This window comes from Sus scrofa, chromosome 10, assembly GCF_000003025.6.
Source record: "Sus scrofa isolate TJ Tabasco breed Duroc chromosome 10, Sscrofa11.1, whole genome shotgun sequence".
NCBI classification, from domain to species: domain Eukaryota; kingdom Metazoa; phylum Chordata; class Mammalia; order Artiodactyla; family Suidae; genus Sus; species Sus scrofa.
In genome coordinates, this window is record NC_010452.4 from 10,358,687 (window position 1) to 10,430,775 (window position 72,089).

At 44.8% G+C, this 72,089-nt stretch overlaps 2 long non-coding RNA genes across 4 annotated transcripts; one reads left to right on the forward strand and one right to left on the reverse strand.

Moving 5' to 3' along the window:
* LOC110255630 lies at positions 24,462-27,162 on the reverse strand. Of its 3 annotated transcripts, none has more exons than XR_002336200.1 (3): positions 26,914-27,162; positions 25,825-26,038; positions 24,462-25,302 (listed from the first exon to the last, which is right to left on the reverse strand). It is a non-coding gene; the product is annotated as an uncharacterized LOC110255630 (long non-coding RNA). The 3 variants fall into 3 exon arrangements; XR_002336199.1 differs by having other exon boundaries at positions 24,462-24,888; positions 25,190-26,038; XR_002336198.1 differs by having other exon boundaries at positions 24,462-26,038.
* Positions 27,212-46,792, forward strand: LOC110255629. Its single transcript, XR_002336197.1, has 3 exons — positions 27,212-27,294; positions 31,054-31,246; positions 44,483-46,792. It is a non-coding gene; the product is annotated as an uncharacterized LOC110255629 (long non-coding RNA).

Consider the following 72,089-nt stretch of genomic DNA (forward strand, 5'->3'; position numbering starts at 1 on the left):
GTGTATGTACATAATTTCTCCTTTTTCCCTTCTGGTCATGTTTAAAATGTTCTTTCTATCACTGGTATTAAGCAATTTGATTGTAATGTGACTTGGTGTAGTTTTCTTCATTTTTCTTGTCCTTGGGGCTTGCTGGGCTTTTGGGATTTGTTAATTTACAGTTTTCACTGGATTTAGACATTGTTGGTCATGATTTTTTCAAATATTTATTGTCTCACATTTTTCTTCTCTTTTTGGAACTCAAATGACAAATCTATTATACTTCTTGCAGTTGACCAACAGTTCACTGATTTTGTGTTCATTGCTTTTCAATTATTTTTTCCCTGTGTTTCATTTTAATTCCTCTTTAGTGCCACATATTCAGCTTAACTTTTTTTTCTGCAAAGACTAATCTATTCTTAACTTTACCGAGTGTAATTTTTTGATCACATGGGCCTCATCTCTAGAAACTCAAATTGTTTTTACTTCATATTATCCTGTTTCTACCTAACATGCTGAATGTTTCCTTTAGCTCCAGATTCTTAGCTCCATCATTGCAGCTCAGGGAGGGAGCAAGATAGTCTGCGTGGGTTTTCCCTCTCTGTGTGGCAGCCTGGAAACTTTTTCTGGGAAGTAAGCTGAGCAATTGTAGTGCTTACCTTGTTTCTTATCTCTCATGGAACATTTTGTTTTATTGCTTGATGTCCACTGTTTTGAAAATGATTGCTTCATATCTTTTGTTATCTTTATTGTTAGTTTCTTATGGGAAGCCGTATCTAGTCCCTATTACTCTACTTTAGCTGGAAAGTCAACTCATTGTATTTAAATCATGGTTTGCTGCCTTTTGGTAAAAGAAAGCTGCTACCACTTCCTATAAAGTCAATTATCACTTCCAAGTAGTTCAGTTCTTCCTGAAAACTATGGAATTGATTAGCTCCATGGCTTAATATAAATTTGAAAAAAAGGTTAGAACTCATTTTGGGAACTTTCGGTTTACTTTCCATTTTTGTTGACTTATTCTTTTCCTGTGTTTCACACTGACTGGTGGGGATTAAGATATTTTTCAGTGTGTACATGAGATTGGTGAATTGATTATTTTGAATGGTTCAAAGTCAGTTTTAAAAAGTTCAATAAATTGATCTTAAACACTGTGCTTTCTTTAACTTGAGTTTCTATGTGATGAATCAATCCTATGGAATATCTTCTTGGTGGCATTTTCATTAGCTACCTGGTCAATTCAGTAAAAAAAAAAAAAACAAAAAAAAACAAAAAAAAAACAGCAACAAAAAAACCCCTCAAAGTTTTAAAAAAATAATTGTCTGCTCAAGTAAAGGAGCCAACCTATTTTATGTTTATGGGAGAGAGGAGATAGAGCCTAAATGACATTACTTATTTTTTTATTTTTATTATTTATTTATTTATTTATTTGGTCTTTTTGTCTATTCTAGGGCTGCTCCTGTGGCATATGGAGGTTCCCAGGCTAGGGGTCTAATTGGAGCTATAGCCACTGGCATATGCCACAGCCAGATCCAATGCCAGATCCAAGCCATGTCTGTGACCTACATCGCAGCTCATGGCAATGCCAGATCCTTAACCTACTGAGCAAGGCAAGGGATTGAACCCACAATCTCATGGTTCCTAGTCGGATTTTATTTATTTATTTATTTTTGTCTTTTTTATGGCCTCACCTGTGACATATGGAAGTTCAGGGCTAGGGGTTTAATCAGAACTGTATTCACTGGCCTACACCACAGCCCCAGCAATGCCAGATCCGAGCCTCATCTGTGACCTATACCACAGATCACAGCAATGCTGGATCCTTAACCCTCTGAGCGAGGCCAGGGATTGAATCCATGTCCTCGTGGATTCTAGTCCGATTCATTTCAGCTGAGCTATGACGGGAACTCCCTAAGTGACATTGTTTAAAATGTCAGTAATCTGCTACTATGCTCCTGTCACCATGGTTATACGCCATAAAGAAAGATCAGCCTTCTGAGTGTGACCTTATTCTGGTGTCCCTCATGCTCCCTTGGTCCTTAGACTTTGGCCCTTCTCTCTATTTTCTACATTATTATTGTAAGGTCTACACGATTCATCTCTAGGTTTTGCTGATAAAACAAAGGAAGTCTGCTAATGAGCTCTTGCTTCTAAGCTTGGTAGGACTTAGCGTGTGGAGGCGCCCCGCCATGGTCATGCTCTAACTAGTGAAGTTGTCAGTGCTGGACCTCTCTGAATAGGGACTTGATTTTCCCAGGGCAGCACATTTTCATGGGAGAATAATAATTGCAGTTATCGAAACATTGAGCCTGCACTTTGGACAGTCTCTTTCTCTCTCTCTTTCTCATCTCTTTAAAAGATGGCAACTGTGATGATAATGTAGACAAAAAACACAAGCACCCTCTCCTTTGGAACAATTAAACTCCAAAGAGTTTCTGTCTCAAGTTTCACTGTCCTGCTTTGCTTGTAGCTGGGTGGTAGGGCATAGCCCTATAAATGGAATTATAACCTACAAACAATTCCAACGGGCTTTTCCTCTTAGGAATTACCTGCAATAATTTAGCTATGTTTGGGGAAAACCCCTTAGCTAAATAACAAATCAGGAGGCTCTATGGGTAGCTTTCAAAATAAGAAATTGAAGTAACAAAGCGTTTGCCCTGTCTCAACCATCTCATTCGAAACATTTGGTTTCAGCGTCAGCTTGTGGAAAGCACTCTGTGTGACCTCTTTAAAAAGGAGGTAAATAGAGACCATGCCAATTATAGACATTAGATTTATCCTAACTACTAAATTACATCATCTTCTTTGGCTACTAAGTGGGGATGAACAAGGGTCTGAAGACATGGGTAAGATTTTAAAAAATAAACACTAGCCAAGGTAATAAAGTCATCCAAAATAATCTCACCACTCTATGTGAATGATTTTTGTGGAGGTTATCAAAAATCATCCAGGAGTTAGGGATTCTCTTCGTATATTTATTATTTTTTGTGCCTTATCCGTCTGCATTACCATTGTTCATCACGTTCGTCATCTTGATGGTTTTGCAATGTCACTCTTTCCTGGTTAATTATTTGGTGTTTTGGTGGTCATGTTTCAGTCTCCCTTGCAGATTTATCTTTACCTTTCCACTGCAGGGTTCTTGTCACTCCCTTATTTTTTTCCCTACATATTTTTCCCTCTTCCAGGGCTCTGGCTCTTTATTCTCTTTGTTCTTGAATGAACAAAACTCCAGCTCAAAATTCTGAGTTTTAACTCATATGCCTATTGGTTGGACGGAAATACATCCACTTGGGAGACCCGCAGACTTCCCTAAGTCAACAATACCAAATATGGACTCTTCACATTTCTCTGCAAACCCACTTCCCTTCTTGATCTCCATCACATAGAGAACGATACTACCTTTCCCCACCGGCCCACAGAAGAAACCAGAGAGCTACACTAAATTCCTTCGTTTCTCTACCCCTTATCCTGTCTCCAAGTTCAGTAAATTCTATCTCTTAAAATATTTCTCCTCTGTCTCATCACTGCCCAGATTATACAGCAGCAGAGAGACTACAGTAGCCCCCTTCTTATTGGTCACAAGCCTTTAATTCATTTTCCCTGATATGATCTTTCAAAGCCAGAGTTTTCTTTCCAATAAACAAATCTCTTACCTTCCTGCTCAGATTCCTCAATGAGTCCTCTACCAGCAAAACCAAACTGACCTTTTTCTTCATAATCTGGCCTCTTCCTACTTGTCTAACTTCTACTATTACCATCCTTGAATTACTTCTAAGGATGGTGTTTGCACGTGATTTATTAGAGAGAAGGAGTGGTTAAGCAGCAGACCTTCTCAGAAATACACCACGCTGTCTTACATGCTTCTGTACATAGACTCTTTCAGCTGCCTGCAAAGTTTTCTTCCTTCCACTTCTTCACAGCACCTTCTGTGATGCCTCCACACCCTCGGGTAGATGCTGGTGCTTCTCCTCGGCATCTCCAGCGCTCAGCCTCCACCTCCAGAAGAGCAGGGACCAACCTCCATTGTCTTTGTGCACCTGCTCCCCTGTGTTTCCAACAGACTGTAAACATCTCCGGGCCGGGGACACCAGCTGTCTACCTCCCCGTCCTCCAAGGCCTGATAAGTGGCCTGCACACCATAGGCGCTCAGCAGTTCTTTTCTGGGTGAAAGCGTATGCTTTATCAATAATGGGAGGGTAGGTGTTTTATGTCCTTAGTTGGTGGATTAAATCCACACCCATGTTTAAAACATGGTGACTTCTGGTGAGGAGTAGAGATCGTGGAAGCCACCTCCTTCCGGTTTGGTGCAAAGAGAGGAGGGGGGACAGGTCTGGGACCGCTTCCTCTCGCCACTCCCGAGAATCGTCGCCCAACCCTGACCACTCTTTTCCTCCTTTGTCTCTTGTCTGTCTTTGGGTTTCGAGGAGAAGACGAGGGAAGATGAACAAGCTGAGGGAGGGAGAAACGGACGTTATCTGGAGGAGAGTTCTGCCGAGGCCCAGTGGGGGAGGAGACCTGCTGCTTCCCAAGGGCAGGTGACAAGGGTGTCCTGCTACTTCCCAGGCAGAAAGTTCCTTCTGTTGACCCTGTGAGTGGTGCCTAGGCCTGGCGACTTGATTTGCAGGGCCCCGTGGAAAATGAAAATATGGCCTCCTTGTTAAAAATTCATGAAGAATTTTTCCTTTTTTTTTTTAAATTTGATTTTTCTTAGAGTATAGTTGATTTACAGTGTTCCAATTTCGGTCGCAGAGCACAGTGACCCAGTCCCACATATATAAAGGACATATTCTTTTTTTTTTTTTTATCATGGTCTATCCCAGGAGACTGAATATAGCTCCCAGGGCTGTGCAGGAAGACCTCATTGCTTATCCATTCATGAAGAATTTTAAGACAGTGACAGCAGAGGGTTAAGCAAACATGGGATGCGTCTAGGTGTGGACTGTCACACTTGACACTGGTACCTCCAGGAATCCCGCCGTGGTGCTCTTTGATGGAGGTTTCAAGTACTGAGCTTTGGTAAGGAGTTGCTTCTACTTCTTTGTTTATTTAGAAGTTTCTATTAAAAAAATTTCTATAAAATATTGGGGCATTCAAAAAGGGATAAAGAAAAATTAAAAAATATCGATGTACTCATCCCTGGCTTAAGAGATACACTTGAAATGCTTGTGTATCCCTTGTCTCCCAGTATCCTGATGAATGACAGGAGTTCATCATTCCTGCACACACCTGCCCTTATTCTCTATATCCCTGATAAAGGTGAATGTTCAAGTGATGCAGAGGAATATTTCCCAAAACAACCGAGTGAGGGGCTGAATCCTTTGAGAGAGAGGATTGGGCAACTCCAGATCAGCATGGTAAGGACGTCCGGCGTCCTGGTTTAGTCTTTTGCATTTTTTTTTTTTGTCTTTTGTCTTTTTTGTTGTTGTTTTTTGTTGTTGTTGTTGTTGCTATTTCTTGGGCCGCTCCCACGGCATATGGAGGTTCCCAGGCTAGGGGTTGAATCGGAGCTGTAGCCACCAGCCTACGCCAGAGCCACAGCAACGCGGGATCCGAGCCGCATCTGCAACCTACACCACAGTTCATGGCAACGCCGGATCCTTAACCCACTGAGCAAGGGCAGGGACCGAACCTGCAACCTCATGGTTCCTAGTCGGATTCGTTAACCACTGCGCCACGACGGGAACTCCGTCTTTTGCATTTTTATTTGCTGTGTCTATTTTCTTTAGCCCACATCTACCTCCCTTCCTGCCCTTGGTAGAAGCTGTAACCAACACTTTGCTGTCCACGCAAGTGTCTTCTTCCATTTCATCTTTCTGACCACTGGCTCCTTCTATGATACGAAGCTCCAGAGTCCTGGCTCCAGGTCTGACTTCCTTCCTCCTTGACAGCTATTCTGGGTCATGGCGCTGGGGCTCTAACTGATCAGTTGAGTTGTCGCTTTTTACTGTTTAGGTAGGATCTGGGGACTTAGAAAGTGGGGCTCAGAGCATCTAGTGGAATCTTAAAAGATAGATCTTTAAAAGGTAGTGGGAATTGGATTCAGCTGTGAATATTCAGCAAAAAGTCACAGTTGAGAATTATAGAGTGGGACCGTGGTTGGTGGCAGGGCAGGGGGTGGGGACCTTGTGCTCAGCTGTGCAGCTTGGCACGCATTCATGCAGCAGGAAATGTGAAGATTTTGCTAAAAATAAGGGCCCCCTCGAGTGGGGACTTGGTGTCTGGAGTTGTCCCATATGGTTATAGTAATTAAAAATTAGTAGTTTGCATGTCTTCCCTGCCTTCAAAACCTTAAAATCCCGTCAAGCACTGCACGTCTTCTCGATGAATATTAGACACTTTATGCAAACCTTTGCAATAGTAAAGAACGACCATTGTGAACGGCTGGTTGTCCCATCTTTAGGATTTCTCTACATAGCAGCAGCCACAGTTGGGTTAGGACAAGGAGTTTGGGGATGGATTTTGCAGGCCTTTGATCTGAACAGACAGACAGAAAAGAAGCCACTGCATCCCTAATTGCCCAAGCAGAGACATCTTTTGCAGCACCCGTCCAAGCTCACGTGCATAACGTGGTCACCAAATGCCCACAATAATGACCAGGACTTCCGGCCCAGGGAGCGACTGCAAATTTGACTCATGTGCTGCCCCCCCAGATCTCTCTGGTCTAATTACTGCTCAAAACAGAGGAAGATAAAAGTTAACACGGCCCCAGTGAGTCATCTCGTCAGGACTCACATTACAGAAACAGCCATTCTGAGAGGAGACTTGAGGACAAAGTCTTTGAGAACGGCCACAAGTGACTGCGGGGAACGAGCCTGCTAGAAAAGGCTGCGTCTGGTTCCCAGGCACGTTAGCACGAGATAACTGTTTCACAGTCATAGGGCTTTGCATTTAGTCTTTTCCATTAATAAACACATGCAACTGCCATATGGCGACAGGACCTGCAGCCCCAACTCCTCCTAAAATAGAGCATCTCTAATTGTAGTTATTTAACTCCCTGCAGAAATACTCTTCTTAGGCTTCCTTTGGAAAGACTTTGCTTCATTATTTGGGTGAGTTCAGCAGGCAGAGGAGAATAGACTAAAACAGGCAACTGGGAAGACGTCTCTGAAACTAGCCCCAGAGTCTTTGTCAGGTAAGTATAAGGGCTTCCTTACAGATAATGACAATTGGGAGCCACGGATATCCTAGACATGGAGCGTGCCTTTGTGCCTCGAGTCCCCAGCCATGCCCCCTGAACTCACCCGATTTGTCCTTTATGCCTAGAACTCTGTGGTCACTTATGATGTTCACTAAGGCAACGTCACGTGGTGGGGAAAGCGCGGGCGGCTTGGGTTTTGCACACGGACTCTGCCACTGTTCGCTGTGTGACGCTGGGCTGGTTGTTTAACCTCTCTGGCTTCCAGTTTTCTCACAGTTAACTTGGGAGTGATGAAACTCACCCTAAAGCAACCTAATCAGTTACTTTTCAAGGGCGCAGTTTTAGTAAATAATTCTACTCTGTATGAAAGCGCTGGAGGCTGTGTTCTGAGTACCGTTTGATCCTGGACACGTGAAGGGCAGTTGGTCTTCACTGACTGGAGCCAGTGGGGTCTGCTTGTCCTGCTCTCTGGGCAGACGTTCTCTGGGAAAGGGACAACGTGTGACAGTCTGGTGTGGCTGATCCTCACGCTGAAATCAGTGCTGTTTTCCAACTGGGAGTCTGACATCCTTTAAAGATTGATTTGACTTCCCTGATTCTCTTTCCTGCTCTGGGGAATTCAACATGTATGGTCTCAGCATCAAAGGGGTTTAGAAGCAAAAGTAACTGAACTGCCTCAGTAAAATTATCTCAATTGGTAATGAAAATAAAGATGCAGTGTAAGGAGTACAATATGAAATTTTAAAATAATGTAAAAATGGGGTTAATGATGATTTATTCATAGTAGTGACAAACTGGAAGTAACCTGAACAGCCAACAATAGGGCTTCGTCTGAACATTAGGTTATTAAGCAGCCATTAAAACGTGATTGTAGATATGAAATATCATGGGAACTGTTAACATAGGGCTAAGTGAAAAAAATTAGGTTTGTAACTGCAGCTTCAAAATATGAACAGATTTATACATATATAATGAATTATGGATGCTTTATTTCTTTTTAATTGTTAAAAAACACATAAGATAGGAATTCCCATCCTGGCTCAGAGGTAATGAACCCGACTAGCATCCATGAGGACACGGGTTCAATCCCTGGCCTCGCTCAGTGGGTTAAGGATCCAGTGTTGCTGTGAGCTGTGGTGTAGGTCACAGATTCGGCTCAAATCCTGCATTGCTGTGGCTGGGGTGTAGGCCTGCCTGCAGCTCTAATTCCACCCCTAGCCTGAGAACTTCCATGTGCTGTGGATGTGAGCCTGAAAAGAAAAGAAAAAAAAACCCTAAAAAATGCCACAAAGATAAAATTTATCATCTTAACCCTTTTTAAGTGTACAGTTCTGAGTTGTTAAGTATATTCCCATTGTTATGAATCAATCTCCAGATCTTTTCATCTTGCAAAATGAAAATCTGTATCCATGTACCCCCCACCCCCAGTCTCTGGCAACTGTCATTCTAATTTCTATCTCTATGAACTTGACTACACTATGTGCTTCATACAAGTGGAATTGTACAGTATTTGTCCTCTTATTTCACTTAGCATGATGTCCTCAAGCTCTGTCTATGTTATGGCATGTGACAGAATTACCTCCCTTTTCAGGGCTGAATAATATTCCATCACATGGATACACCAGATCTTGTCATCCATTTATACGTTGTCTCCCAGTTGGGTTGCTTCCACCTCTTGGCCCTTGTGAGTAATGCTTCTATGGACCTGGGTGTGCAGCTCTCTTTGAGATCATGCTTTCAGTTTTGGGGGGCATATAACCAGAAGGGGGATTGCTGATCACATGGTAATTCAAAAACAGTGGCCAAAGCCATGGTCTGAGAGAGAAACACTAGAGAGTATGTCAACACTCTGGTTTGCAGATTGGAGAGCAAAAACCATGGCTTAGGCTGTTTTGGTACTTCCACAAAGGAACTAGTGGAATTTCAAAAATTAAAAATATCAGTGATTTTAATGAAAAAGATCACGTCCACCAAGGAGCTTGGATTTTTGTGAACCAACAGGCTCATTTACCGAAGTGTGAAGGAAGTAGTGAGCATGCAATGAGGCTTCATATCATGTAATCTCTACACTTTCCATGACAAGTGGCTCAACAGCTGGTCAGAGTTGGCTTCTGCAGGTGAAAGGTCATCATGTGTTAATAGCTCTTTCAATACCATGTAGTCCACCCCCCTCTTGGCCGTTTATTGAAGGCCCGACTGAAGAGTAGGCCCTTTGCTCATATTGGCTTACTTCCTTCTGACAATAGGGTAGATTATTTTATTTTATAAGTGAGAAACAAGCTTGGAGATAGTCACCAAAGGACTCGAGATGACGCAGCTATGTACAGAGATGTTATGGGCTGACTTCGGTTGGGCCTTGCCACACCGCCTCATGCAGAAGGCACTTCCACAACAAATCGTATCTATGATTTTACTGGTGGCCTTAAGGAAGACACTGCCCTTGAATTCTTCTCTGCTTAAGCTTGCAGCATAGGGAGGTTCCCAGAGTAGGGGTCTAATTGGAACTGTAGCCGCTGGCCCACATCACAGCCAAAGCAACGCCATATCCGAGCCGCATCTGCGACCTACACCACAGCTCATGGCAACTCCAGATCTTTAACCCACTGAGAAAGGCCAGGGATCAAACCCGCAACGTCATGGTTCCTAGTCAGACTCGTCAACCACTGAGCCACGACGGGAACTCCTGCTTAAGCTTTTGATTTCAAGTCTTCCTCGTTGTGAAAGCAGTTGATTTTTCACTTTGGTTCTACTGCTTTTAAAAGTAGCAGCTGGGGTATCACCCAGGTAAGACTAATACATTTTCGAGTGAGAGAAGGCTGTTCTGAGATGCATAGAATTTTTTTTTGTTTGTTTCCTACTATTTCATCATCAGAGAATAAAGACTGACCTATAGCACTCTGAATACCCAATGTCATTAGATGAATAATTTCAGGCTGCTTAAGGAAGAAATCCAGACGGGGAGAATTCTACTGCACGCCTTCTCTCTATTCTCTGCTTTATTTGGAAAGGATTTGAACATCCTTCAAATATAAGATGAAGGGATGAAAACCTTGACATTTTTCACCATCATTTAATAGCAGCTCTTTCAATTAGCATGGCAGTCAAAACAGAGATACTCCAATGTATTGGCGTGTGGTGAATATACGTGCTGGTAAGGGTCGGGAGATAGGACTCAGCAAAAGAAAAAATACTTTTTTGTCTTTTTCTTTCTGTTTTTTTTTTTTTTTTTTTTTTTTTTTTTTGCTTTTGAGGGCTCCACCCATGGCATATGGAAATTCCCAGGCGAGGGGTAGAATTGGAGCTGTAGCTGCTGGCCTACACCACAGCTTAGGCAATGCCGGATCCTTAACCCACTGAGCGAGGCCAGGGATGGAACCTGCATCCTCATGGATACTAGGCGGGTTCGTTAACCACCGAGCCATGATGGGAACTCCTTAGTTTTCAATTTATTTGAGGAGTACCCAGGACTGGGATTGCGGAACTGTATAGTGAGACTATGTTTACCTTTGTAAGGAACTGCCAATTTTCTCCCAAGTTGCTCTAGTCTTTTGCAACCATTAGCAAGGAATGAGAGCTCCTTGTTTCTCATCCTCTCCAGCACTGGAATTGTGAATAGTATTGTGTGTGTGTGTGTGTGTGTGTGTGTGTGACTGCGCTTTAGGCTGTCAGGTGAGCGAGCTGGAGCAGTCCCCGGGCAGAGGAAGCAGCGTGCGAGGGAAAGGCTAGCTAAAGCCGTAATACTTTATAGCTTACTAATGAATTCCATTTTATAGCCCAACTCCCTTAAGTTGTCTTTTCCTGTGATTAATTCTTGTTCTCCTGGTTCCCCCTTAACCAGACGGCTGGTGATAGGGAGTGTTCAGTGTTGAATGAGTAAAACGTACTAATGCATGTTCCCTTCGGCCAGAGATAACCTTGCTTGAAACGTGATGGATGCAACTTTTACAAGGGAAGATATCATTGCAAAGGAGGGCTTGCGGCTTATGCCTCGGACCTCGGTGTAAACTCACTGCCTGGCAGCATCTCCATCTCAATCTTCAAGCTCTCTCCCCGGACCATTTTTGAGTAACTTGATCTGTCTGTCAGTGTCCCTAAAATGAAGTGATTCGCTTGTGTAACTAGCCCAGCTGAAGGCTTGGTTCTGGACTGAATCAACCGTTTTTTTCCCCTCAAAAATACTCCACACCTCGAGTTTCCACGATGGCTCAGCAGTAGTGAACCTAAGATCCATGAGGATGCCAGTTTGCTCCCTGGCCCTGCTCAGTGGGTTAAGGATCTGGCGTTACCGTGAGCTGTGGTACAGGTCGAAGATGCAGCTCGGATCCCAGATCCGATGTAGGCCGGTAGCTGCAGCTCTGATTCGATCCCTAGTCTGGGAACCTCCTGTGCCATGAGTGTGGCCTTAAAAAGACAAACACACACACAAAAAAACCCAAAAAACTCCACATTTGTTTTTTCCTTGTTTAACAAAGAGTCAAAGAAGCAGGGTTTCTGAGAAGGTCATAGAGCTTAAGAGTCATTCAATTACACAGGATTAGCCAGGACTTCTTTTGGGGACCAGAGGTCCTTAGCTCTCCCTACGCGTGCTTAGGTGCAGATTTGCAGAGGCTTGGAGAAAGAACGAGAGGTTTGTCTGGTTTGGATTATACATTTAGGGTTTCAGCCCAAGTTGGTCCCAGATTTCTTCATTTTGACCCCGGGCCACTAGGAGACACAGCATGAGACCACCAGTCACTGGCGGTTGTGACTTGTGGGGATGGACCCAGGATTGCCAAAGCTCCAGATAAAAGGATAAGGCAGCGGAGGAGGGGACGTGAGCTGGCGAATTGGCTGAGACTCCGAGGAGGTGCCTGCCTGATCCACGTGCCTGCTTGAAAAAGCGAAGCCAAGCTGGCCTGTGTGCACTGGCTGTTTACACGTCCAGTTTCTTTCAGCTCTTACGAAGGATCCCTTCCACGCTGGCAGAAGACTTTAAAGAGGGAAAAAAAAAATCTTTCTCCCAGAACCGATAACCAAATAAAATACTGTGATATTTTCTGTCTAATAAGCACAAGAAGTTCCATAACTCCCTTGATTAAGCGTATTATCCTTTTACAGAAAGTCAGCTTGATTTATGCAAGAAGTGATTTGGACATACTTTCTCCGGCCATGGAGATTTCATAATTCCTAGTGTATGTCTGGAAAATCTCCTCTCGCCGTGAGTCCGAACCAAATTAATGTCTTCCAGAGTGACCTGAGGAATTAATGAGGCTTTTGCTGTCAGTTCTACCCCATCCAGGGTCAAGTAAATCATCTGCTGGCTCTTGGGCCGCTGGTGTTTTTGCTGCCTCGCTGACTCCACGTTCAGTGATAACAGCATAGCAGATGCCTTTGAAATACGGCATCACCGACACTCTCGGTCCATCTGCTGGGACATATTTTAGGCTCTGCTTCTCTTTCTGCTGTAAACTCGCCTTTAATGGAGTCGGTAATTGCTGATAAATGGGGTATCGATGAAGTCAGTGTACTGGAGGTTTCCCCATTCTTTTCGGCTGATGTATGCTATTTAAATCTCCTCTGACTTGACTTAAAAATTATTGTGTGCCCAGATCTTTAATTCCCCAACTGGTGTTCTTGGCTGAAGATTTGAGTTATTTTTTCCCTTCTTCTTCTCAGACAAACGAAATCTGGATGGTAAGAGGCTGTCTTGGGGAGCCTTGCTCTTCTTACCAGAGGAAGCTCCGCAACCTGCTGAAAGGTCTTGTCCGTCTCGGGTGCCTTTAGGAATGGTCTTCCCCTCCCCCATCCCCTCGAGGGTCCGGACGCCAGCCCTCGTGGGGACCTGAACTAGGAAATAATTGGAAGGTTTCAAAAGTTGGGAAAGTGACTTATCTGGTCTCTGTCCTCGACGTCTGGAATTTGCGGCTGCCCTGAACCTCGCAGGGTTCTTCTTTCCCGCTGTTTCTTCCACTGTTTATAATTGAGGGTTAAAAGCAACATCACTGATTATCTTTCATTTCCTCGTGGTATTTCATTTTGCAATTCTCATGAATATCTGGGTGAATTGCAGCTGTGGGGGGAGAACAACCCAGACTGGGCTGGCGAATGCTGACCTGGATTCTTAGCCACGTGTCCAGAAGCCTGCTGCTTCTCATGTATCCTTTCAAAACAGAAAAACCTGCTAGCAGTCCCTCCCCACCGGCTCCCCAGTTGCTGCTCCCAGCCATATGGATAAAAACGTGTTCCATTGGGGCATGGAAGGCTAAAGCTGCAAGGGCAGCCTGAGTCTCCCCAACCTTCCAAACCTCAGTGTCCTCGGCTATAAAGGGAGACAGCCTGACCTGTGGCACGAGGCTTGAGAACGTGGTTAACAGTTTTGAGCACTTACCATGTGCAAGGCTTCTCCCCTGTATTATGTCACTGAACCTTTCCAATAATTCTTTGAGGCAAGTGCTATTCAAGATCATCATTTTACAGATAAGGAAATAGAGCCATCAATAACATAATGAGGGTTTTTTTTTTTTTAAGTTGTATAGCTCTTACTGTTTTCAAAACACTTTTTTTTCACGTTATTCCGTCTTTTCTCCTCAAAAACTCCATTTGGTCCTTTGGTTTTCCTTTCATTGGAGTTTAGAGAGAGGACAAGAGGCTTTTTCAATGTCACGAAAGCCAGGAAGGGCAGCGTGATGACTTCAAAGAGACAGGGTAATTGTAAACATTTCTCAAGGAAAAAAAAAAAAGCCGAGTTAATTGTGTGATCAGATGCCTAATTGTCCTTGCCATAGTATGATCCCTTTGTGCACGAGTGAAAATAGCCTGTCACACTCAAATTTTAGACTGGACCATGAAACCAACAATGAGCCACACTATTGTAGGCAAGGAATTGATGCCCAAGGAAAGGGGAGGTGGGGCTGGGGACACGACGTGGAAGACGCTAGGGACCTAAGGGGATTTGGTAGAAACTGGGTCAGCGGTTGAGAGGAAATGCTGGTGACTAATTTTGATGAAACTCTGACCATGTCAGGCAGGGCAAACCTCTCTGGTGCTTCGCACCCATTTTTGATTGTGTTCAGCTGGGAAGTACCGTTGACGTTTTCCTTCAGCTCTCGGTTTTCCATCTGTGGGAAGCGGGTTGTGTGGCATCTGTAGCTTTTTCCCTTTAGTGCGAAACAAAAAGTCGAAGAAAGATTAGAATCAACTTTAAGGAGCCGCATTGGGAGAGGTTCCCTTTGAGTTGTCAAGATGGGCTCTTTTGTTTTTCTGGGTCATCTGCATTTAACAACCAACATAGACAAGTGCGAGCGGCCAGCTGGAAACTGTGCGGACTGGCGGGTGGGGTGGTCGAAGACAGGTTGTATTTCTCGAAACGAGACTGGTACCAGGTATGGGTTTGGGGTTATGCAGTTTGAATAAGAGCCTCTGAAACAATACCAGCGCACGTATGGGGACCAGAATAGATGCTCAAGCAGAGCTCTTTTGGGGAAGCCCTGAGTTTGAGTCTCTTAACCATTACCTCCTAGTGCAAACCCCTTAGCAAGTTGATGTATACTTAAGCCTCATTTTTTTTTTCACCCAGGAAGTGGGGAAACTAACACCTGTCTACAGGACTATGGTGATGATTAAATATGGGATAAAATGTATGACAGGTTGGCAAACTTTAAAGTATTAGCCATTTGCCAGTGTAATTATTAGAGAGCCAGGCCACAACATTAAAAAATTACTTTTATTTTTAATTTTAAATTAACAAATTTTAAACTTCTTATATGATTTTGAAAGGTGACTTTCCAGTTCCAGTTATGGCAAAATACTGGCTCCATCCCTCGTGTTGTACTATGTCCTTGGGTCTTTCTTACATCCCCTAGTTTGCATGTAACTACCCTCCTACCCTCCCTCTATTGCCCCCGCCACTGGCACCCACTAGTTTGTTCTCTACTTCTGTGAATCTGCTGCTGTTTTGCAATATTCACTAGTTTGTTGTTGCCTTTTTTTTTTAGATTCCGTGTATAAGTGTTGTCGTATGGTATTTGTCTCTCTCTGTCTAACTTATTTCACTTAGTGGAATGCCCTCCAAGCCCATCCCCATTGCTGCAGATGGCAACATTTTGTCCTTTTCTACAGCTGAGTAGTATTCCCCTCCACAACATGCTGATGTGGGAAATCCAGTGACTGTCTTAACACACTCCCCCGAAACCCCAAGTAGGACTGTGTAAATGTGGAATCACAGGATTGATGGTGGGGGGTGGCCCTTGGAAGAGGCAGGTGGGTCCTGGCCCGAGCGTTTGTGGGTTCAGAGTTTGGCAAAACCTCTCACTGGAGGCTCATCTTCTCTCCTACTGGCTGTCTCCCTGTATCAACACCCAACACAGGCCCCGAAAACGTGTGGGAATGAGCCCTGTGTTTCCCCAGAATCCAAAGCCGCAATGCCTACCTTCAGGACCTCAGTGTTTGCTAGCAAAATGCAAAACCATAGTTTAACTTTACCAGATTTCCCAGTGAGGGCTAGAGGACAGCCTAAAATAGAAATGGGATGAAATGAAACACTTGGAAATTTCAAACGCACCAACCACAGGCTGCCATCTGTTCTCCTCTCTCAGTCTGACTCTGGAGAGGTCTCTCTCGGCTGTGACCCTCCTGTTTGTGAAGGGTCTGCATTTTTAAGCCACCCTGCTGAATGCTCTGGGCAGACCGGTAACCTTGACCCACCTCTGACAATGACCTAATCAACCCTGACTTGAGGTCCTGAGAAAGGGGTCTTCCCGCCTGTCTTCTCGCATCAATTACTGTTTAGTTTGTGAGGCTGCTGAGAAAGCAGACATTCCTGCACAGGGCGAAGCGGAAGAAGCCATGCGCAATGAGAGGGAGAGCTCACCTTTGGGGGCTGTGCGGTGCTAAGAACCCCCCAGTGCCACGTCCATGTCCTTCCTACTGGATAGAAGCAGTGACTCTCCTGCTGTGATATTGTCATGTGCTCGTGCCCTTGTGGTTTAAGGAGCAAAATGCGCGTGGTTTTGAGCACACAAGAGGCTCCTGCTCCAAGCCCAGGATCCAGCTCAGGCTCTAGTGCTGCCCAATTAATGCCTCTTGAATACGTGCATACCTGTGTATTCACATGGGTGTGTGAAGTGGTTCCTGGTCAGTAACCAGGAGAAACCATGTTTCTGGGTGGGCAGCAGAACCTCTGAAAGGGCCCTGGCCATGGGAAGAGAACTTTTATCACCTTGGCTTTGGCTGGGAAAGGTGATATTTTGACTTGGAGGTTGCTCCTGAGGAGAGGATGGAGGTCATACGGGCTCCGCAGAGGGATGTGGGGCAGGAACCGGCAAGGGACACAGACTGCGGACGGCCTGGAACCTGCCTAGACAGTGGGAGCTCCATTCAGAAGGCAAGGAGACAGCAGAAAAGATTTTTTTCAGTCAAAATATGATGTAAATGCAGTTCTTTATGTCTGTCTGTCTGTCTATCTACCTACCTATCTATCTACCTCTCTACCTACCTAGCTGTCTATCCATCCATCCATCTATGTGAGAGACATATAGGAGGAGTGGCAGAGAGAGAGGGGGAAAGGGAAGGAGGGAGGGAGGGAGGAAGGAGGGAGTCACTTCTTCAGCCTCATCAGGATCTGGCAAGAACGGTAACACAGGGGTTGTGTGGAGAAATCTGGAATGGGGTGGAGGCAGGGGGTCATCCCTTAGAGATGGGAAGGGGGAGACCGGCTTCCCAGAGGATGTGCGGGTGGCTCCGGCTCTAAAGCTGTGGCTCTCGGTGTGCTCTCGGGCTCATGGCATCACCCACAGGATGGACAAAGGGGAGAGTCACTCATGGGCCAGTTTCCAGGTGGCTGATGCTGGAGTAGCACGAGGCAGGTGCAGCTGTATCCACAGTAGGGTGAGAGGAGCACCGTCTACCCGTGTGGGCCCTGGGACAGGGCTGGGGTGCAGGGACGTCCAGTCCACAGCTGCGAGGCACCTGCCTTTTCTTTGCATCCTATCACACCCCAGTAACCTATGCAGTAGCATGCAGGACAGGTTTACCGATTCTGTAAGGGGATGTTTGACAAAGAGCGGTGGCCTTTTGTGACACTGCTTACACTCATGTGTGTCTTTTCCTCATCACTATGTAATCTGGTTTTGCAGTGATCCAGCCAGTTAAGGATTAGAAAAATGGGATTTAAATGTTACTGTGCACTCATGACATAATTGGTTCCTAGTGGGCCTTAATTCAGTGTAAAAGCAGAGGCTCACTGGTAGGTGTTTGAAATACACCCCGTGCCCCTGTCCTCACTCGGAGCCGCTTTCCCTCCTTCTTCTCTTGGCCCCAGAGAGTGACATATGCTTCCTCACTGGTCCTTAGTTCTATGTGGCTCCTAAGTGACTGGGTGAATAAAAGGCTCCCTTTCACGATAACGCCTGATAATACTGGGTCCCCTCCCAGGAGGTTTCAGAACATGACACTGGATGAGACAAGCAGTTGCCACACATGTACCGCCTTGAATGTGCTTCTCAGCAGCCATGTCCTCTGATGCATTTCCCCTTCTGTTCCCAAAGGTCATTGCAGTATTATTCCATTTAGGAGAGAATCCTTCTAAGGAACCAATGGCCTATTAAGACACTGCAGGCCTGGCCTGGTGAACATCAGCTGAGTGAGGCTGAGCAGATGCCAGGCATGGGCCAACCTTGGCCTCTGGGCTGAGAAAGAGATGGTTAGAAGAAATCAAGTCCAATAGGCAGAGCAGGTGGTAAACTGGCAGCTACCGGGCGTGGTAACAGAGGCCAGCCAGGCCAGCAGAGCAAGACTGTGAGGGTTGAGGAGGGGACGCCAGCAGTTAAGTTTAACGGAGGCCCTCTATGTGCCAGACATTGTTAGTTAATTTCCTACTCTGACACAAAACTGATGCTCTAGCTTATCTATGTATCCATGTATCTATGTATGTATATATCTTTCTGTGTATCTATCTTTTTATCTATCTATCATCTATCTGTGTATCTATGTACCTATCTATGTATCTATCTATCTATATTTATTTATTTATTTATCTTTTTAGGGCCACACCTGTGGCATGTGGAAGTTCCCAGGCTAGGGGTTGAATCCGAGCTGCAGCTGCTGGCCTACACCACAGCCGCAGCGACGTGGGATTGAAGATGCATCTGCAACCTACACCACAGCTCATGGCAACGTCGGATCCTTAACCCACTGAGCAAGGCCAGGGCTCGAACCCTCAACCTCATGGTTCCTAGTTGGATTCGTTATCCACTGAGCCACGACGGGACTCCTCTCTCTCTTTTTTGTTTCACATTTCTTTATGGTGTGGTGGGCAATCTCTCAAACCTTAGGAGAGAAAGTTAGCAACCCGCAGAGGTGAATGAAGCTATATTGGATTTAAGAAAAAACTTTTTTTTTTTTTTTGGTCTTTTTTAAAGGCTGCACCTGTGGCATATGGAAGAGTGCTCAGGTTAGGGGTCGAATCAGAGCTACAGCTGCCAGCCTGCACCACAGCCACAGCAAGGCAGGATCCAAGTTGTATCTGCAACCTACACCATAGCTCATGGCAACACCAGGTCCTTACTTAACACGCTGATCGAGGCCGGGGTGTCCTTATGGATGATAGTCAGATTCGCTTCCACTGAGCCATGATGGGAACTCCCCTGGATATAAGGGAAAAAAAAAAAAAACCTTGGTTTTGAAAAGCTAAAAGAGTGGAAAGATAGTACTGAGAATGTTTAGGTGCGTTCACACAGCTTCCCCCGATCTTAACATTTTCCATAACCATATGGTCCTTATCAAAATTAAGATGTTCACATCAGCACAGTAACATTAGCTAAACTATGGCGTCTATTCAATGTTTCCAGTTCCTCTGATAATGCTCTTCTGTTCCAGGATCCCGTCCAGGCTACTGTGTTGCATTTAGTTACCATGCCTCCTCTGTCTCTTCCAACCTGTGATGGCTTCTTGTTTTTTCCTTGTCTTTGAGGACCTTGAACTTTTGGCCAAGTGTTTTGTAGACTGTCCCTAAATTTGTATTTGTTTGATGCTTACTTAGGATTAGACTGGGGTTATAGATGTTTGGGAAGAATACACCAAAAGCAAAATGCCCTTGTCCCTGCATCATAACAGGGGATAAGAATATGACATGATTTTTAATTTTTTATTTTTTTAACTGGTGCTGTTACTTGGTCAAGGTGGTATCTGCCAGGTTCTTCCACTGCAAATTTACTAGTTTTCTCTTTTCAGAAGCTATTAGCAGCGAGTCAATAATTCAGCCCATTCAAAGGGAGGGAAGTGAGCTTTTTTTGCGGAAAGAAGAGTATCAAAGAATTTTGATGTTTGCTAAAACTACGACATTAATTAATAAACATATTTTGGAGCTACTTTGAGCTCTGCATTGTCCTGTTTCTCCTTGAGGTTCCTCTTGCTAATTTCGAGATGCCACAGTGGACCTCACCTGCAACATTTGTTACTAAGGTTTAGTGATGATTTTCTATTTCCCTCATTCCTTCTACCTTTCTTAATTGGGGCTCATCTGTCAGGAAGATTCGTCTTTCCTGTCTTCATTTATTTACTTACTTAAGCATTTATTTATATCTGTATTGCTTTGTGGCTATCTATTGTATTTTTAGGTTATAATCCAATGCAAATGGTCCAGCTCTGTTCATTGGGAGCTCTTCCTGGTGGATGCCTGTGTCCTTTTGACACACTGTTATCCTTTTATTTCTCTCTCTATGTATTTTTAGCTCTTCACTTTTTGGCCCTTTCAGATACTTCAGATTCGTCTTGTATTTTCTCTGCCCCAGCTTAAGAATGACCCATTTCTCTAAGGATTCTGGCTCTTTTTGTTGGAGAGTGGTATTTAGAAATCAAGATCTGGGCAGCAGGTGTGTTCATTGCTATTAGGGTGTCACTGCTTCTAGACCCTTTGAGCAGAGGGAGCACAGAAATATATATGTATATACACTCACTCATGAGTACTCATGTCTGTCTTTATTTATGTATCTATTTATCTCTAAATATGTTACATTATACATGAACGCATTTTGATATCTTTGTTTCTAACCTAGTCAGCACCACAGGATTTATTCCAGACTCCCTTTATTGTTAATTTGTGGCTTTTTTCACTGACAGTGAGAGACCTGGGTTCCTTCACTAAAAATGTATTTAAAATTCATTCGTGGTGTTACATGAATTAATAGAAGTGCTATCCAATTGTATCAATATACCACAGCTTATTTCATCAATTCTCCTGTTGAAGGACCTCTGATTGCTTCCAGATTTGGCAGTTATGGATAAATGCAATATAACATTCACATTCGGGTTTTCATGTGAACATTAGTTTTCAGTTTACTTGAGGAAATACCTAGAACGGGGATTGCCGAGCTGTATAGTACAAATATGCTGACCTTGAAAGGAACTGCCAAATTGTTCCTAAGTTGCTTTAGTCTTTTGCAGCCATTAGCAAGGAATGAGAGCTCCTTGTTTCTCATCCTCTCCAGCACTGGAATTGTGAATAGTATTGTGTGTGTGTGTGTGTGTGTGTGTGCGCACGCATGTGTGTGTCTTGTGCGCCATTCTCATGTTTGTGGTGGTATCTCATTGTGGTTTTAATATGCATTTCCCTAATGATAATTGAGTTTATTTTCTTATTGTTAAGTTTTAAGTTTCTTTAAAATTTTTTTATTACTCAATGAATTTATTACATTTATAGTTGTACAATGATCATCACAATCCAATTTTATAGAATTTCCATCCCACAACCCCAGTGCATCCTCCCAACCCCGGAACTGTCTCCTTTGGAGATCATAAGTTTTTCAAAGTCTATGAGTCAGTACCTGTTCTGCAAAGAAGTTCATTCTGACCTTTTTTCAGATTCCACATGTCAGTGAAAGCATTTGATGTTGGTGTCTCATTGTCTGACTGACTTCACTTAGCACGATAATTTCTAGGTCCATCCATGTTGCTAAAAATGCCAGTATTTTGTTCCTTTTAATGGCTGAGTAATATTCCATTGTGTATATGTACCACATCTTCTTGATCCACTCCTCTGTCATGGACATTTAGGTTGTTTCCATGCCTTGGCTATTGAAAATAGTGCTGCAATGAATATCGGAGTACATGTGTTTTGTGAGACATGGTTTTCTCTGGGGAGGCCCAGGAGTGGGATTGCTGGATCAAATGGTAGTTCTATGTTTAGTTTTCTGAGGAATCTCCTTACTGTTTTCCACAGTGGTTGCACAATTTATAATCCCACCAACAGTGTAATAGGGTTCCTTTTTCTCCATACCCTCTCCAGCACTTATTGTTTGTAGACTTTTTAATGATGGCCATGCTGGCTGGTGTAAGGTGGTACCTCATCATGGCTTTGATTTGCATTTCTCTAATAATGAGTGATGTTAAACATTTTTTCATGTGTTTTTTGGCCATTCGTATGTTTTCTTTGGAGAATTGTCTGTTTAGATCTTCTGCCCATTTTTCGATGGGGGTGTTTGTTTTTTTTTGGCATTGAGCTGCAGAAGGTGTTTATAAATTTTGGAGATTAGCCCTTGTCAGTTGATTCATTTGCAAAGATTTTCTCCCATTCTGTGGGTTGTCTTTTCGTTTTGCATAGGGTTTCCTTTGCTGTGCAGAAACTTTTAAGTTTGATTAGGTCCCATTTGTTTGTTTTTATTTTTATTGTCAATACTCTAAGAGGTGGATCTGAGAAGATGTTGCTGTCGTTTGTGTCAGAGAGTGTTTGGCCTATGTTTTCCTCTAGGAGTTTGATAGTGTCTGGTCTTATACGTAGGTCTTTAATCCACTTGGAGGTTATTTTTGTGTATGGTGTTAGGGAGTGTTCTCATTTCATTCTTTTCCATGTGGCTGTCCAGTTTTCCCAACACCACTTATTGAACAGGCTGTCCTTTCTCCATTGTATAGCCTTGCCTCCTTTGTCATAGATGAGTTGGCTGTAGATACATGGGTTTAATTCTGGGCTTCCTCTCCTGTTCCACTGATCTATATTTCTGTCTTTGTGCCAGTAGCATATGGTTTTGATGATTGCTGCTTTGCAGTATAGTCTGAAGTCAGGGAGCCTGATTACTTTCTTTTAAAAAATATCCAGGATACGACTCTTTTATCAGATATGTGATCTGCAAATATTTTTCCAACTGTATCTTTTGCAGAGAAAATGTTTCTTTTCTCTCTCTCTCTCTCTCTTTATTTTGTCTTTTTAGGGCCATACCCGAGGCATAAGGAGGTTCCCAGGCTAGGGGTCCAATCAGAGCTGAAGCGAGGCCTATGCCAGAGTCACAGCAATGCAGGATCTGAGCCACATCTTCAACCTACACCACAGCTCACAGCAATGCCAGATCTTTAACCCACTGAGTGAGGCCAGGGATTGAACCTGCATCCTCATGGATACTAGTCAGGTTCATTATGGCTGAGCCATGGTGGGAACTCCCAAGGCTTTTCTTGAGTTGTTCAACTTTTCTTGTCCCTTAGAATTCTAAAAATCATGGCATGTTATTTCTGGAAGGGACTTTGGTGATACATGACTATATTTTCTGATTCCTGATTTAGAACACAGGGACAGGCACATGATCTCTCAGAGGGGTAGTTGTGTTTCCTTCAAAATAATTAGATGCTTTTCCCACCTTATCACCCATCCCTCCCTGTGCTTTTCCACCCACTAGCTTTGGTCTTGCTGGGCCCCCTTATCTGGGATTCCATTTTTTCCTATTTTCTCCTCCTGCCTAACTGCTCCTTCATGACTCAGCCCACATGCCTTCTTGCCTGTGTCATATTCCATCTCCAATTATCCTCCAGCCACCGCCCCCACCAAAACGAATCACCCTCTCATCCAAGGTGACAGAGAAGATTTGTGTAGCAGTTTTGACACTCAAGTAAAAGTATACTCCTGTGTAGTTCCCCCCCGTATACGAGTTCATGTACTTGCATTCCTCCTTGCTGAAGCATCAGTGCCCTGAGGACAAGAAGGGCCCCGTGCGTGGATACCTCCATGAATGTGTGCTGGTTGCAACCTGGCTCCACTTTTTTTTTTTTTTTTTTTTGCTTCTTAGGGCCGCACCCACAGCATATGGAAGTTTCCAGGCCAGGGGTGGAATTAGAGCTGCAGCTGCCGGCCTACACCCCAGCCACAGCAATGCAGGATCTGAGCCACATCTGTGACCTACACCACAGCTCATGGCAAAGCGGGGTCCTTAACCCACTGAGTTAGGCCAGGGATCAAACGCACATTCTCATGGGTACCAATCGGGTTCATTAAGCACGGAGCCGTGAAGGGAACCCCCTGACTCCACGATTTTATTTTATTTTATTCATGTTGTTTTCCAGGGCTGCACCTGCAGCATATGGAAATTCCCAGGCTAGGGATCAAATTGAAGTTGCAGCTGCTGGCCTACATCACAGCCACAGCAACAGCAACGCCAGATTCGAGTGGCATCTGCGACCGACACGTGAAGCTCATGTCAAGGCCAGATCCCTAACCCATTGAGGGAGGCTGGGGATCGAACCTGCGTCCTTATGGATACTAGTCAGGTTTGTAACTGCTGATCCACGGTGGGAACGCCCACACTTTTTATTTTAAATGCAAGGAAACTGTTAAGTGACTGGTACCATTCCTTCTTCAGAAATTCCCTTTTCTAAAAGATTGATTGACCTCTGTCTGGTACTCCTGGGAGCTGATGGTCTTTGCTAAATTATTGCTTAAAATGCTTTTTTAGCACAAAGAACCCACAGTCCCTCTTTGTGTAAGCCAGAGGAGCAAGCACTCAGGACTTAAGCAGACTGGGGAGAGGATAGGTTGCAGTCTTCAGGGATGCACAAAGCATTCAGCTTCTGGGAAGCCCAGCTGACAAAACTCCGGGAGGCCCCTACATGGATTGTCTGGGATTTTCCTGTGTGGGGTGGACACAGTTAGATCTGCAGAACATCTGATCCTGTGAAACAAAGGCTGACAGCACGATGGATAGCCTGCTACCCCGTTTTCATCAGTGTTCCTACAAACCGGCAGACATACTCTCTCATTCACTGGGTTCAGGAGTCCCAAATTTATAGATTCTTCCTTTGCGAAAACTCCTAAACCTGGTTTATTTCCATGGACTTGACCTTTGGCGTTCCGACTTTCTCCCCGCTGGCAAACCCTGGGTCCGTCTTTGCCTGCACACACCATGTTGGCGTCTCCTTAACGGCCTAAGGAAAGAACCAGAAGTCTACATATGGGGACCTCATCCCCGGTTGCCTAATGGATTCAAAAGACATCCTGAATATTCATCATTTCTCCTTTTATGAGCACCTTGGCAATTCCCTCCAAAGGTGAAGGCTGCAGTAAATTCAGAAGTGCCATTTAGTGAATACCAATTTATTCTCAATTCAAGTCTAGTTTTTTTTTTTTTTTTTTTTTTTTTCCTGCTCCTCAGCAGAGCACCGGAGCTCTGAGATGCTAGTGAATGCAAGGCATTGTCTCAGCTCTGAGGAGGCAGGATAGTTAGTGCAAACCCAAAGGCCCAAGGCGTCTGCTCCCCAGCCGGCTTGCCCAGGCTCCGTGCATTTCCTCTGCGTATTCTCTGCAACCCCCTCCTTGGAGAAGTTGGAAACGACCTTGGGGGTGAGGGGACGGAGAATATTAAAATCACGCTGGAGTGCTTGGCTTGGTGACAGGGCTTTTAATTAATAGTTGTAAATTAGTGAATATTGTTTTTCAGCTCTGTGCACATGGCCTTCTCCTTTGCTGTTCCAGGACTCCATCGCAGTGCTCCCCCAAGCATTCCCAGCATGTCCTCGTGGGGACCGTTGTTCAAGGACTGTAGCTTCAGAGAGAAAGAGGCAGCCTCACTATTTGTGTTCTTTTGAACAGTTCGGGCTGGTTGAACCTGAGTAGTGACTTGAAAAGATAGGCGCTGGGGGAGGCGGGCTCTGACCGCGTCTACCAGCATCTACCGTGGGGGCCACTCTGGCTCCCCAGGGTCCAGGCTGCTCATTGTGCCTCTTCCCCCGACCCCACTTCTCTATCACCCAAATAACAGTGCATCCCTCATCAATTTCCCATCGTCCTCCTTTCCTCCCTGGAAAAACTGGGACCTGGCATCTCAGCCCCACTGGCTTTCGTACCTTCTTGCTCTTGAGTGGAAACACGTGGACTTCTGATTCATCTCTTCAGGCCAGCACGCTCTTTAAATGAGACCTCCACGTCTATCTGCTAACTTATTCCAAGGAGATTATTTCTTGGACAAAGTGAAACAATTGTCAGTCCAAAAGGCCTGGGCCAACCAGTGCTGGCTGCTTGCCCAGGGTTTCCGCAGGGACCCACCTTTCCTTCTTGCAGGTTGTTAAACGTCCATCTGAAGCCAAGAGGCTAGGCCATTTCTGGCTCCTCCTTTATGTACCCCAACTATCTTAGGGAATTGCAATAGCTCTGCAGCCTGTCACACAGGTCGCACACCAGGGCTCACAGGCCACAGCTGGCCCCTGGACATGTTTTCTTTGGCCTTCACGTTGTTTTGAAATGTTTTTAATTAGTTGCCAACATTTACAAATTGGGAGATTTCACATTAAAATAGCCAGACTTTGGGAGCCTCATGAAAAAAAAAAAAAAAAAAAAACAAAAAAACCCAAAGTTCTGGACACTCCGGACCTGAGTTTCTATTTAACAAGTGGCTGGAAGTGAACAGATGGGGAAGTCGGGAGGGCTGTGCATACGCTTCTGAGTTGGCCACACGACCCCCCCCACTCTTAGGATTTCATACCCACTCTGTCCACTCCCACTGGCCTGTCTGGCTTCTGTAGGCATTTGAGTTGGTGAGGTCTGGTCTCATGGAAGATAGGAAGTCTGCCTAGGAAGATCATATGTCTTGATTTGTTTGCCTTCTTCTCCAATTATTCTTCTCACAGGAAAGGAGGGACTGGAGGAAGCTCTGTGACTTTCACCTGTTTGGGGTGGGTGGAGCTTTCAGCTGCTTCCTAGGGTAGAGAGCAAGGATGGAAAGCACACACTTCATTTTTATGTTTTCACACTCAGAGGCAGCAAATGGACTTAGTCTTGAATTTGGGGGATTCTCCAATTCTCTAGCAGAAATGTAAGCCCATTGCCCAAAGCAGGAACAGACTCTAAATGTAATGTTGGGGGAATACAGCCAAGAAGTGATCGTGGGGTGGAGGAGAATGGACAATGGTAGAGAAAAGGAGTGTGTGTGTGTGTGTGTGTGTGTGTGTGTGTGTGTGGCTGGTCACTATGCTATACAGCAGAAATTGATACAACGCTATCAATCAACTGTACTCTAATAAAAAAAATAAAATTGAGGACATAGAAAAAAAAAAGAAATAATCAGCCTAACGGGGAATGGTCTAGGTCTCCCCTAGAGCTAAGCGTGAGTGCATTTCCTCTGATCAGAGCAATGGAATTCTGGAGTTCTCCGGTGGCCCAGCAGCTAAGAACTCAACGTTGTCACTGCTGTGGCTCAGGTTCAGTCCCTGGCTCGGGAACTTCGGCATGCCTTGAGTGAGGGAGGGAGGGGAGAGAGCAATGGAATTCTTGCCAATCACAAGGGAAAAGAAAATAGCTAAAAGTGGCCAATGACCCCAGCAGGAAAGTCTAAGCATGCGGAACCGCTTTCTAAACTCAGGGTGCTTTATAAAAGCAAAGGGCCATCAATCTTATTTGTTGCATGGGTTAACAAAGAGAGAGATGGTTGGAAAGAGAGTTTGGTCCCTTGATGGAACAGTGAGTAGTAGAGAAAGCCGGGCCCTCTTCTCTCTCCTGCAAGTGGTGAGCTGGCACAGGGAGAGGACACGGCTCTGGGAAGAGGGGATAGGAGTGAGAATCATAAAGTGCTCACAAGCATCCTTTTTAAAGTCTTGGCTTCCTCTTTCGCTCTTCTTCTACTGAGGCAAAAAACGCATTGCAGGAGTTCCGGTCATAGCTCAGCAGTAACAAACCCAACTAGGATCCATGAGGATGTGGGTTTGATTCCTGGCTTTGTTCAGTGAGTTAAGGGTCTGGCGTTGCCATGTCTGGGAGACCACTGAAACTGCTGAACGATGCAGTAAACAAATTTGGCACATGTGCAAAACCACAACCACTAAGAGCGCTTAGCATTACCTGCACCTGATTTTGCTCATTAGCCTACGTCACCTTCCCTAATAAAAGTCATGAGGGCTAAAGCCTGGGCGTCTTTTTCTGCAGAATGGAGTGCCTCCTGGTCTCCCACCTTCTAAACGTAAGCATCTTGTGTGTCCTGTCATCCCGTGCCGTCCCTCTTCCAGAATCTCCCATTGCCCTGCAGCGCTGGACGCGGCAGCCTTGAGCTGCGGTGTGGGTCGCAGACGCAGCTTGGATCCCCGGTTGCTGTGGCTGTGGTGTAGGCAGGTAACTACAGTTCCGATTCAACCCCTAGCCTGGGAACTTCCACATGTTGTGGTGGGTCCCACAATAGACCAATATATATATATATATATATTGTGGTCCTATAATGTTATCAGTAGGGAAGTGCCCAGGCATGGCTTTGCAAGTGTCCTTTCAGCTCTGAGATTCCAGTATCCTCAGAAGTGGAAACCTTCACACTCCCTGCCCCGAGCTGTACGAGATCTATTAGCAAATTGAAGAGTTGGAAGGAAGAAATCCTGTGTCCGTCTCTGGGAGACTGATAACCGATGAGCTGTCCATCCAAGCTTCTGTCTTTTTTTTTTTTTTTTTTTAAATGTCACACACAGTCTAAACCCATATGCGGTGAAGCCATGTCTCAACATGGGCCGCTTCCTGTCTTCTGCATCTGGGAACATTCTGACCCACGTTCGCTGTAGGGCCCTTAGACTTCTGACCCCCCAGACTCCCCATTTTTGGACGTGGTTCCTGACTTTTGCTTCTACTTCTCATTTGAAGCCGTGGTTTGGTCCCTCTTGGCCTTTGATTTTTAGTGCCCTCCTTGTAATCCGTTCAGGCTGAGAAGGAACTGAGAAATCGGAAGCATGCGATATCCCAGGCTGCCAGCCTTACGAGGTGACGACAGGGTTCTACAGGGATATCTGCTCTGCTTTTCCTATTGAAATCAGTGCAAGTCCTGGAGCAGAGCACTTAACAGGGGCCGAGTGCACATGACGCTGCCTTTGAGATAAAGCCGAGAATGTGGCCGTGGTGTGTATCCGCCCAGCCGGGGTGGGGGGTGCCGAGGAGCAGGCTGGGGAGGCGGGAAGGCAGTGAAGGTCTCTACGCAGGAGAAAAAGCCAAGGGAGCCAAGACATTAAAGAAATAATTAATCTGAATAACCTTTATTATAAACAGCCAAAGATGTTTGAATAGGAGCAAGTGGAGTGGGTTGATTGCCAAGGGCCGGGGCTAGAGGTCTCGTTGGGGAGGTTGTCATTGAGCTTGTGGGCAGGGGATGAACTCAGGCTATTCCCAAGGTGCCTGCAGACAATCCAGGAAGCTCTCTTGGCTTTTTTTGTTTGCCAAACAAACCCAAATCTGCTTTCAAATTTCTTTGAAAGACAATTTTGTTTCCTTTATTTCTCTCCTATTGTAATTCTTTTGTTTCTGTAGCCAGTTATGTTAATCCTATATTAGCTGGTTCTGAAGCCCGTTTGTCTTGTGATAGAAATTCATCCTGCTCGTTAATAGTAAGTTATCTCTTGGTCTACAGTTCTGGATGTGCCAATGTACTGTGGGCGGAGTAATGCACCTGGACAGACTCGATAACTGTGTCATATTCTGGCTGAAAATCAGCATGGCTTCATGATCCCTTAGCATTCATTGCCACTGGCTTTGACAGTGAAGACAGCTATGCCGAGGTCACTTTAAACAGGCATTAAATTCCATGGAGATGGAATTATATGCAGTACATCTTTATATCTGTCCATTGGAACATCCATTCATAAATGAATATACCTACTCTGTGCCAAGACCTGGGCTCTGCAGATTCATTAGGAAATCCCTTGTCCTCCTGGAGCTGAAAATTGTAATTTTGAGATTTTAAATTAGTGTCTTTAGGAGTTCCTATTGCGGCTCTGCGGGTTACAAACTCAACTAGTATCCATGAGGATGCGGGTTTGATTCCTGGTCTCAGTAGGTTAAGGATCCGGCATTGCCCTGAGCTGTGGTAAGGTCTCAAATGCAGCTCGGATCTGGCGATGTCATGGCTGTGTGTAGGCCAGCAGCTGAGCTCCGATTCGACCCCTAGCCTGGGATATTCCATATGCTGCAGGTGCGGCTGTAAAAAAAAAAAAAAAAAAAGAAAAAATAGTGTCTCTGGAGTTGTCCTGTGGCCCTTTCTTCTTGCATTCCGAGCTCAGCATTTTGGCCTGCTGCAGGCAGTACCTGCCTGCCTCATCCTTGACTTCTGCCCTTGACCTCTGCCTTGCCCTTCCCTGGGGGCCCTGATCCTGTTCCTCCTTCAGCTCCATCAAGGCAAGTTCTGCTAACCTGAAGTCCCTGTCGTGTAGCTTGTCTGGCCTTTCGGGTCCGTGATATTTGAGTTTACTCCAAGCTCCCTTCTCTTAGCAGGTTTTTTTTTCTGGCCTTGTCTTGACTTACTCCTCTTTTCTGTCTCAATTCCATTAAGACCTCTGCCAGTATTTGAACTCCTCTGGCTGTCACAGTGTGTTGTTAACTTAGTGGCCTCTAGTTGTCATACATACCTGTCTATGGCCATTAAAATTATAAGAAAAGTTAGTGAGTGATGACAATTTTGTTAATGTCCCAAAGAAGCTTTGGATCCAGTGTGTATTACTTAATTTATCCAGTACTTATTACTTAATTAAAAATACTATGAGATGCTTGAGGAGGCACCAAACAGCTGACTGGACATTTTTAGTGATTTCACTTTACTTTGGTTATTTTGGTGACTTTGGTTCTGTCCTTAGCTGGTGTATTGTTTTTGTGACATTTTATGAGAAAAAAATCTATAGCGAATGACATTTTATTCATTTGAATTCTTTGCTGGCCTTTTCTTTGCTTGATCGTTACTGAGATTCTACCTTCCCAAATTCCTGGTTTTAATATATCTAGGGTAAAAAAGCTATTCTATGAAAAGAACTCTGAATTACTTTAATTAAATCATTTGCTTAACAAATGAAACTAAGTTTAATTTCAGGGCGAGATGCAATTTCTTCGTCAGTGTTTCTGCTAGAGATATTACCTGATGAAGAAAAATGATCCTGTCTTTATCAGGAGGTGTTACCTCCCACCCTCCTAAGCAAGAATAAAAACGAGACTGTAAATCCCCACAAGTGGATAAAGAAATAATAAAAAAAAAAAGATTCCCATAGAGCTTGGCTTTTTATATAATCCTTTACTTCCCTTTGGAGGAAGGTTCTGTTCATTGACTGTTTCTAGCAAGAGACACATTTAATTGCTAATTCTTTGTTTTGGCTTTTTTTAGTGTGATATTTATGATTACAAAAGCTTGTTTAAGGCATTAGGGCTAAAAAAAAAAAAATGTAGTCAAAGGTACCGGAGCTCTTAAGGAACTTTTAATAGGCTATCAAAAACCAGTGAAGATTTATTTAATGTCTCCCTTCCAGGAGGCTATATTGTTGGTTCAGCTGTAACTTCTTAACTTCATCATATTTTATATACTTTGGCCATCGTAGATTGCCACAAGGCCTGTTACGTGGTGTGATTTAGAATGTGTTCTGATGAAGTATACAGAAGTGATCCCGCTCCCGGTGGAGGAAGGAGAGGAACATCATAAATATACATTGTTTAAGTGTAAATTCTACTTCGCACTCATAGGTTACATTGTACTTGCATGTTTTATGCTCTGTTGGTACTTAAAAAAAGTAACGGGGGCAGAATAAGAGCAAACGGAGGAAGTAGGTCCGGAGCGTTAAACTCTCCCATCTCATGACCCACATCTCAGTCCACCAGCTTAAATGGGCCAGGGTACACACGTTTGTAAAAGTTCTTTACGTTAAGGCTCCCCATGTGCCTGACACGTAGGAAGTCCATTCAGTCTCTTGTTGGACTCTTTGTATTTTTTCAGGGTGGTCTCAGCATCTGAGAGGCCGCGGGGGGCCGGGGCCAAGAAAATGGGGAAAAGGCTATGTCACGTCCGACTTCCACGTCCTCGCTGACACCGTGGTGCTCAAACCCAGTGTCCATCTCTGCTTGCCCTTTGCTGGGCGCGGGCTACCAGAATTCCTGCTGAGCCTGGGCTCCTGATCCGGGAAAATGAGGTCAGTGCTGTTTCCCCATGTCGTCTAGACGACTGTGTGTACCCAGGAGGACCAGGTTATGTGATGGAAACAGTATAATAAACAAAGAGTCCACGATAAATAAAAACCAGGCCCCAAACCTGCCCAGGGAAGGAAAACGTGGAGGGTAGTAAAGTGAAGATAATTTTGCGTGTGTGTGTTGGGGGGGCGGGGAACAATGGTGTCTTTCGGTTGTGTGTGTGTGGGAACTGGTTGTCATTGTCTAACTGTTCCCATCGCAAGAGAATCTAACGCTCCTTTCGGCTCCTGCGTAACGTTCGATTCACAGCCACAGCCCTAACCTTAAAATCCTAAGGACCACATACTCTTGGATTTTGTCAGTTATTACAAAAATAATATGATGCATATATTTGTACTGGATAACAGTTTCCCTATGGCCAAGGGTAACACTTTTTTTTTTTTGGTCTTTAGGGCCACACCTGCAGCATATGGAGGTTCCTGGGCTAGGGATCCAATCGGAGCTGAAGCCGCTGGCCTGCACCACAGCCACAGCAACGCAGGATCCGAGCCACATCTGTGACTTACATCACAGCTCATAGCAACACAGGATCCTTAATCCACTGAGTGAGGCGGGGGATTGAACCTGTGTCCTCATGGATGCTACTTGGGTTCATTAACGGCTGAACCACGACAGGAACTCCAACACTTTCTAGCAAACGATATTTCTTACGCAAATATAAAGCATGACTATTTTTCCTAAATGAAATCAATGAAGACTATTAAGTAGTATCACATCTGTTCAGGTCAGGTTTTGTTGTCACATAAATTGAAATACGATCAAATTTTGTGGCCAAATAGTTACAAAAAGCTTTCCGTGTTCAGGGGTTTTGTATTTTGGAATCGTGCCTAGGGATTACAGACCTTACGAGAGGATCAAAAGTTGTCCTTCACCGGGCAAGAAAGGAGAACGCGCCATTCTCTATGCATAAGCTGCCCACGCCCCTTTAGTTATGTGGTATGAATGTCACCTTCCTTCTTCAAGCTGATTTCTGAGTTGTAACAGAAACACCATACATTTTTGGCCTTGCCTCAGTTCAGTGATGTAAAAAACTTTAACACAAACTGGAAGCCCTCGTCTTCCTGATTTTATAAGTCTACAATGAAAGAGGGTCTGCTGTGTGTCAAGAACTGACCTGGGCGTTGAGGATGCAAAGCCCAGGAAGACAGGGTGTGCCTTCTTGGTGATCCCTGTAAGGCGGGAGACAGCTGGGAGTCAGTGGAGTGTGACAGACGACATGGCAAGTGCTCAATGAGGAGAAGGCACCGGGACAGGATGAGAGAGGAGTAGCCAGCGCCGACAGAGGGTGGCCTAAGGGTGGGTTTATATGAATGAGGGGGGAGATGGCCCCTGGGCGGAGTCTTGAGTGGCATCTGGGCAGGACTGATAAATGGAGGGGAAAAAGATGGGAGCGCTGGTGTTGGAATGTTCCGGACAAATGGAGCCATATATGCAAAGAAAGCATCAGATAGTGTCCGTGTGGGAGAGGGGATCTGTGGGGAGGGAAGAGAAGGCAAGGTGCCAGACTGTGAAGGACAACGCGGGCTGACGGTTTGGATGAGCTGCGGATCATCCATGAAGAGCTTGCTCCAGGGCAAACGGGATGATGGGAGCATCGGTTCCCGAGCTACTACCAAGAGCGTGTCTGGTTTATTAAGGATCTCGTCTTCATGCCAGAAACAAGAGATTAAGCACTCCTCTCTGGTAGGCACTAAGAATGGTAAAGAACCCTGGGAAACACATGGGAGGGGGTAGTCTGAAGAGCACAGTGGAGAACCAGCTGCTGGCGGCAGCTGAACGACTGCCCCCAATCCTTTTGCAGGGAAGAAAAGGCCTTAGAGAGGGCTCATGATGGACCAGTTTTCTACTTGTAAACATAGGTCGTGATCCCAAAGCAAAAGTAGACAGATGGAACGACACTAAAAGTAAAAACGTTTGCACATCAAAGAAAACAATCAACAGGATGGAAAGACAACATATGGAGTGGGAGAAAATATTTGCAAATCATGCATAAGGGGTTCATATCCAGAGCATATGAGTAACTCCAACAACAAACCCAAAGAACTCAAGGAAAATGTGGGCAAAGGACTTCAATAGACGATTTTCCAAAGAAGATATACAGACGGCTGGTATCATAAAAAAGGACCCTCAATATCGCTAATCTTAAGAGAAATGCAAATTAAATCACTCACATTGGGATGGTCACCTTCGAAAGAACGAAAAGTAGTAAATGTTAGCAAGCAAGTAGAGAAACTGAAAGCCTTGTGCGCTGCTGGTGGGAATGTAAATTGGTGCAGCTACTATGGAAAATAAAGGAGGCTTCTTAAAAAAATAAAAGTGACCTGCCATAGGAGCCAGCATTCCTACTTCTGGGTTTATACCCAAAAGAGTTCAAACTGCATCTTTTTTTTTTACTTTCCCTTTTTAGGGCTGCACCCACGGCATATAGAGGTTCCCAGGCTAGGGGTCAAATCAGAGCTGCAGCTGCCAATCTACACCACAGCCACAGCATCACCAGATCCCTAACCCACTGAGTGAGGCCAGGGATCGAACATGCATCCTTATGGATCCTAGTCAGGTTTGTTACTGCTGAGCCATGACGGGAATGCCTCAAAGTGCATCTTGAAGGGATGTTTGCACACCCATGTTCACCGCAGCGTTATTCACAATAGCCAAAAGGCAGAAGCACCCCAAAGGCTCATCAGTGGATGAATGGTTAAAGAAAATGTGGCCCATGCATACAGTGAAATCTTCTGTCTCTTTTAAAGAAGAAGGAAATTCTGTCACATGCCACAACATTGATAAACCTCAAGGACATTTTCTAAGTGACATAAGCAATTCACCAAATGACAAATACTGTATGCTTCCACTCGTATGAAATATCACAGAAACTGAAAGCAGAAAAGCAATTGCCAAGGGCTAGGAGGGGGGGAAATTAGGGAGCGAGGGGTAGGGAGTTTCTGTTTTGCAAAAGGAAAAAGTTCTCGACATCAAACCATGTCAGCTGATTTAACACTCCTGAACCGTAAAAATGGTCAGGATGGGAACTGTAATATGCTTTTTTTTTTTTTTTTTGGTCTTTTCTAGGGCCACACCCACGGCATGTGGAGGTTCCCAGGCTAGGGGTCTAATTGAAACTGTAGCCACCGGCCTATACCACAGCTACTCGGGATCCCAGCTGTGTCTGCGACCTACACCACAGCTCACAGCAACACCGGATCCTTAACCTGATAAGGCCAGGGATCGAACCTGCGACCTCATGGTTCCTACTTGGATACGTTAACCACTGCGCCACGAGGGGAACTCCTGTAATATGTTCTTTAACACCATAAAACAAAGGTCTAAGATAAGATCTCCCTGGGTGGGTAGCAAGGTTCCTGCCACGAAAGAGGTTGTACAGGAAAGGGCTTGGCAGTCAGTGCCGTGGCGCCCTTCAGGACACGGGTGTGCAGACGGGATGGGGGCCAAGAGGGCTGGAGGCAGGACCTGTGCCGCGCAATCATAGACTCCGCAGCGCCCCCACCCCCCACCCCCTTTCTGCTCTTTCCAGAGTTGTGAGTTGTTGCAAGTTGTTGCCGGGTGACATCCAGCTCTTAGAGCTGGTGACTTATGGGTGGTGGTTGTTTCGCAGGTGCTGTGCCTTCTCCCTTCATTAGACTGCTTCTGACACTTGCTGACTCTTAGGCTGCAGACCTGCTCCTAGAACATTTGGCAGAGGCGCGGCTCTAAAGCTCTCAGCCAGCTCCCCGAACCACCCCAGGACCTAACTCACTTCGACATCATCCGGAGATTGTCTGGCCGGAGGCATCGCCCCCTCCCTCTCCCCTCACAGACCCGGAGGGCTCAGGCCTTTGTGGTGCATTTTTTTTTTTTCTTTTTTGCCAGTCTCAGTGACAGTTTTATTTCCAGAAGAACGTGAAAAATAATCTTTTATTCCATTTCCACCCTAGGAAGCAGGGTTTTTTTCAGACGGAATAGTGTGTCCTTTTAAAGTATTTAAATATGTTTTTAGGGTTTTCCTAAGACAACTAATAACCAAGTCAACACTTCTAGCTGGTATCGCAGTCAGGAAAATGGATAGAAAAAGCCATGTGTAGCGTAGGGGCAACGTGGCTCAGGGAGAAGCAGCATTTCTTGTAGATTTTCAGGAATATCTTTCTTTCTTCCTTTCCCTCTTTTTGATTTTTGCAGCCACACCCATGGCATATGGAGGTTCCCAGGCTAGGGGCTGAAATGGAGCTGCAGCCGCTAGCCTGCACCACAGGCACAGCAACGCCGGATTCGAGCCACATCTACAACCTACACTGCAGCTCAGGGCCATGCTGGATCCTTAATCCACTAAGTGGGCCCAGGGATCGAACCCACATCCTCCTGGGTTCTAGTCGGGTTGACTACCTGCTGAACCACAAGTGGAGCTCTGATTTTCAGGCATTTCCTGTCTGCAGTGAGAACCTGGCAGTATTGGTGGAGACAGCTCCCCTCCAGCTCTCCCTTATGCCCGACTTTCCTCTGAACCCCTGAGTCTGGACGTCCAGGGTGCGTGCCTCGTAGGACACTTTTCCAGCCAGAGCTCTTCACCTTCTCTGTACTCATCTAACTCATTGGCCTTCCTTCTCCATCACAACAGGCCTACAGCAGAAGATATCCCATAAGGGATTTCCTATCAAAATACAGCTTTAAGGGTTATAATTCCAACAAACTGATATTAATGGAGGCTCACCGGGGACCAAGGTAAGTGAGAAGGGGCCGTGGTTAGAGGGCAGTGTTCACAGATTCCCACCGCAGATGCGCACCTGCAGCCGCGGGCTCTGCCTTCCTGCCTCTCACCCTGAGTGAACGGTACTGGCTCCTCTCTGAAGCCAATGTGTCCGCTTCTGCGCGGGTCCCTCGTGCAAAATCAACGTGCCTTTTCCACAGTTCTCTCTACATCGTCGTTTTCCCCCCCTCGTCCAGGTCACTTTCATCAGCTTATTAACACGTTCTTATTATTCTTATTTACAGAAATCCTTATTTTTCTAAGGATTTTTTAAGGAATCCCTTCCTCCGACAAGCATCCTAAGTCTTTGCTGTTTAGCAGAAAATCTCCTAGAATGTCTGGTGTCTCCTGCTGCTTCCTATTCGTTTCCCTCATATGTTTTTCCTTAAATCCATTCTGACCAGACCTTTCCCACTTTTTCCCCTAGGCCGGCTTCTGTCAAGGTCACTAGTGACTTTCTTTTTGTTGGATCCAATGGTCTATCAGCACTATTTGAGACTGGAAATCCCGTCTTCTCCCTGGATACCACTCTCTCTGGTTTCGCTCCAAGTTCACTGGCCGCTGCTTCTCAGTCTCCTTTGAAGGTTTCTCCTCCTCGAGCTCTGAACATTGGGTTCAGTTTGTGTCTTCCTCTTCTTTATCTTAGTGAGCTCACACCCTCTCACAGCCTTAAATACCACCTGGGCTTAGGACCACCAAGCTTCTAAGTCCATTTCCGTCCTCCTTCCGGAATCTCCAGCCTCCTGTATCCAAACTGCTTGCTTTACATCTGCACGTGGATGCTAATTGTATATTTTAAACTTACAGCCAATTTGAACTTTGAGTTTCCTTCTCAAACCCTCCATCCTATCGACTGAGTCCCTCAAGCCTCACGCAGTTTCCCCATCTCAGTTGATGGCATCTTCATCCTCTCAGATGCTCAATCCAAAAAACGTTGACCACAAATCTACCCTTCTCCAGGATCCATTCGGAAACCCCGAAGGCTCCGATTTCAAACTAACATTCAGGATCTAAGCGCTTTTCACCATCTCCAAGCTGCTCTTTTGGTCTAAGGGCTGACATCTTTATCTTGAATATTCAATAGACTCCCCCCCGCCCCCAAATTATTTTGTTCTGTTTCCTCTCACATCCTCCCTCCCAGTCTCTTCTCCACAGAGTGGGCAGGTGATCCGTATAAAATACAGAGCCCCTCACGTCAATGCTTCATGCAAAAGCCTCTGGATTCCCCACCTGACTCAGAATGAAAGCTTAGGTTCACACTGTGGGAGGGGCTCTCATGCATGATTGCTGCTTTCCCCTCACCTGCTGTCCCCATTCACCTGCAGTTCCTGGGCCAGCATCAGATCCGAGCCGCAGCTGCAATGCGCCACACACAGGATCCTTTAACCCACTGGACCAGCTGGGGTTCAAACCCGCATCATGGCACTGCAGAGACACCTCTGATCTGGTTGCACCACAGTGGGAACGCACCCCAACACATCACCTTTGGATGAGACCTCCCTGCCTGTCCTATTTCCTGCTCTGATCCATTTCACGGGGCCCCACCCCTCTTAGTTATCATTTGGTATTCTATAATTTACTTATCTGTCATGTTTATTGTAACTGTATGTTCACCCCAACTTCCCTTAAGGATAGAAATTCTATAAGGGAAGTTAAAAAAAAAAAAAAGTTTTGGAGTTGCCATTGTGGCTCAGTGGGTTAAGAACCCGACACAGTGTCTGTGAGGACTTAGGTTCGACCCCTGGCCTCGTTGAGTGGGTTAAGGGTCTGGCAATGCCGCAAGCTGCAGTGTAGGTCACAGATGTGGCTTGGATCTCCCATTGCTGTGGCTGTGGTGTAGGTCACAGACACACCTTGGATCTGGTGGTGATGTGGCTCTGGTGTAGGCTGGCAGCTGCAGCTCTGATTCAATCCCTAGCTGCAAAACTTACCTATGCCACAGGTGTGGCCCTAAAAAGAGAAGAAATTTTTTGTTCCCCATTATTAATTTTTGGCTCCCTGTTATAGCCCAAGCACTAATGTTAGTACCTGGTGCTGAGTAGGTTCTTAATAATATTAGTAGAATGAATGGACCAAAGTGAACCCATTAGCATCATATTTTACAAAGTATGATCCCACGTTATCCCCTTTAATCCTCACGGCAGAATTGTTGTGAGTGTACTCATATTATTGTGATTATTTATTGAGAAATTAAGCAGTTGTCAAAGATCAAACAGCCAGTAGATGGCTGAGGCATTGGTGTATGGACTGGCTTCTTAAACACAATTCTCCAACTCTTTGGCAGCTATGCTGTAGGTGACCTTTAAGAGAAATAAACACACGTGCCCCCTCATGGCTAGGAATATCTGCCCACACAAATATCTCCCTTAATTTGTGTCCTTTTGAAGCTTCTGCTTTGGTGACAAACTTTGAAGCCCTTATTAAGGGTTGGCCTGGGTGGTCAAAGATGCAATTGAGCAATGACCATGGCTCCATTTATTTGGAGTGGAGAGTGGTTCTTGAAATCATTAGCAAACTTCCCCGTGATGAAATTCCCAAGAATGTTCTTACAGACTTTTCATTTCCTTGAACACGCCACATGCTTTCCTGAGAAGAAGGGAGTTTCCCTGGAGGATCCTGCCTGATGACTTTCTCTATGTATTGGTTCCTGGTACTCTGTAGGCGCGTCTCCCAGGCACGCCTAAGCTTCCTTTGGAAGCAGGAAGTGCTCCTTCTCGAGGTAATAAATCTGCATTTGATATTAAAATTAGTTCCCTGGGGGACTGGCTGGGAGTTGCTGCCTCAAAGCACCTCTCAGCTGAGGACTTGGGTTGCTCTGCGCGGACTCTGGGATGCAGTGGTTGCCATGGTATCGGCGGACTCCTTGGTGATGGAGAGACGGAATCCCGGGGGGCTCACTGTGTCGCGAGTCACGGTTTGGGCCCAGGCCAGGGGTTCCCTGAGCTTAAGTTTCAAGGGCCCGCGGGACCAAGTCCTGGGAAGTGTCCTCGGAAACTGCAAAGCCTGAGGACGTGTCAAGGAGAGGGCTCCGGCACCCGCTACTTCCTTGGAGAAAACGGAAACGTCTTTTGCTCGAAAAAATAACGGACTGGGGAAAGTTCAGGAGTCAGTGAGGAAAAAAAAAATCATAGAGAGAAACTTACATGAAATGAACAGCTTTAGTAAGCTCAGCTTTAGGCACTTATTAGCTCTGACTCCAAAGCAGGGAGTTAATGGAGAGGCAGAGGCGGGGGTGCTGGGTCCTGACCGGCTGCACTCGGGGAAGCTGTGGGAGCAGGGACTTCACCTGTAGGCACAGCCGGCCTTTGGGACAGAGGAAACACTTCAAGGAAGGACCCCCCCCTCCCCCGCGCCAAAGTTCTTTGCCCTCTTTATTTTCGGGGCATGCTTTCTCACATTTTATATGTCTCTCCTACAGATTCCAGAATTTTCTTATTTCAGTGGATCTTGAATCATTTTAGAGACGGGACTGTCTTAGAGATCATCTAATCTAGTCTGAGTCTCTTATAACTTTTCTTTCTTTTTACATATATATATATTTTCTTTTTAGGGCCACACCCACGGCATATGGAAGTTCCCAGGCTGGAGGTGGAATCAGAGCTGCAGCTGCCGACCTACGCCACAGCCACAGCCACAGCCACGTGGGATCTGAGCCTCATCTGTGACCTACACCACAGCTCACGGCAATGCTGGATCCTTAACCCACTGAGTGAGGCCGGGGATCGAACCTGCATCCTCATGGATACTAGTCGGGTTCCTTACTGCTGAGCCACAACTCCTCTTATTAATTTTCAGCCTGCCCCCTCAGTATCCATGACTACAGAGGCAGCAACAGTGTCCACCACCATTGCCCCAACATCCAACCTCCTCTATTCTTCGTCTGCCAGCAGGTGGGTCCCGTGGGGCTGGTAAGAAACACTCGCAGTCTTCATCCCATTACTCCTGCAAACTAAGCGAGGAAGTAGGGTGATCTTATTTTAAAGGTGAAGAAATTAGGGCTTGTGCATGGTTTGTCTAAGGCTGCATGGTTGATGTCTGGGTTAGAATTCGAATCCAGTTGTGTGGCTGCACGAGGTGAATCCTCTCTCTACTGGCCCCACTTATTTTCCCCTTTAATCAACATCAAAGAACACCCCTGGTCAGAGTGGGGCCCAGGAGGTAACTGGCTAATCAGCATCAGGGGTTTGTCAGCCTGGCCTGGGGAGGGAGCCCTAGAAGGGTTCTAAGTCTCATGTCACCGTGTCAGACACAATTCACCCTGACTGTAACCCAAGTACCTCCGGAAGGGTGACACGGTAACTATCAGGCAGTTACTTCTAGGAGGGAGTCATTTACCAGCCCCCTTCCAATTTTTACAGCCATCAGAGCGAGGAAGTGCCCCTGATAATGAGAGACAGGCTCCAGATGGGTTTGGATCGGGAGAAGTTAAGTGGAAGAAGAAAGACATGGGGTCCTTGAGAGCACATGGGTTGGCAGATAGCAGCCTTTAAAAAAGGAATCGAGTTGTGAGGCTCTCCTGAAGAAAAGCTTCTGTGGGCTCCACGGCCCCAGAACAAACTCCAGACGTCCTGTCTCGGCTCACCACGCCTCTGACCATGGGCAGCCCCCTGACTCCCCTGCTCAATGACTTTCTTTAGGGCAAAGCTTCTTTCCTTCTTAGGGACAGAGCTTCCTGTGGCTTCGAATGCCCATGAACTTCCCAGAAGCTGGCCCTCCTGGCAGCATCCTTGGGGCTTAATTGTCAGTTCCTTCCCTGATGCTCCCACCCCCAATGTGACATAGTGACGGGTCCTTAACACCTTGTTTTACCTCTTCTCATGGTAAGTATCATCGCCTGATCCTGTCCTTGGTCTGAAGACTTGTTTCTTTCTTCCCTGACTCTGCCCATCAAAATGCGATGAGGGACCCCTTTTATGCCCAGTGCCTGGGAGAGCCTGGCAAGGAGGACGAGCTTGAGAACTACGGACTGAGTGAAGGGGGTAGTGGGACAGGCTGAGGCTTTAGATTCACTCCTCTATTTATTAACTTAGTCGCTCCTCCAGTGTTTGACCTCAGCTCCGCGTTAACTTGGAGGCCTCGGGGAATTACCTAAGCACGTGGACCCGGCGGCTTTCTTGTATGTTAAGAGGACATAAAAGTCCTTCTCAGAGCTGCTTGGACAGACGGAGAGGGCTCACGGACCTGTCTGATGAGTGAATGCACAGCCTGTTGGAGTGTGTGGCACAGAATACAGTGGCTTGTGACCACACACCCAGCTCCTCGTACCAATAGGTGAGGAGCTGGTAGTTTTCATCTCCTATAAGACCAACTCCAGTTCATGCAGATTGGTTATTAGCTCCACCCTGTCAGGCTGCTTTATTGAGGTCAGAGAGAGAGCACCCGTTTCCCATGGGTAAGGGGGACACACCGTACTCGGGAGCAGGGGTCTGGAGTTGGGGACCGGGTGTGCGTGAGTATTCTGCCTCGGTGCGTGTAAAAAACTGTCCCTGGCTCTGGGCTGTTTTTGAGGAGAGAGTTGGCAGAGTGTCCCTTTTGCTCCCTTGGGGCATTGTCCTTGGCATCTCATGCTGTGGTGGCAAGAGTTCTGTCCCCAGACAGCCTCTGGTCTTGTCACCTGGAGGAGGGCAGAGTGGCTCTTAAGAGCTGCCGCTGGGGTACTAGACGGCTTGGCTTTGGAACTGGCTCTGCCGTTTGTTAGCTGTGTGACCTTGGACGTGACGTCTTTGTGCCTCATCCTCTCACCTATAAAATGGAGAGAATGCGAGGGCCTGCCTCTGCAGGGCTGTGACGAGGACTGGACCTGTCAGACGGAAGGGCTTAGGCCCCTGCCTGGAGCCCCCGGCAGTGTTACGTGGCTCTTGGCCATCACACCAGCAGCATGACCTCGCCAGCTCCAGCGTCTTGATCCCTAAACCAGGGTTTATAACATCTGCCTTAGAGGATGGTTGTGGAGAGTAGATGAGAGGACGACGGTAAAGTGGTTCAAAGGGGGGGGTACAGAGCAGGCGCTGTGATGTCGCTGCGCACGAGTCCTCATCCTGCCTTTACTTTCCTCCCCGCCCCTTGTTTTTAAATTTAATACAAACGCATTAACGGGACATTGGTGCTCAGGGATGGAGGCTCCAGGACCTCAGAGGTCAGGCAAGTGGTTCAACTGTGGTTGGGACAGGTGCAGAGACATGTGACACTGCAGTGTAGTGGCCAGGTAGCCCTCCTTTGGGGACAAACACTGGTTCATCCTCTTGGCATAAAGCACCCCTACAACCCATTTCCATACATACACGTATATATTACTTTATGAAAGTATCATTGATTTACAGTGTTGTGCCAATTTCTGCTGTACAGCAAAGTGACCCAGTCATACATCTATACACATTCTTTTTCTCATACCATCTCCCATCGCGGTCTATCCCGAGAGACTGGCTATAGGCCCCTGTGCTGTACAGCAGGACTCACTGCTTCTCCATTCCAAATGCAAGAGTTTGCATCTACCAACCCCAACTCCCCATCCATCCCACTCCTGCCCTCCCCCTTGGCAACCACAAGTTTGTTCTCTATGTCTGTGAGTCTGTTTGTGTGGGAAGCTTTCATCTTCCTTTTTTGGTTGTTGTTGGAATTCAAATGAAGGAAAGCCTTCCAAATTTTGGTCTCTTCTTTTTTTTCCTTGAGACTTGAGAAACAACTGAAATTTCCTTGACCACTTCACAGGACGAAATGGATCACCGTTCGAACAGCTGATTCCATCACAAACAGCATCTGTTTGTTTGTGTGTTGCTTTTTAGGGCCGAACCCGTGGCATATGGAAGTTCCAGGCTAGGGAATCCAATAGAGCTATAGCCGCTGGTCTACACCACAGCCACAGCAACGCGGGATCCGAGCTGCACCTGCAACCTATACCACAGCTCACAGCAACGCCGGATCCTTAACTTACTGAGTGAGGCCAGGATCGAACCTGCCACCTCAGGGTTCCTAGTCAGATTCGTTTCCTTTGCTCCACAATAGGAACTCCACAAACAGCATCTGGAAAGCTCTCACAAAGTGGTTATTTTATTTTTGTTAGATAAAGGAATGGTGGTGATAGGTGTAAGGAACACAAAACAAGAAGTGCTGAGGAGTTCCTGCTACGGCTCAGTGGTAATGAAACCCGACTGGTATCCATCCCTGGCCCCAATCGGTGGGTTAGGGACCTGGCATTGTGGTGAGCTGTGGCACAGGTACAGATGTAGCTCGGATCGGCTGTGGCTGTGGCTGTGGTGCAGGCCAGCAGCTGTAGCTCTGATTCGACCCCGAGCCTGGGAACTTCCAAGCGTGTGGCCCTAAAAAGCAAAAAGAGAAAAGAGAAGGAGCCTTGAGTAGGGGCAGCTGTACTGTGCCATAAAGCTAGAGGGAAGAGCATCCTTTTGGCCTGGGCATCTACCGGGTACCATTGCTAAAACAGGGAGCCCTCCGTATCACTAAAACCCAGACCTAGTGGGTTGTGAAAGAACACGGCTCCAGGTACGGTGCAGGCGTGTGTGGACCCGTCTGTGCTCTCCAATGTATGTGTTCCTTGGCCCCAGACCAGCGCTGCCACTTAACCTGCCTTGCTCTGCAGCCACGGTAGTTTTGGCCTGCACACATGCACCCTCTGCTTCTCTGCAGAATCTGTATCCTCTAGGAAAAGTCGTGCGGTGAGCTCGTGGTGAAGTGAGAGGAAAATATGTACACACAGGACCCAGCCGAAAATGACTTTAGCACAGAGTTTATTTAATACATCCTCCAAATTGTATTTTGAAGCCTCTGTTAACAAGAAACCACTCTCTTTTTGAGCAGCGGGAGTGTTTTATAAATGGAATTTGCAGACCAGCAATGCTCCCCATTAATTTTCCCTGTCTACAATTACTATCATTACATTCTTAAAGCACTTTTAAAATAAACTACACCGTGATGTAATGTGTGCACTCCGAGCGCCAGCGATGGGACAGCGGGGCAGCAGCATCTGGATTTGGGACTGCTATCTTCTAGGGAACATCTTGATGGCTATAATTACTGTCATGTTATGGGAACTTGAAAAAAAGAAAAAGGCGCCAGAGTTCCAAATAAAACATAAAATGGCTTTGATATAATAAATGTTACTATCATTGTTTAAAAATGTTGTGACTGTCTGCTCTAGTTTCTGAGAAAGATATTTTCCAGCTCTTGATGCTCCCCCTCCTTGCTCTCTTTCATATTCTATTACTGCAGATAAGGATAAAGAAAATCCTTAGGACAGACTTGTTTTAAATCAATGTAACACAATGCCAGCATTGTCCCTCTTCAAGGTGAACTTTTCAATTAAATCTGGCATGAGCTTTACCAGAACTCCAAGCAGCTTTGCTTCGGAGACACTTATCCACCCTATTAGGGAGCATTAATAATTCAAATGTTATGGTCGTGGCTAATTGTGCTCATTACGATAAAGCAGGGGCTGAAGCATTTTCCTATCGGACACGCTTGCATCCATTTCACCACTAGCCAAAGCCTCCAGAACAGTTTGGGCTCACTCCAGAGGAAATGGGACTACGCGAAATGCACATGTGGAGTAAATGTTGTCATCCCATGGGAACCCGTTTTGGAAGAGCTCTTGATGAACTTGGACCGATTTCTATTTCTTCATTCTATATGGAAGAAGCCATACACGGTGGTGCTCATTTAGTTTCCCAAGAAGTTTTAATATGTGAAATTCCTTCAACCTTGTGACGTCTAAGTTATTGTTTCATAACGAGTAGTAGCAACTCTAAGAAAACCAGTGCATCTTACTTAGACAATTGATTGGCTTTGGCCATAGTGTGTACACAGAACCCAAATGGAAAAATCTGTTCTGTTGACCATTTTTCTCTACTGGTTCACTCAGAACATCTCTCAGGTTAAGGATGGACCTTCTGCTGCGAGAGTTGGGACTTAACTAGGGAAAATTCATGTGACCTGATCTGGATTTCATCATCTTCAGTGTATTTGTAAAGTAATCTTCTTAGCACTTGTCATGTCATCAACTAGCTGTCTCTACGTGTTCTCTCGGGGAATGATTTCTTTTGATTGGCTCTGGTATCAAGTCCCCCTTGTCTCTGAGTTTGTCTGTATGTCCTCCCTGTGGCTGACTGGCAGTGAGCTAGACCACAGAGCTGAGGAGGCTCGTGGCTCCGTGGCCAAGAGTCAATGTTTTCCTCCTTGCTCTTACTTACAGGGGTAAGTTTCTGCAGGAGTCAGCACTGGCCAGCTCCCTTGACAAAGCTTGAGAGAGCATCCAAGCCAAGCCAGGTGGGGAGAAGGGTTGATCTGGTGGCCCATCCCCTGGTTTCTGGAAAAACCAATCCACACCAAGGCTCTGCGGATGACAGAGAGTAGGGCCTTCTTTGGGTAGACACCAGAGTGCCGTGTTGATGTCTGGGTTTCTAAGCCTGCTGTCCAGAAGATCGTCAGTGCACCAGTCACTTTCCAAGATCTGCTCTTTCTCCGAAGTCGGAGATAGTCATCGCACTCCACAGTTCAGTGTTGGGCTGGAGAAAAAGTGTAGATTTCTTTGCGAGGAATCTGACGCCAACTAATGAAAGGTTATTTGCATACTACATAGAGTCCAAGTTGAGTTTTACCTTTGCTTTGGTGATACAGCCTTGAGAAGGCTCTGTCGTTGCTACTGTCTCTCAAGTATGCTTCTGCCTTTGAAAAATAGCTGCCTCGTTGTCCTGCTCATCCTACCCCTTTATCGTGTTCAGAATGGCGCCTAAGTACCGGATGCTCAGTAAGGACTAATTCATGGCTGTAATAGTCCAAAGAATATTTCATGCAAGGGGTCATTCTAGAAAACAATTTGAGCCTTCTCATTAAAACAATATTATGGCCCTTTCAGCATTAAGTAGTACTTTGTAAAAAGACTTCAGCAACGCGAACTGAACATTCAATCTAATTTTCTGTTTGTTGAAGCGTTTATGGCTTCCCCTCAAGACAAGAGAAATAATAAGGAAAGAAATGACTCTGAATACAGAATATTTTATTACACAAATTAAAAAAAATGAGAACATATCTGTTAGCTCTTGCCAACTTTTGAAATATGGATTCCATTTGTCTTTATTATGGCCTATTCCCACAGTGCCTTTCCCCTATTTATTAATTTTTGTATGTTAAACAGAGCATGTGCCTACTGAAAATAGTCAAGGCTATTTCAAGAAACATGAAGAAATGAGAAGTAGATCAATTCATTCTTTAACTACTCTGTCAATAAATGCAGAGGCATATGCAATGAGAGTTTCTCATAATCCCTTTTAAAAAAAGTCATGTGCATTGTCACGGTGAAGTGTTCTGTCAAATCTGTAATCCCCATGATGACTCACAGATATGTGGTTCCCCTTATTAAGAAAAAAAGGACAGGAAATCCAGTATAAATGAGCTGTTTTCCTCAGTCGTGTAATAAAACTTGGTTGCCGGTATATGAGTTTTTGATTATATCATCCACTGATAATCTCTGGGTTCATTTTGTCCCAGGGAACACTCCGTCTCCTCCCTCCCCTGACCGGCCCCCTTTGGCCACTAACCTTTTAGCAACCTTCCTTCCTCAGCTGGGGAGGGGGCCCCCCGGTCACGGCCACCACAGTGTAGTATATTTTAAGGGCTGTAAATTTTCACCGTCAGATTTGAGCCAGGGGTGTTAAGTCCCAGAAGATACACATCTGCTTCCTACTCAAATGGTCTTTTGTTGTGCTTCTTGGTAGAGGGAGCTTTGTCATGCCACAAAGATAAACCCGACTGGCGGGGGTGGGGGGGAGTGGGGGGGGCGAATCACAACTCTGGTGTTTTGGAAAGAAATGCTCATGACTCCAAATACGATCAGCCTGAATTCTGTCCTGGAATGCTGTAGTTCTTTTCGGAGTTCCATGATAATTTGTTTTTATTGCTCTTTAATGAACAGAGTGAGTCACTATTCAATGTCTAAAGAGAAAAATTATTTAGTAACCTGAGTCATTACCCCTGCATGTATCTGGTTTCTAAGTTTGGATTTCCAAATGTCAGGTTTTCCTAAGTAGGGTCACATGGACAGAGGGCCAGAAAACAAAAAGGCATGTCGGAAGCACCTACTTGGGAAGGACGCCCGCCGTCCACGCCAGCGAGTCCAGCGCACGGCGTTTATTAGATCCCCATAACGGTGATCAAAGAATACCAACTGTTAGAGGTGTATTTCCGTTCCCTCTATTCAAATACCTCCTTAACCGGGAGGGGAAAGATGATTTAGGGCGATTTCAGAGCTAGCAGAAATGCAAGGAGATAAATATTGCCAATCTTCAGTTTACTAATGGGCTTTTGTTCCAAATCCTCTCTATAAGTCTTGGAACCATCAGTGCATTTTCCCAAAGAAAACACATTTGTAAATGATCGTTTTCCCAGCTAGATCACAGAATCTACTTAACCCACATGCAGCCGAAAATGAGTATGAAAGGACTCCATTACTGAATTTGCGGGGACATAAACTTTTATGTATTTATTAAAAAATGGACTGAGGGCTTATAGGGGTCCCTGATGGTGAGGACATCACCGTTGCATCAGGCAATCCCTGCGCATTTCGTCGTGTAGGTGCCATGTGGGTGATGGAATCGTGTGTTAGGTGAGGATACAGGACCATACGCTGAAGATGAAGGGCGTCAGGGGCTCAGAGGATGTCCAAGTTCATTTCGTTTGGCCAGAAGACAAAGACAAAGTCCTGAAAGGGAGTAACAGTTAGCAGTTTCTTTGGGTGTGTGTGGGGGGGAGGAATCAGCAAGAAGACTTACAAGTCTCGAAAGTTTCAAAACCAATCTTAAGGTCACCCCAGGGGAAACCGTTACCCTTGGGGGAGGGGAGGAATTGGGATGTGGGAATACCAAATACACACCACAGATGCGTAACGAGGACCTACTGTAGAGCACAGGAAAATCTACTCAATAATTTGTAATAACCTATGTGGAAAAGAGAATGGCTATATTTATACGTATGACAATCCGCTTTGCTGTACACCTGAAACTAATGCACCCTGAGTCAACTATCCTGCGATAAAAATTTTTTAAAAAAGCAATGATATGGCAAAAAAGTTCTTAGCCTATTAATGACAGGTAGGGAGGTTGATTACCATGTAAAGGGCTAGACCGCTATGTCTTGACAAATGCGTGTTTGTTTGCTCCACTTGGAGATGAGACTTTGAGTAGGGACTGAATGACCATACTTGCACTTTAAAAGGTCCCTTGTCACTGTGTTAATGCTGGAGGGAGAAGCCACAGCGCAGGACAGGCTGCCAAGCTGTTGAAGTTACATCAAGGGAGTATTCAAGAGGCACGAGAGAGCTTAGATGGGGAATGGGAAGAGATGCATTAGGGATATTAGGGAGGAAAATCTAATAGAACCTGAAGATAGATTGAATTTGGTGATACCATCAAGGCGAATAGAAATAAATGACATTATACCTGTCCTCTGTCCCTCCCCCACACACAAAAAAAAAAAAAAAAAAAAAAGGAGATAAGGAGGCACAGACCTGATGGATGGATGAATAAGATGTGGTACATATACACAGTGGAATATGACTCAGCCATAAAAGGAATGAAATAATGCCATTTGCAGCAACATGGCTGCAACTAGAGGTTCTCCTAAGAAGTAAAGTATCAAAGAGAAAGGAAATACTATATGATACCACTTAAATGTGGAATCTAAAATATGGCACAACAAAACTGTTATACAGAACAGAAATAGGAGTTCCCATTGTCGCGCAGTGGAAACAATCTGACTAGGAACCATGGGGTTGTGGGTTCGGTTCCTGGCCTCACGCAGTGGGTTAAGGATCTGGCATTGCTGTGGTTGTGGTGTAGCCCAGTGGCTACACCACAACACAGGCCAAGCTGTTGAAGTTACATCAAGGGAGGATTCAAGAGGCACGAGAGCGCTTCAACCTTTACCCTCTACCCTGGGAACCTCCATATGCCACAGGTGCGGCCCTAAAAAGCAAAAAGCAAAAAACCACCAGAAACAGACTCGTGAACATTGAGAACAGACCTCTGGTTGCTAAAAGGGAGCAGGAAAGGAGTGGGATAGATGGGGAGTTTGGAGTTAGCAGCTACAAACTGTTACATTTAGCATGGGTAAGCATGAGGCCCTACAGTACAGCACAGGGAACTCTATGCAATCTCTTGGGATGGACATGATGGAAGATAATGTAAGAAAAAGAATACACATATATACATGGATTATGTTGGGGTCCCTATGCTGTACGGCAGACATTGGCACAGCATTGTAAATCAGCTCTACTTTAATAAAAAAGAGATTTATATAAGTATCATTTGGGTTTCTGGCACCAGAGCTGCTGCTTCATTTGGGGTTGATGTTAAATTCAAACAGACTGCATTAATGGCATCTTAAAAGTTGTGTTTCTACACAGTGAATTAGGGAATCGTAGCAGCAAGAGGACTGTATATGTCATGAGGTGACGGGGTTCCAGTTTCAGATTTTTCTACTTGCATCTGAATGACTTGGAATAAGTGTCACTTATCTGTTTCAAGTCTAATGGCCTCATCAGGAAGAGGGGATTGGTACCACCTGGTGATAGTACCAAGCTGGCGTTCACTGAGCACTTACTCTGTGCCAGGCACGGTGGCTTGTTCCTCTCAGTCCCTGTGATGTAGGTATGGTCGTGACCCACTGGATGTCTGAGGAAATTGAGGTTTACAGAGATTGTATGCCATGCCCAAGTGGAGGAAGTGGTGAAGCTGGGATTCAGATCCAAGCCCTTCTGCATCTACGACTGAGGTCTAAACCACTGCTTTCAACATTGCACTTAATAGCTTCAAAATCCCAACGTAAAAGCCTAGTATTACTAGGCGCTAAGTTCTTGGTTGAAGATCAATGTCACTCCTCAATGTTACTCCGCCTTGGCTCCATTCTGGCTTTCTTCTCCTCGAGCTGGGGCCTCTCTCCCAAGCAAACTCGTGAGAATTCAGTGAGTTACTGGGTTTTGTTTTGTTTTTTTTTTCCCTGCCTTTTCAGGTAGCGAAGGGCCATGAGTCTGACCAGGAGGTGAAATAAGACATTCCTAAGGGGATCTAGAGGAAGCTGCCCCCAAGAAGAGGGTCCTTGAATATCACATGACACAGAAGTACAAAAGCAACTTTAAAATATAATATACATTTCCCGTGAACAGTAGCACACATCTGCTTAGAAATGGAACGTTGAGAAAACATGCAATAAGCGAAAAATGAAAAGCTTCCATACTACCTCGACTTAGAAACAGTCATTTGCTACCTTGCTAAATATCAGTATTTCTTTAACAAAATAGTATCATGCAGTTTATTTGAGCTGACGACATCTTTTAAATCTGGGCAGGCCTGAAACATCATGAAAGAACCGGGGAAGGGCAGAGGCTGCCACGGCACCATGCCTGCCCTCATCACTGAACAAATTTTGTTTCCTACGGATGTGCAATTTCTGCATCAGCTTTTTTTTTTTGTCTTCTACTCACCATCTTTCCCCGTGATGTCTATTCTTCTCCTTCTTTCAACTCATCATTTCATTAACTTCCTTTTGCAATCAAAGGAATATAGTTGATTAACAGGTAGCTACCAAGCAACAGGACCCCCTGGACTCAGGGAAGACATGATTTGACACTTCATGTGGTCCATGGGGCCGCTAGTTCCGCCTCGGAATCCGGCCTATCTCTTCGGCATCTGCAAGGTTCACCCAAAGGCAATTGCTTTGGCCCCAGCCTCCAGTCCGAGAGTTGTTGTTGGTGACCGTCACATCCAACAAGAGTGAGGATGGCTCACTGCCATGCCCCGCTACCAGGAAGTAACTCTTGGTGCGTGTTCCTGCTAATGGACGGAGGGCATCTGCGAACACAGGACTTGATGAAGCGCATCTCAGCTGGCCTCGGGCCATTGCAGGTCTTCCATGCTTCTCTGACCTCTCAATGGCCTAAGGGCGCTCTTGGGAGAGATTAAATATATCCCATCATGGCCAATTGCCACTTCCTATGACGGGTCCTCAGGATTAGGAAGAGTTTTTTCTTTTTCTAAACAACACCAGCTCTAAGTACATGCTCTCGCATGTTGCTGAGAAGAACTGGTCTACGAATTCGCGGGTTTTCTGGTCATCAGGTGATGTGAGCAAGGCAGCCTTCTTGTAATCCTGATGGATGATGACTCAGGAAGGAAATGAGGCTGGATTTTCCTGTTCCTGAGTGAAGACTGCTAAGTTTCTGGGAGATAAAGGGGAGGAGAACTGTTGTTACCGCCGGGGTCATTTGTGGCTGGAGAATATTGATATGGCAAATAGACATATTCCTGAGAATCGGAGCAAGAGGACAGACAGTTCCGTTCTGTGTAGAGCCGCCAGATTTAGTAAATAAATGTATATGACTCACACACTTGGGAAATACTTGTATGAAACAATTATTCATTATTTATTTGAGCTTGAAGTAGAGCGTCGTGCCCTCTATTTTATCTGGTAATTCTCCTTCTGGGTAATGAAGCAAATCCACAGACTTGTAGGGACATACAATACCTTGCACTTCTCTGGGGCCTTCAGATCTGTAAGCAAAACCTCTCTGCACTTTGCCTCAGCTGTTCTTCATAAATCACCGTTTCTTTTTAAATGTGTACTTATCTTTTCTTCCTGGCTGTTTGCTCCGACTCCTGGGGATGGGGGGGGGGAGCGTCCGGAGAGCTACGTTCTGGAGGTGATCTTTCCTGAGAAGAGAAGAAAACACAGGGTCGCGTCCCTGACGGGAGAGACTCCGCAGCAATGGGGTGAGGAGCAAGTGGAGGTGCAGGGTCGGGAGACGGAGGCAGCTCCGAGTTGGACTCCTTGGTGCAGCTCAGAGTTTCTTGGACTTGGGACTTCATACCAGGAAGTCCTAGGGTTCCCAGGGGAGGTTTCGCACAAGGCTGGGGTCCGATGGAGGGAGGTACCCAGCGTGAGCCAGGAAGCAGGGGTAACCCAAGGAGGCCAGTGTGTGATTACCTCTGCTTCTCGCTCTGGGTTTCGGGTGGCCCTGCTGCTGCCTCCAGGGGAGTAGTGAGCAGATGTGGAGGCCAGAGCCTGGCCCTGCAGAGCGCGACAGTGGGACTGCTCAGTGTGACTGGGGCTAGGTGAGCTTGGGCAACAGAAATCTTTCTTCCTAAGGAACAACCAGGTCCGTAACAGGGCTGGCTTTTGTTGATCGAGGGAACTAAAGACCAGGAACTAGGTTTAAGGATTTTGCAGTTAATGGGAAAGCCTACTTGTTTCTTTTGTAATTAATTTTGCTTTTTTCTTATTAATTTTTACAGTTAGGAAATGAATTTTACTTGCTTTATTTATTTATCTTTTTAGGGCTGCACCTGCGGCATATGGACATTCCCAGGCTAGGTGTCGAATCGGAGCCACAGCTGCCAGCCTATACCAGAGCCACGGCCATGCAGGATCCGAGTTGCATCTGCGACCTACACCACAGCTCATGGAAACACCAATCCCTAACCCACTGAGCAAGGCCAGGGATCGAACCTGTATCCTTATGGATACTAGTTGGGTTTGTTACTGCTGAACCACACAAGGACTCCCTTTACTCACTTGAATAGGCTAAACCACTCAAAGAGGTTAAAAAAACATTTTTTTTTCTCCTCTGCTCCCACCTAGGATCTATTAGCATCTTCTGTATTATTTTCCATTTTTTCTCTACCTTTATGTGAACATACAAACCTCTATCTATGTGTGTTTGTATCCTCGATTTATAATTCATCGACTTTAAAATGGTGCAAAAACAATACACACCTTATGTAGAAACCACACTTTGAATTTTGAGTTCTGACTTTTCTAGGGCTAGTGACATGCAGGACGATACTGTCTGGTGACACTGGGCAGCTGTGTCAAACCGGAGCTCCCAGTCAGCCCCATGACCAAGAGGGTGAATACACGATACCCTTACAACCACTCTGTGCCCACACAGCTATTCTGTGTTTCACTTTCACTACAGTATTCCTTCCATAAGTTACATGAGCATTTAAACACTTTATTGTAAAACAGGCTTTGTGTTAAATGATTTTGCCCAACTGGAGGCTAATGTAAGTGTTTGGAGCCCATTTAAGGTGGGCCGGGCTGAGCTAAGATGTTCTGTAGGTTAGGTGTGTTAAATGCCTTTGGAACTAAGGGTATTTTCACCTTGGGTTTATTGGGACATAACCCATCATCAGCTGAGGAAGACCTATATATATAGTCAACCGATACCTATACAGTTTTTGAAAGAAATGGTATATATTTCTCAAAAAGTGGGATTCTTAATTATGTTAGTTACGTTATAACTTCCTTTCTTCCGTAATATCATAGATGATTCTCTAGTCAATAAAGATTATATTTCTTTTTAATATCTTAACCATTTTCCGCTGTGTTAATATATGAAATTTGTTTAACCTGTCCTCTATTGATGATAGGTTAGGGGCTTTTTTGTCCTTAAAAATTCAGCTACCAGTAACATTAGAAGATATCCTTATGCATATGTAGTTTTAATTCGATAGCAGAGAGTTCAAACAATAAGATGGCCAGGTCCTTGTATCCTCATTAGTACTGACTGTTTTTAATTTTTGTTAAACTGATGAATGGAAAAATGGTATTTCATCCTACTTTGCATTTCCCAAGTCCTCCATTAGGTCGAATATATTTTCATGGATTTATTGCCCTTTTGGAAATTCATCACTCTGAATTGCCGATTCATGCTTTTTTTTAACTCATTTTTCTATTGACTTCATTTCTTCAATTAATTTTTAGGCACTTCTTGTATATTAGGAATTATATTATCTTGTCTTTGTGCTGAAATTAGCTTTTGTCTTAATACATTATTTGTCTTTGGACTTTGTGTATGGTATTTTTTTGCCATGCGAAATTTAACATTTTTGTATTGTCAAATATTTAATTTTCTTTTTCCTTTAAAATATTTTTATTATGAAAAAATACATCTTCAAGGTCAAAAATCCAAATAATACAAAGAGGTGTAAAATGAAAACGAAAGGTCCCCTTTCTCATTTTCTGACTTCTTAAGCCAATCCCCCAAAGCTAATCGTTGTTAATAGTCTTTTTCTTACCAATTTAGAATCTACTATGTGTATGTAAGTATCTCTCTATCTTTCTTACCAATTTAGAATCTACTATGTGTATGTAAGTATCTCTCTATCTCAGATTGCTAACATTTGCAAACATCTGTTACAGGTTAGGGACTGTGCTAGGTAAAATTCCTGCTGAGGGAGGTTATAGTTCAACAATGGGAGGAGTTCCCATCGTGGCGCAGTGGATGACTAGGAACCATGAGGTTGCAGGTTCGATCCCAGGCCTTGCTCATCGGGTTAAGGATCCAGCATTGCCGTGAGCTGTGGTGTAGGTCGCAGACGTGGCTCGGATCCAGCATTGCTGTGGCTCTGGCGTAGGCTGGAGGCTACAGCTCCAATTAGACCCCTAGCCTGGGAACCTCCATCTGCTGCAGGAGCGGCCCTAGAAAAAGCAAAAAGACAAAAAAAAAAAAAAAAAAAAAAAGAAAAAGTAATAAATAAACCAATGGAGAAAATAACTTCAGTTAGTGTTATACAAAATAATGTATAACATTCTGCAAATACACAGTGTTAGGGCAGAGAAAGTAATAGGGAGGAAGGCGTTATTTTAGGCAGAGTGGTTGAAGGAGTGTCTGAGGGGGTGAAATTTGGTTAGAGAGTTGGTAGATGTGAATATCGCATGGTATTTTTTAATACAGAGCACCATTCTCACTTAATAATAAAATAGGAAATATTTACTTATCAGTACATGTAGATTGACCTGTAGGGGTAAATTAAGTTTTGTGGCTATAAGACAATCCGCTTCAATTTTACACGGACAGACAGTGTGAAAGTGCGTGTGTCTTCCTGTCTGTATCTCGCAATAACAGGACACACGTGGAGACCCATCACTCAATCCCTCAGGGGCTCCGGGCGTGGATTCTACACAAGATCAGTTCTCTTCATTGACCTAAAAGGGAAGCGTGGAGGTTATCTGGAGAAAGAGCCTCACCAGCACGGAGAGGAAGTGCCTCTCCAATAAGTACTTATTTATTTATGGACTGACTCATGCGCGGTTGAGGCTGCCTATGGCTCTTGTTTTTCCAGTGGATTTGCAGCCCCCATGAGCATGCGAGTCTAGGAGGGGACTCGCTCAAGCCTGAACGCTGACAGCCTGAAATATCTTCTTGTCCCTCAGGTGTCACCAACCATTTTGCAAACACAGAAGCTCCTGTGGTGATAAAGGGGTCACTTGGCTCAATGGGCAACTCTTTGTTGTGGCTTCATGTTCTGAGTCTAGCTTCTGGGAAACGAGGCGATGCGGAAGTGAAAGAGATTCTCTGCCCCACATGCTTCGCCACCGCTGAGCTGTCAAACACAAAGACATTGCCTGTTTAAAGGAGAAAGGAGAAGTCTAAGACTGAAGCCAAGTTGGGCAGTTATCTCTGGACTCCTGCCGTCTATTCTGTTCCTGATCCACCCTTCAGTGGGTTGTTGAGAGCTGGTTTGCTGACCCAGACAGACAAATGAACAGTTGATCTATGGGAAGCTACTGAGGCATGCATTGTCCCCAAGCGACTTTTCCATGCTCTGAGAAAGCTCTAGGTTATTTCGGGAGGGCAGGAAATACCCACTGGGGCCTGTCTACATGGCAGATTCTTGCAGGAAAAGGTGGCCGTGCTGTGAAAGTGTGTTTATGGTTCCTCTGCTCCTGTGGTGAATACAGATGGACTCCTGGATGCTTTGGGTAGCCAAGGTTCTCATGTACCTCCTCAATCACTGCAATTAGAGGAGCAAAATGACAAATATTTGGGGCTCTTGGGGCAATCCTCTGCAAACCTGTACACACACTCCTTTGAATAATATGACATGTTCAGTTTGCAAGAAGTCCTGATTTATGTGAAAGAGGTTTTGCCATCAACTTGATGACCAATCCTTGGTAAGCCCTCATCTGTTTCACCTTGTTCTGCAGGTCTTAGCAGAGGTTAAATCAGTCTGCAAAACACATTAATAGAGTATCTACTAAATGTAGAACTTGGCTGTCGCCTCTGAGGTGGTGAGGGTTAAGGATTCATATGGGAAGATTTAGGGGCTATGCCAGAGAGATATGGAAACTGCAAAAGAAATAGAGAAACTGCATCGGAGAAACAGACGACATAGTTCCTATCTTTTTAGGAAAATTGAATACTTGTGAAACAAACAAAAGACATTTTTGAGCAAACCTAAGTGGAGATGCACACGGTGCATCTATGGACTCATGCATTGGAAAGAATGGTTTGCCAGGTAGTCTAAGATATTCTGCATGTGTCAGGAGTGGCCTGGGAAGATGTCCCAAGAAGGCAAAGAAGTAGAGGAAGGTATTTCTGTTCTAAGAGTGGGGTGCATAGGCAGAGGCCAGCGTGTGCATGAGTGTCTCCTACTGGTTGGGAGACAGGGAAGGGGAACGAAGGAGCGAATCAGTGAGTGAGTCTAAGCTGTGTTTCCTTCCATCTCTGTTGCTAGTATTCACAGTTAGCTTGGCTGTAAGACAAGGCCATTGGTCTGCTTCTGACAATCTGTTCCGTTTGCCTGAGGAGTCTCATAGAAATAGTGATAACCAGAGTTCCCGTCGTGGCGCAGTGGTTAACGAATCAGACTAGGAACCATGAGGTTGCGGGTTCGATCCCTGGCCTTGCTCAGTGGGTTAAGGATCCGGTGTTGCTGTGAGCTGTGGTGTAGGCTGCAGATGCTGCTTGGATCTGGTGTTGCTGTGGCTCTGGCATTGCTGTGGTGGCTCTGGTGTAGGTTGGCGGCTTCAGCTCTTATTAGACCCCTAGCATGGGAACCTCCATATGCCAAGGATGCGGCCCTAGAAAAAGACAAAAAACAAAAAAACAAAAACAAAACCACAGAAATAGTGATAACCATCCATCAGTGGGCCCTCAAGTCATCTCACTTGTGATGTGGGTCATCTTATTTGATCTTCAGAACCACTGGGTCTTGCCAGACGTTATTATCAACACCCCCATGTTATAGATAAGGAATGTATCAGAGGGGACGAATTAGGTTATGATAGGTAACATACAACCCTCAAGTCTCAGGGGCTTAAAAATCTACATGCTACTGTGGGTCGCATTCTACGTGGGGTGGCAGAAGGGACTTGACTCCCTGAAGTCGTATAGGGACCCAGGCTGACAGAGATTCCATCTCAAAATACACTTCCACGATCTCTGGAGAAGAACAGGTCCATCCGCTGAACTGCCGCTTAGTTTTTGTTTGGAAATAATGTGTACCATTTCTGCTCACATCTCCTTGGGCCAAGCAAGCCATGTGCCTTTGCCTCACTTGAAGTAGGAAAGGAAAGTTCTAGCATGGTACAGGGAGGAGGGAAGCATCATAACTATGGATGGTGCTACTACCTAGGAGGAAACTAAGGCGAAAGAAAAGGGGCAACTGCTGGAGTTTCCACAGCGAGTGTGACTCCATAGCCCTCTCCTCTGCAGAGCCCATGTCTTGACTTACCTGCAAACGGAGGGGCATCAGAGGGGAGACTGGAATTCAGGATGCGATTAACTTCTTCATGCTTAGCTCTCTGTTTCTAGATCATGGGGACCAGAATAGAATCTCTGAAGATGGCATTTTATGGTATAATTTTGGCCAAGTGGGAAAGGCGAGGGAGCAAGAGCTTGACAATGTAGAGAATGCTGGAACTGTTTTTAAAGACTCAACTTTGTTGTCAGAAAGACTGGATTTATTGTGCCTTTGCTGTGAGAATTGGGGAGTGTTGAAACGCAGTCATTAAAAACTAACAGATGAATTTTGCCAGAGTTGGACTCCTTTGATCTTTAAGATGTTTGAAAAATTAGGAAGATTATTCCGTTGCTTGTTTATTTTGGTCATCTCCTTGCCTGAATTAGAGTTGCCATGAAATGATTCAACCAACTGCTGGGTCTAGAACAGAGGACACCATTTATGGGAGTGAGAAGAGAAAGAGTCAGAGAGAAAGGCTCTGAGGGATACGAGGGCAGAGAAAGGCAAAGGAGAAATGACTCGAGACAAAATATGGAGAGTGAAACAAAGGGGGGGGGAGGGGAGAGAGAGACAGTATGAAATAAGAAGGCCCACCCGCAGTCGTCTTTTCTAGTCCAAGAAAATCAAATTTCTGGGATATAGGATCAAAAATAAAAACATCCTCTACAAAGAGGCTGTTAAATCAGCAGGCCCAGCCAAGAATTTGAGCCCTTCTGTGATCTTGCCCGCCTTGTTGGGGTTGGCAGGCTCTTTTTCTGGAGCACATGGCGTCAGTAAGGCTTCTGCTGAGTGACTGAAGCATCAGGGGCCAGGGAGAAGTCAATCTGGAGAATTTTATCCTTTCTTCTACTTTCTGAGTGAGGCACACAAAGGCCCATGTGGTTTTCTATGGGCTGAGGCCCCTGGATCACTTGGTGTCTAACCTAGCACCGAAAATAACATTTTTTTGTTTTGTTTTGTTTTGCCTTTTCTAGGGCCACGCCCGCAGCATATGGAGGTTCCCAGGCTAGGGGTCCAATCGGAGCTGTAACCGCCGGCCTATACCACTGCCACAGCAATGCGGGATCCCAGCCACGTCTGCAACCTACACCACAGCTCATGACAATGCTGGATCGTTAACCCACTGAGCAGGGATTGAACCTGCAACCTCATGGTTCCCAGTTGGATTCGTTAACAACTGCGCCACGATGGGAACTCCTGAAAATAGCACTCTTTAATTACTAAGGGTGAGGAAATATTATTTGTTCTAGGAATTGATAATTTGCTATATTATTCATTATATTTCAAATATGATATTAAAACCTAAATTTTAAGGCAAAATCTATACTATACTAAATCTGGAGAGCAAAATGAAAAAAAAAAGTTAAAATATTTGGTATAGTACAGTAAGATTTTACCCACTTCATTTTTTCCTTCTTTGGATTATGCTGATTTTACCCAGATGTAGTCAGAATAATTATATTGCCACACATGTATGTTTTAATTTAAAAATAAAAATAAAGACATTTTTAATTTAACGTTTAAACAAAATATTTAATGCAACAAATAATGTAGTAATCAACAAACTCAAGCTTGAAAGATAGAAAAATCTACATAAAGAACCAGTCGCATTTCTGAACTCTAACAAAATACCTTTTTCAGGGATTTTTCAATAAAGAAAATAGTGTCATTCACAATAATATCAAAACCAATAAAATACTTAAGAATAAATTTAACCAAAGAGGTGAAATATCTGTACATTGACAACAATGAGACTTTGATGAGAGAAATTGAAAACGACACAAATGAGTGGAAAGATAACTCATATTCATGGATCAGAAGAATAAATAGTGTTAAAAAGTCCATACTACACAAAGTCATCTATAGATTTAAGGCAATCTCTATCAAAACTCTGATTTTTTTCACAGAAATAACTGTTGAGTGGAATAATTGAAAATTTCTTGATATCAGGTCATATCGTCTGCTAACAAAGATTATTTTACTTCTTCCTTTCTGATTTTTATTTCTTTTTCTTGCCCGATTGCTCTGACTAGGACTTCCAGTACCGTATTCAATAAGAGTGGCCAAAAAGGGCCCACTTGTCTTGTTCCCAATCTTAGAGGTAAAGCTTTCAATCTTTTACCATTAAAGTATGACTTTAGTTGTGGGCTTGTCATATATGAACTTTATTACATTTAGATATATGCTTTCTATACATAAAATGTTGCGAGTTTTAATTTTAATTTAATTTAATTTTTTTTTTTTTGCTTTTAGGGCCACACCCTCGGCATATGGAGGTTCCCAGGCTAGGGGTCAAATCAGAGGTACAGCTATGCCACAGCCACAACAATGCAGGATCTGAGCTACATCTGCAACCTACAGCACAGCTCACAGCAACACCGGATCCTTAATCAACTGAGCAAGGCCAGGGACTGAACCAGTAACCTAATGGTTCCTGGTCGGATTTGCTTCCGCTGTGCCATGACGGGAACTCCAAATGTTGCGAGTTTTTAATCATGAAAGGGTGTTGACTTTTGTCAAATGATTTTTCTGTATCTCTTTGAGATAACCATGTGATTTTTAATCTTTCAGTGTATTAATATGATGTATCACATCGTTGACTTGTAGATGGTATACCATCCTTGTATCCTAGGGATAAGTCCTACTTTATCATGGGGTATGATCCTTTTAATGTTTTGTTGATTTGGTTTGCCAGGTTTTTGTTGAGAATTTTTGCTTCCATATTCATCAAGGATACTACTGCGTATTTTTCTTTTTCTTGTGATGTCCTTATCTGACTTGGGTGTCAGGATAATACTGCCTTGTAAAATGAGTTTGTGAGTGTTCCTTTGTACTCAATATTTTTGAAGAGTTTGAGAAAGATTAGCATTAATTTTTTAACTGTTTGGTGGTGGAGTTCCTGTCGTGGCGTGGCAGAAATGAATCCGACTAGAAACCATGAGGTTGCGGGTTCAATCCCTGGCCTTGCTCAGCGAGTTAAGGATCTGGCATTGCTGTGAGCTGTGGTGTAGGTCGCAGACATGGCTCGGATCCAGCGTGGCTGTGGCTGTAGCGTAGGCCAGCAGCTGTAGCTCTGATTAGACCCCTAGCCTGGGAACCTCCATACGCTACAGGCGTGGCCCTAAAAAGACAAAAGAAAAAAAAAATTAAGTGTTTGGTGGATATTAACAGTGAAACCATCTGGTCCTGGTTTTTCTTTGTCAGAAGGGTTTTGTTTACTTAATTCAATTTCCTTACTCCTAATAGGTCTGTTTAGATTTTCTATTTCTTCATGATTCAGTCTTAGTAGATTACGTGTTTCTAGGAATACATTTTTTTCTAGGTTATCTAATTTGTTGGTTTATAATTGTTCATAGCAGCCTATTATGATCCTTGGTATTTCTGTAGTATCAGTTGTAATGCTTCCTCTTTCATTTCTGTCTTTATTTTTTGTTTTTTGTCTTTTTAGGGTCACACCCATGGCATATGGAGGTTCACAGCTAGGGGTCAAATCAGAGCTGTAGCTGCTGGCCTACACCACAGCCACACCAATGTCAGAGATAAGCCACTTCTGGGACCTACACCACAGCTCACAGCAATGCCAGGTCCTTAACCCACAGAGTAAGGCCAGGGATTGAACCTGTGTCCTCATGGATGCTAGTCAGGTTCATTTCTGCTGAGCCACAATGGGAACTCCTCATTTCTGATTTTTTTTATCTGAGTCTTCTTTTTTCTTTGTTAGTCTAGCTAAAGGAGTGTCACTTTTATTTATCTTTTTAAAAATTAGCTCTTAATTTCACTGATATTTTCTATTGTTATTCTGGTTCTCTTTCATTTATTTCTTCTCTGATCTTGGTTATTTCTTTCCTTCTGCTAACCATGGGCCTCTTTTATTCTTGTTTCTCTAGTTCCCTGATGTGAAAAGTTATTTGAGCTCTTTCTTTTTTCTTAATGTAGGCACTTATTACCATAAACTTTCTTCTTATAACTGCTTTTCTGCACCCCATTAACTTTGATATGTTGTGTTTCCATTTTTATTTGTTTTGAGGTTTTGGAAATTTCCCTTTTTATATTTTCTTTGACCCATTGATTGTTCAGGAGCACATTTATTTAATTTCCATATGGTCATTTATTTTACAGTTTTCTCCTGTTCCTGATTTCTAGTTTCATATTATTGCGGTCAGAAAAGATACTTGGTATGTTTTCAATCTTCTTGTATTCACTAAGGCTTGATTATGACCTCACATATAATCTATTCTGAGGATGTTCAAGTGTACTTGAGAAGAATGTCTGTTTTATTGTCGTTGTATGCAATGCTCTCTATATGTCTGTTAGGCACATTTGGACTGAAGGGTAGTCCAAGGCCACTGTTTACTGGTTGATTTTCTGTTTACATGATCTAGTCATTGTTGAATGTGGGGTATTGAAATCCCTTACTGTTATTGTATTGTCTATGTCTTCCTTCAGATTTGTTAGTATTCGTATATATACATATATATATATATCTTTACCAGTGTGTTTTATAGTTTCATCTTACTAATTAGTGTCCTTTCATTTCAGCTTAAAGAACTCCTTCCAGCATTTCTTGTAAGGCAGACCTAGCGGAGATGAAGTCTTTCTTCTTTTGTTTGGGAAACTTTTTATTGCTCCTTCATTTCTGAAAGGCAATTTTTCTTGGTTGGCAGGTTTGTTTGTTTGTTTGTTTGCTTAGCACTTTAAATATTTCATCCCACTTTTTCCTTGCCTGGAAGGTATCCTCTGAGAAATGTGATAACTTTCCTGGGGGGGTGGGGATTGTTTCCCTTATATGTTAGGAATTTTTTTTCTATTACTGCTTTTAAAATTCTCTCTTTTGCTTTGAATTTTAAAATGGTTTTATTATAAGGCATCTTAGAAAATTTTGTTCAGGGTTGAAATTTGGGGGTGTACTATTAACTTCATAACCTGATATGTCTAATACCCCAAGATTTGGGAAGTTCTCAGTTATTATTTCTTTAAATAAACTCTCTGCTCCTTTTCACCTTTCTTTCTCTGGAACTCCAGGTTTTTTTCTTTTAATGATATCCTGTAATTTATGCAAGCTTTTTTTTTTTTCACTCTTTTCCATTCTTTTTCCTTTTTGCTCTTCTGGATGAATTCAAATACCCTCTCTTCTAGTTCACCAATTCTTCCTTTTATTTGACCAAGTCTGTTACTGAACTTCTCTATTGAATGCTTCATTTATTTTATTCTTAAACTCTAAGATTTCTAGGTTTTATTTTGTGTGTGTGTGTGTGGTTTCTATTCGTTTGTAGAACTTCTAATTTTGTTCATGTATTGTTTTCCTACCATTGTTTAGTTATCCACTTGTGTTTTCTTGTAGTTCACTGAAATTCTTTGAGAGGATTATTCTAAATTCTTTGTCAGATAGTCCGTAGATCACTATTTCTTTAGGGTTATTCATTAGCGTTTTATTAGTTTCCTTTGGTGGTGCCACGTCTTCCTTGATTATTCATGATTCTTGTGGCATTACACTGGTGTCTACGCATTTGATAAAGTAGACACATTTTTCAGTCCTTACAGATGAACCTTAGAGGGGAAAATGTCTTACCAGGCAGCCTGCCCAGAGATTGTGGGTGGGCTACATGGTAGTGTCTGATATCAGACTTGAGCGAGCAAGTCTGGTACCTGGGCCAGCAGCCGGGCATCTCTAGTGCCTGAGTTCAGGGAGCTGGGCTCATGCATAGGTCTGTGGTAATGTGTCTGGAGCCTAGGTTCATGGGTCAAGCCTTGTGCTGGGGTCCATGGTGATGGGCTTGTGTCTTGTGTCCATGTGGTAGGCCTGTAGCCTGGGTCTGTTGGGGGCAGCCGGGCATGGGGGACCTTTGGTGTGAATCTGTCATCTGCTCCTGTATTTTTGACTCAGTGTTAGGGTAGGCTGAGAGTCTTGGTCCTTGGATTTGGCCTAGAGGCTGACGCTACAGGGCCTAGTCTGGCACTAGGGTGGACTAGAAGCCTGGAACCACAGGAACCTCTCTGATTCCTAGGGCCGCAGGGGCTAGCCTGACACTGGAGCAGGTTGGGAGATAGGTCAACCATTCAAGAGGCTAGCTCTGGGGTGGGCTGTGGGCCTGGAAAAAGAGAGGAGAGAGGGGAAAGGAAGGGAGAGGAGGGGAGGGGACAGGAGAATAGAGAAGAGAAGGGCTCCTATAATGTTGATGTCTTTTTTATTTGCTTCAGTGCTTGATTTAAATCAAATTCCTCTATTATCACCATCAGAGCAAATAGGAAGAGAAGGCAGCACAGAGAAATACAGCAAAATATCATTCTTTAAAATCTTCAAAATTATTTTTATAGAACAACCCCATTTATCAAAGGAGTTATTTTATTTATAAAAATATTTTTAAAGGATTTCAAATTTTTGTGATTTTTTTTTTCCAACATACAATGCCACCCTGTACAGACTGGACTCTCTCAGAAAGTTGGCTAACAGAATTCCAGAACTCCAAGGGGTCAATAGAACAAATCATCAAGAAGATCTAATCTAATCTCTTTATCATAAATAATGAAATAAGGAGACAGGGAAGGAAATTTTCTAATAAAATTTCAGAAATGGCCATTTCCATTTAGGATGATTTTTCTTTCAAGTAATTATTCTCAGAGCCAATTTTCCATTTTAAGGAACATATTAAGCACACTTTGTGAATTTTTAAGTGAAAAACTCTTCACAGTTGTCTATACATGACAGTTGCCTCAGAACATTTTTTTTTTCCCACTGTACAGCAAGGGGAGAACATTTTTTGTGTTGGGTATTTTAGATTTCTTTACCTCAGAGGGTTTTTTTTTTTAATTAAACTTAAGAAGACAAAGGAAGTCAATTATATTTACTAATGTTTCTGCTGACCATGTTTTTTTTTCTTCTTTCCTGATGGTTCAAGAATCTTCTTCTAGGGGAGTTCCCATCGTGGTGCAGTGGTTAACGAATCCGACTAGGAACCATGAGGTTGTGGGTTTGATCCCCGCCCTTGCTCAGTGGGTTAAGGATCCGGCGTTGCCATGAGCTGTGGTGTAGGTTGCAGACGCGGCTCGGATCCCGCGTTGCTGTGGCTCTGGCGTAGGCTGGCAGCTACAGCTCTGATTTGACCCCTAGCCTGGGAACCTCCATATGCCGCGGGAGCGGCCCAAGAAATGGCCAAAAAAAGACAAAAACAAAAAAAAAGAATCTTCTTCTAGCATTTATTTTCTATTTATTTTTTCTTTTCTATTTAAAAAGATTAGTTAAGCCATCCTTTTAAAATTCATTTTTCTTTTTCTAAGATGATAGTATGTGGGGTTTTGTCTGACACAAAATATACATTCTTTTTGTAATCACAACATAAAATAATAAAGTTTTCAAAAATCAGAGTATTCCAAGAAAGCACACAGACCCGATTGGACACAAAGCTCTCAGATACCAGAAGGGAAGGCCTCGGATGGCACGTGGGTCCTGCCCTGAGTTCATTGCTCAGCACATAGTGAATAATTGCTGAATGGATGGGTGGATAGATGAGTGATGGGGGATTATCCATGCTGAATTTGAGAGAATTATCTTTTATATACATCCTCCCCCCCTTTTTTTTTCTGGAGAAATTGGCTCTTCGTTAATGCTTAGTCAAGTCTTGCTGATCTGAGGAGAGGAGCAGATTTGGAAGGAAGTAGGTTTTCATTTTGGAGAAATAAAACTTAAAAAGGCTATTTTCAAGAAGGGAAATGAGGCTTTCTAGTTGAATCCTAAGAAAAGCATCAGCACGTGCTCTGTGGGTTTTAGATGCCATTGCCTCCAAGTGTCCTCTAGGTCTGGTGATTCCTGGACTTGAGGCACTCACCTCCGGAGGCATCCTCTTCTCCCCTCAGATGCTCTGACTGCCTGACTTGTGCCCCCATGACATCTTCCCAAGCGGGTAAAGCATGTGCAGATGGCCACACTTTTTGTTCATCTCTTCCTACCACTGACCCCAGCAAATCAGTTGCATTGCTCCACTGAATGGTTTGGCTCTCTTGGTCCACTGTAGGACCTGTGAAAGACACGACGTTCCCCCGAAGAAGCCCGGCCTCGTTTGGATTCCGTCAGCCTCTAACAGCACCTACTTTCTGTCTGGTGTCTGGTTTTGGAAGCATCTGACTTTGATTTTCTATAAACCTCAGTTAAATTAACTGGAGAGGACGTCCTTTCTCCTCTTGCCTTTCCTCGTCCTGAGCTGAGCTGCCCTTCCTCTCGCAATGGTCATGACTCCTGGAAGTCAGCTCATCGGGAGATCTCGCCCGAGGAGTGGGTCATCTCGCCGATTCAGATGCCCCAGAGGGCAGAGGCAGGAGCCAGCAGTGCCCGACCGCAGGCCCCTCTCGCCCCTGGAGCAGTGCCACTGTCCCCTTAGACAGGGCACATCCCTGTAACAGAAAATGTCAGCCACTCCACTTCTTTTTTACTGTTGTAAGTGCTCTAAACACAGGCTTGGAACATCTGCGGGCTTCTCACATGTTTTCAGATATATGCCGTGTGCCCGACCGGGCTCTGCCCGCAGATGGTGTGGGGCTCCGGGGCCGTGTGATTGGAGGCAGGCGGTGAGCCCCCTCTCGACTTGGAAACTCTGGCCACCAGAGCCTCAGCGAAGGCTGGTGCAGCAGAGTCACCTGTAAACCTAACATTCCCTGGGGGACGCTGGTACATTCGTGGCGGGGGGGTGGGGGGGGGGCTTGTCAGGAGAGGTGCGCACGGCTACGGATGAGGCCCCATGCCAACAGCCGGGTGGCACTGGCGGTCTTGTCATTGCAGGTACAGCCGTGCAGAAGCCTAACAAAACTCAACAGACTTTTTCTACGGCTCCTTTGATAGATCGCAAAAGGTCCTGCACGCCTTTGCCCACCTCTGCCATAATCAAGGACAAACACGTGGAAGAAGAAACAGCCCAATAACAAGGATGGGAAAATGATATTCTAATGATCAGACCTTAAAGTGTAACGGCATAAAAAAAACTTTACTTCCTGCGCTTTTAATACAATTCACATGCCACACAGCCATTGACTGGGGCATGGATTTTAGCAGCTGACCCTAATGGCAAGATAAGAATGACCCCGTTTACTGGGAGTTCAGTAAACTTGCTGGAACCTTTTTCTGCATCGAGTCTGAGGAACAGGACTAACACCCTCTTTATGGGCACGTTGAGAGGCATTTTGCTTTTACGGTATGTGGTTGTTTGGTTTCAAGGGACATGATTTCCCTAGTAGCTTTGCCAAATTTTTGCAATAACACGATTCTACTGTATTTCTATTTTAGCACCACAATCTCGTGCACTAAACTGTAAAGAAACGTAAGAACGAATGCATTTCAGCCAAATCTAGGATTTAAATTATAATTCAGCACAAAGATGATCCCAGCTGTTTGTTTTTCTTCTTCTTGTTTCTCGTCTTAAATAGATGTTACTGCTAGAACATTCCCTAAGAGGAGTCAATAAGATTTAATTAATTTTTCTTGTATACTCCCTAGATGCTTTTATGGTGTGTGTGTGTGTGTGAGTGTGTGTGTGTGTGTACGCGCGTGTGCATGCGTGCGTTCCAGTGAGGGGGGTGGGGAGAGGGGGAGAGAGAGAAAGAGAGAGAGAGAATTGGGCGATGTCGGTAATATCTTCTGATACCTCTAAGTTTAACTTACCTGGACCTCAGGAGTAGCTTTCATTTTTGTCCACTTAGAACAGATCATTAAAGAGGGGCTGTATTTCATCCATCCTGTACTTTTCACAGCTACTCTCTTAAGAACAGGAAAACCCCATCTGTCTGCTATGAATAACACACCACACATTGAGAACATGTACAGACCCTGAGACAACTGCAGGGCAGAAATTGTCTGCAGGGATATCTCAGTCTCTGAGAAGACCTTCTGGAAAGATGAGTAATAGGGGAAGAATCCTGTTGTTAATAAGGAAATCTTGCTGTGACAGCGAAATTAGCACATGGAGCCACATCCCGATCTAGACTCTCCTCATTTTTCCTTTGATGCCATCGTGACTCCTAGGTAAAAAGAAACCACACCGAGGGGCCAAGTATTTAATTCCTCCTTCAATTAAAGGATTTGTTTAAACATCAGTATATTCGATTGAATTCTTTGCCTTTGGAATACCTACCTGCAGAGAAGTCCGTATTTCACTAGGATGAAAGCTGATAGGGGAATACAAAAAGTTTAAAATTCAATTAATTGGACATTGGTCTTCACCTTGCTAGTAATCCCAGTTTCATCTTTTCAATCAAGTTTCAGCCGAGTCTCGGGTCCGTGAACTATTTCTTTTTGATGACACGAAGCTGTGTCAGCACCAGGAACATGCCCCGTGAGAGCGCACTGGCTGTGAAAAGCGCTCATTGCAGCATTGTCCTCTCATGGAGGACACCCAGCTGTCCGTCGATAACGTGGCTTGTTCTCACTTTCTGACTTGTTTTCTGACTGCTTTTGTGCTCCTGGTGACATGGCCATGGCCATCTTAGTGTTGGATGATGAACAGGCTTACTTGACAAATACCTCCTTTTTCAGCTCCTTGTTGAGACCTTGGCTGGGTCTCCTAGGAATAGCTCCTTTGAACCCAGCGGACAGGGAAGTGGATTGATAGCTGTTAAAAAAACAGTCCATTTTAATGGAAAAATGAGGTATTTTCCATTGTGGTAAAGTGTCTTTTTTTTTCAATCATAAAATTGCTCAAAAGAGGAAGCAAAAAGAGGAACATGTATTCATTTGTTTTAACTTGAGTTTGTAAAATGAGTTCTTGAGAAAGCTAGCAGGCATCTATTTCGAAGAATGATGACTTTTTTTTTTGATGTCCAAATGTTGTATCATTTCCAGAGTATTATTTTCTCCCATAATGATCTGAAATAGTAAATCTGACCACAGATCAGAAACTAGAACTCCTGCATGGGGGTTGACCCGGACAACCTAGAAGAGGGGGCAGGTGGTGCTGGAGAGCCTCTGCGTACGTGATCATTCAAAGAATAAGATCAGAGGCTCTTAAGAGTAAGACGGGACCTTTCCTTTGGTAACCGGTTAAGATATTAGAAGGGTATTGTTCTAGTAGGTAAGCGAGAGAGATTTTCAAATGTGGTGTTTCTGTATCCCTGGAGTCCAGACTGTGTGTGGATATTTCTGCAGGAGCTCATCTATGCAATGGGATAGAATCAGAAGGGTTTTTAAGAGCCCCTCCACGTTCCCAATACCCCCAGTCAGGGAATGACGCTGATTACAGATGATTAATCACAGCCATTCCAGGCAGTGCAGACAGCTAAGGTTTGAGCTGCAAAATGTTGAAAACCAATGCATGGAAGCTGCCTACAACATCCAACCACTAACTTGCCAGCAGCAGTCCTAGCAAAAGCGGAAAGGAGGCAGCTGTGGTCACTGCCCAGCTGGAAATGCTGGTACTACCACAACTTCAAGTGGGGCAGTGGTAGGAGTGCAGTGTTGGGTATCGTCTCCCTGGCAGTTCTGCTCAAGCCCTCCCAGCCCTGGCTGGAGACCGTTTCTCTCTGTGGGCTGACCCTCCCATGGGATGCTGACTTTGGGACTCTTCACAACAGCACTGCAGCAGCCTATTGGAAAGTGGGCACCTTCCTTCTATACCTAAACTTTTCTTCTTGGTGGAGTCGACCCTCCTTCCCTTTCCCGCGGGCAGCTTAGTCTCTGAGTATGACTCTAAAGAGAGGAGAGCCACAGGCTTCTTGGCAGCCCAGAGAAGAAGCTCAGGGCTCTGCTTTAAAAGGCTGGGAAGGACTGTCAGTGGCGCTGGGGATCCATCACGAATTGGTTGTCCCTCATGGTGGTTCTCCAAGTTCATGGGTAGGGACTCAAAGGAAGGCCGACTCATCAGAGGCACTGAAGATCAGCTTCCTCTACAAACAAACTTATCACGGGGTGAGGAACACACACTGAGCTCCTTGTATGAGCTCAGTTCTTTTTCACCAGCTATTTAAATCCAAACACCACCATCTCAATGAAGATAATGTCATCAGCAAGAATACAAGCAGAACGAGAGCCAGAACTCCGATTTCCTTGCATACACGGAGCACTAAGCACAAATGCTTTTGGAATGATGGCTCCTTACAGGTGAAGGAACAGAGGTTTAGGGAGATGATGTACGCTGCCCAGTTCACCTGGCTGGAGAGTGGCAAAACCAGGTACTGTGGGGAGGTTTAGGCTATGCTGGGAGCTGTGGATCCCAGGTTGGGGTTGGACGCAAGAGAAATTTGCATGCGATTTGGAAGGTGGAAGTGAACCAGCAGCCATTTTGCTCAGAGGGTGGGTGGGGTGTCACCAGGCACTGCTATAGCTCACGCATGGCATCGCTGGTCTGCCGGCTCACCTTGACCTTGTGGGGTGGCAGCTGGCTCTGCAGCTTCTCCGGTTCCCAGTAGGTCTCCTCTTTCAGGCTCTTTGAGTCCTGGGTCTGGATCCTTTCTGACACAGAGTGTCCAATTATTCTGCAGGTTATCTGCGTGGTCAGGATCGGAAGCCGTGGGAGGCAGACGTGGCTTCCAGGGTGTCCTTTGTCCCCCATTTCATGTCCAGCCTGTCACCAGCTGTGCTGACCTCCAGCACCCTCAGCATCATTACCAGATGCAGAAGCCTCCCCAGGACTTCTTCACCAGCCCCCACGATCATGTCTGGTCCACCCCCGTGATAAACCCTTTGTCTCGCATCATGTACGGTGATGCGCTTCTCCCACCAAACCTTAGCTGTTATGGTCCATCAGACCCCCACTTTCTAGTACACAGCCCTCATCAGGGAGGGTGGGGGGTGAAGGGGCAAGCTGGTTTCAGTAGGATTTGAACCCTCTGTCTCTGGGAAGCTAAGGACTTCCTCAGTCAGAGGTTCAGAGAACAAAGGTGGGGGCTGTACAGGATGCAAAACAGAAAAATTTAGACGTCGGCTCGGTGTTTTTATTTAGCCTAACAGACACAGAGTTAGTTATTTTATGGCTAGTTCTGTTTTTAAGATAGGCTAAAAATAAATTGATGAAAATATATTTCAGGAGTTCCTGTGGCCAATACAAAATGACATTTTTCTGATTTCCCAATCAAAGCTTTTCAATACCCTAGTCGGGGGCTTCCTTCACCCGGCATACAGCTGTGTGCAGGGCAGAAAGTGTTCTCTGTTATTACCGAGATGAGACATCTGGGAGATGGTATTTTCCCGCTTTTTATTCGCTTGGTGTCACATAGATCCAGGCATCAACACGTGTCTCTGTTCCCTTATGGTTTTTAAAAGTACGATTTTGTTTTTCAGCGTGCTTTTTCTGGAAAACAATTTTGCAAGGTGCAAGCTAGTCAGAGGAAGTGCTGAAATCTTGGCTGTCGGGAAAGCTAAGCATAACCAGCCAGTGCTCCCTTCCAGCCCCGACTGCGACGCTTCTGAGGTTTACCCTTTGCCATTTAGCACGTTCTCTTCGCTGTCAGCTTGCACGTGACGCACCCTGGGACTTTCCTGGGTTTCTCTGCCTTCTGCTTCGGGGGTAATATTGGTTTCACCACCAGAAGCACAACATTAGAAAGACCCAGTCTTCTAACATGGGAGTGAGAGGCTCTGGACAACCCAGACACTCGATTTCTAGAAGCCTTTCTGCCTCCTTAAAAACCCATCAGCCCCAGACTTCCTGCATTTCTATCCATCTCCCTTCAATCTGTCTCTCTTGGTTGCAAAAATATGCTCATAGATTCCTCTGCCCTTGACTTATATGGATTAGGTTTGGCAGATAAAGTACAGGAAGCATCCCCACTACATCTGAATTTCATCTAGGCAAAAAATCATTCGTGGGATGGAACTTAACACTCAGAAAAAGATTTGCCGTGTAGCTGGAATTTAAATGCACAAGGCATCCTGCCTTTTGTTTGCTCAATCAGGCGCCTTTAGTGTGAATGCTTCCTGCATCCCGAATTCCCTAAGGTTCCCACTCTCCAAACTGTGAACATCGGACGGGCTCACCAAGTGTTAGCCAAACTCTGGGCAGTTTCCTGGAGTAACTGTAAGCTTTCTGGCATTTGGATGGCTTCCTTAGTTTTGCCACCAAAATAAAACATTGATAGGGCATTTGATGGCCACTTGATTTTCCTAACTGTGATTTGAACCATCCCATAAGTGGCCGTCACCTTTCTGAGATGCAGGGCTTGCTCATGGACTTAACGAGCAGCTTGAACTCTCTCTGGGTTACACAGCTTTTCTTCTATTTCCTTCCTCTTCTCTTCAAAGTTGCCCAGCCTCCTTTCTTACAAAAGGAATGGCTCTCTCTGTTCAAAGTTGAACTGGGCCTAACGTTTGTTCTTCTGGATTTCGTGACTCAGAAATGACCCTCTGACCAGTGCACCAACTGGGCTGGAGGTCCCCATTACCCCGGCCGCACGATACTGAGAGAGGTCGCAAAGACCCTGGGAAATAGTGATATGGACCAAGCTTTATAACCACTTTGTGAAATTAGTTTGAAAACATCTAGCAGACCCTTCCAGATTCAAAACTAACGCATGTGCATTTAAGGAAAAAAAAAAAAAAAAAAAAAAAAA